The sequence below is a fragment of the Artemia sp. Qi Xiang Cuo genome, chromosome 6 (genome assembly GCF_049724085.1).
Source record: "Artemia sp. Qi Xiang Cuo chromosome 6, ASM4972408v1, whole genome shotgun sequence".
NCBI lineage: Eukaryota > Metazoa > Arthropoda > Branchiopoda > Anostraca > Artemiidae > Artemia > Artemia sp. Qi Xiang Cuo.
The window spans coordinates 64,685,059-64,757,147 of record NC_142799.1 but is presented as its reverse complement, the minus strand read 5'-3'; the positions used below and the strand labels follow the sequence as shown (position 1 = coordinate 64,757,147).

General features: G+C 33.8%; 2 protein-coding genes across 2 annotated transcripts; both read left to right on the top strand.

Moving 5' to 3' along the window:
* Positions 1-47,438: 47,438 nt before the first annotated feature.
* LOC148951514 (uncharacterized) lies at positions 47,439-48,244 on the top strand. Its single transcript, XM_089091139.1, has one exon. It carries the CDS (start codon positions 47,439-47,441, stop codon positions 48,237-48,239), a length of 801 nt encoding a protein of 266 aa, XP_088947265.1. The 3' UTR covers positions 48,240-48,244.
* A 395-nt stretch (positions 48,245-48,639) lies between these two features.
* On the top strand, positions 48,640-49,835 carry LOC148951513 (translocation protein SEC62-like). The gene has a single exon (XM_089091138.1). It carries the CDS (start codon positions 48,645-48,647, stop codon positions 49,833-49,835), a length of 1,191 nt encoding a protein of 396 aa, XP_088947264.1. The 5' UTR covers positions 48,640-48,644.
* Positions 49,836-72,089: the final 22,254 nt, after the last annotated feature.

Sequence of the window (72,089 nt, the reverse complement as noted above, 5' to 3'; positions counted from 1 at the left end):
ATAGCTCATTTTAAAGGAAATTAATTGGGTTAAAAATATATAGTAACTAAAATAAATTATTTCTAAAAGAGAATAAATTTTTTCAATAAAAACTGTATTTTTGATGCAGTGACGTCATAATTACTATATAAGAAACGTCAAAACTGTAAATGGTCTCATTCATGAATACATAATCCGGGTTGCAGCTGTAGCTAGCAACCTAGTAAGAGACGATCATCCGGGTTGCAGCGGTAGCTAGCAACCTAGTAAGAGACGATCACGTCCAATGTTAAGAAATATAAAAACCCATAGTTCTTAAAAAAAGAGTCAGATCAAAACAAAAAGTACACCATTAGAACCGCCTTGTCCGAAACTTCTGCATAGTAAAATTTCTGTCCCTTGGCTTGAACAGCAAGGGAAATATATTGGCTTGAAAATCAAGAAAAGTGGCAGCTACTACAACATTCTGCCTAAGCGGGATATTTTTTTTTTTTTTTTTTTTTTTTTTTTTCTTTTCCACAGATAGCTTGGCACTGGAACATCGTAAAGGGTTGTTCAATAGCGCATTTTCAAGGAAATTAATTGGGTTAAAAATCTATAGTAACTAAAATAAATTATTTCTAAAAGAGAATAAATTTTTCCACCAAAAACTGCATTTTTGATGTCTTTTCACACTGCAGTCTTTCAAACATAATCGTATACCAGCGGTAAGAATTGAACCCACGCCTCTGAAGAGACTGGTGGCTAACACCAGTGCCTTGGACCACTCGGCCAGGCTGCCTCTCATAAATAAATATATATGTGAATTTGGGTTGCAGCAGTAGCTAGCAACCTAGTAATAGACGATCAGTCCAATGCTAAGAAATATAAAAACCCAAAACTCCTAAAAATAGAGTCAGATCAAAACAAAAGTACATCATTAGAAATACCTTGTCTGAAACCCTACTAGATAAATAATGAACGTCATCATAGTTTTATATTAGAGCTATGACGTGAATAGAGTGACGTCATAATTAGTATATAAGGAAAGTCAAAACTGAAAATTCTCTCATTCTTGATTAGAATAATGGTTAGATCGAAGCAAGCTATACGCAATTTGAAGAAAGAGTACTACACAAACAACAGAGCTAGTATCTTGAAAAGAGAAAAGCAAAGGTATTCAACCGACCAGGCGTATCGAGAAGTAAAAATTTAGAGAGCAAAACAAAGGTATTCAACCGACCAGGCGTATCGAGAAGTAATAATTGAGAGAGCAAAAGAAAACAGCAAGATGTGTTATCACAATGATGAAGATTATAGACATGTATAATAAAGAACGACCTCTTGCCTATACTAAATTATATAGTTATAATAAAGAGTATGTTAGTAAATCACTGAAATAACAAACCATTCCATACATTGGACTTAGTTAGCTACTTGATTGTTTGAGTTTCGTCTCTTACTATTTAAAAGAAGAAAAAGCCGTAGGCTTTTTCCTGTTTGTATTTATAGTTAAAAAACGAACTCAAGTCAAAAGAAACTGAACCCTGTGGTTCTTTTATATTATCTTCATTATTTTAGCTAGAAGGTAAATAAGCAAGTTTCTTTTTTAATCCGGGTTGCAGTGGTAGCTAGCAACCTAGTAAGAGACGATCACCTCCAATGTTAAGAAATATAAAAACCCGTAGCTCCTAAAAAAAAGAGTCAGATCAAAACAAAAAGTACACCATTAGAACCGCCTTGTCCAAATCCTCCATAAAGGAAACTTACCGCCCTTTGGCTTGAATAACAAAGAAAATATATTGGCTTGAAAATCAAGAAAATAGACTTTTACCACGTTATTCTCCCCAAACGGGATATTTTTTACATTAAGGGACGATCATTGCAATAACAAAGCATTGCAGACTTTGGACTTAGTTAGCTACTTGATTGTTTGAGGTTTGTCTCTTACTATTTCAAAGAAGAAAAAGCCATAGGCTTTTTCCTGTTTGTATCTGGGTTGCAGCGGTAGCTAGCAACCTAGTAAGAGACGATCACGTCCAATGTTAATTTACAGTAAAGAACGATCGCTCATGCATAGTAACTGATATATGGTGGTTCCAGAGGTAGTTATAATAAATAACAAACTCTTGCCTATACTAACTTGTATAGGCAACTTAACTATAGTACAGGCTTGTACAGTTATATTTAGAGTCGATTTATTAAAAATTACCAGCGACTGGGAATCCAACCCCGTTCACCCACAAGACAAGCAGGTATGCTTCCCATTGTACCATCAGAGACTTATGAAAAATAAGGTACATATAAGACATGATAAGAAACTCGTTAATACACTAAAAAATTATATAAGAAATCGTTCTGGTTAACTATAAATGGGGATTATGAAAGTTTCATCGGTATAATCAGGGTTGCAGCGGTAGCTAGCAACCTAGTAAGAGACGATCACGTCCAATGTTAAGAAATATAAAAACCCATAGTTCCTAACAAAGGAGTCAGATCAAAACAAAAAGTACACCATTAGAACCGCCTTGTCCGAAACCCCTGTATAGGAAACTTTCTGTCCCTTGTCTTGAACAGCAAGGGAAATATATTGGCTTGAAAATCAAGAAAATTGACTTTAACTACGTTATTCTCCCCAAACGGGATATTTTTTTTCTTTTTTTCTTTTTTTCTTTGTATCCAGAGATAGCTTGGCACTGTAACATCGTAGATGGTTGTTCAATAGCTCATTTTAATGGAAATTAATTGTGTTAAAAATCTATAGTAGCTAAAATAAATAATTTCTAAAAGAGAATAAATTTTTCCACCAAAAACTGCATTTTCGATGTCTTTTCACACTGCAGTCTTTCAAACATAATCGCAGACCAGCGGTAAGATTTGAACCCATGCCTCCGAAGAGACTGGTGGCTAACACCAGTGCCTTGGACCACTCGGCCAGGCTGCCTCTCATAAATAACTATATATGTGAATCTGGGTTGTAGCAGTAGCTATCCGGGTTGCAGCGGTAGCTAGCAACCTAGTAAGAGACGATCACGTCCAATGTTAAGAAATATAAAAACCCATAGTTCTTAAAAAAAGAGTCAGATCAAAACAAAAAGTACACCATTAGAACCGCCTTGTCCGAAACCCCTGCATAGTAAAATTTCTGTCCCTTGGCTTGAACAGCAAGGGAAATATATTGGCTTGAAAATCAAGAAAAGTGGCAGCTACTACAACATTCTGCCTAAACGGGATATTTTTTTCTTTTTTTTTTTTTTTTCTTTTTTTGTATCCAGAGATAGCTTGGCACTGGAACATCGTAGAGGGTTGTTCAATTGCTAATTTTAAAGGAAATTAATTGGGTTAAAAATCTATAGTAACTAAAATAAATTATTTCTAAAAGAGAATAAATTTTTCCACCAAAAACTGCATTTTGATGTCTTTTCACACTGCAGTCTTTCAAACATAATCGTATACCAGCGGTAAGAATTGAACCCACGCCTCTGAAGAGACTGGTGGCTAACACCAGTGCCTTGGACCACTCGGCCAGGCTGCCTCTCATAAATAAATATATATGTGAATTTGGGTTGCAGCAGTAGCTAGCAACCTAGTAATAGACGATCAGTCCAATGCTAAGAAATATAAAAACCCAAAACTCCTAAAAATAGAGTCAGATCAAAACAAAAGTACATCATTAGAAATACCTTGTCTGAAACCCTACTAGATAAATAATGAACGTCATCATAGTTTTATAATAAAGAACGACCTCTTGCCTATACTATCCACAGAGAGCTTGGCACTGGAACATCGTAGAGACTTGTTCAATGGCTCATTTTAAAGGAAATTAATGGGGTTAAAAACTTTTTGTAATTAAAACAAATTATTTTTAAAAAAGAATCAGTTTTTTACGAAAAACTGTATATTTCATATTAAAGATAGATCAATGACGGCATAATCGTATGCCAGGGGTAGTATTAGAACCCGCGCCTCCGAAGAGACTGGTGACTAACACCAGCGCCTTCGACCACTCGGACAAGCTGCCTCTCGTAACTATATATGTGATTCCGGGTTGCAGAAGTAGCTAGGAAACTAGTAAGAGACGATCACGCCCAATGCTAAGAAATATAAAAACCCAGAACTCCGAAAAATAGAGTCAGATCAAAACAAAAGTACATCATTAGAACCACATTTTCTGAAAACCTACTAGATAAATAATGAATGTCGTCATAGTTTTGTTAGAACTATGAGGTGAATAGCAAAACACAACATTATGTTGTTATTCCTGAAGATGTCATGAAATAATATCATCACGCCATGAAGTCATGAAATAACATCATTAAACCATGACGTCATGAGTACTATATAAAAGTCCCCAAGAGAACAATGGTTTCATTCCAACTAATGGTTACATACTGGTTTCGTCCAAGCAATCCGGGTTGCAGCGGTAGCTAGCAACCTAGTAAGAGAAGATCACGTCCAATGTTAAGAAATATAAAAACCCATAGTTCCTAAAAAAAAAGAGTCAGATCAAAACAAAAAGTACACCAATAGAACTACCTTGTCCGAAACTCCTATATAAGAAACTTTCTGTCTCTTGGCTTGAACAGCAAGGCAAATATATTGGCTTGAAAATCAAGAAAAGTGGCAGCTACTACAGCATTCTGCCTAAACGGGATATTTTTTTCTTTTTTTTTCTTTTTTTGTATCCAGAGATAGCTTGGCACTGGAACATCGTAGAGGGTTGTTCAATAGCTCATTTTAAAGGAACTTAATTGGGTTAAAAATCTATAGTAACTAAAATAAATTATTTCTAAAAGAGTATAATAAAGATCGAACTCTTCCCTATACTAACTTGCATAGACAACTTCCCTATAGTTAAGATTACATAATTTATATTATACATCATTATAAATTATAAAAGGTTCGAATGTTCGAAGATTATAGAGTTAAAAATTTTCCCACACCGGGAATTGAACCCGGTCCTCCTAAGTGAAAGTTAACTATCCTAGCCACTAGACCAAATGGGACCAAAAAGAAGTATGATTTAAGAACCATATGCATATTATTATTTCACCATACCAATTATAATAAGGCCATATCCGGGTTGCAGCGGTAGCTAGCAACCTAGTAAGAGACGATCACGTCCAATGTTAAGAAATATAAAAACCCATAGTTCCTAAAAAAGGAGTCAGATCAAAACAAAAAGTACACCATTAGAACCGCCTTGTCCGAAACCCCTGTATAGGAAACTTTCTGTCCCTTGGCTTGAACAGCAAGGGAAATATATTGGCTTGAAAATCAAGAAAAGTGGCAGCTACTACAACATTCTTCCTAAACGGGATATTTTTTTCTTTTTTCTTTTTTTCTTTGTTTCCAGAGATAGCTTGGCACTGGAACATCGTAGAGGGTTGTTCAATAGCTCATTTTAAAGGAAATTAATTGGGTTAAAAACCTTTTGTAACTAAAATAAATTATTTCTAAAAGAGAATAAATTTTTCCACCAAAAACTGCATTTTCGATGTCTTTTCACACTGCAGTCTTTCAAACATAATCGTATACCTGCGGTAAGATTTGAACCCACGCCTCCGAAGAGACTGGTGGCTAACACCAGTGCCTTGGACCACTCGGCCAGGTTGCCTCTCATAAATAATATATATGTGAATCCGGGTTGCAGCAGTAGCTAGCAATCCAGTAAGAGACGATCAGTCCAATGCTAAGAAATATAACAAAACTCCTAAAAATAGAGTCAGATCAAAACAAAATTACATCATTAGAATTACCTTGTCTGAAACCCTACTAGATAAATATTGAATGTTGTCAGAGTTTTATATTAGAGCTATGACGTGAATAGAAAAACACGAAATTATATTGGTGTTTCTGAAGACGTCATGAAATAATATCATTGCGCTATGACGTCAATAAAATCATTACGCTGTGACATCATAATTACTATATAAGAAGCGTCAGAACTGTAAATGTTCACATTCATAACTACATAATGGTTTCAATCAAGCAAGCTGCACGCAAATTGAAAAAACAGTACAACACAAACAACAGAGATAGTATCTTGAAAAGAAAAAAGCAAAGGTATTCAACCGACCAGGCTTATCGAGAAGTAATCAAACAAAACAGCAAGATGTGTTATCACAATGATGAAGATTATAGACATGCAAAAATTTTATAATAAAGAGCGAACTCTTGCCTATAATAGATTAGATACTCAACTTAATTATAGTTAATAATATTTATCATAAAGATAAATATAGTTCTTGGTCATAATAAAGAGCTGTCTAATGGCTCATTTTAATGGAAATTGCTGTATATAGAAACCTTTTGTAATTAACAAAAATAATTATTATCATAAAATAAATTGTTACAATATAGTAAACAACTAACTCTAGGCCATAGTAAGCAATTTAACTTTGACAATAAAGAATTACGGCAGAAACCTAAATGGTAGTATAATCCGGGTTGCAGCGGAAGCTAGCAACCTAGTAAGAGACGATCACGTCCAATGTTAAGAAATATAAAAACCCATAGTTCCTAACAGAGGAGTCAGATCAAATTCAAAAGTACACCATTAGAACCGCCTTGTCCGAAACCCCTGTATAGGAAACTTTCTGTCCCTTGGCTTGAAACAGCAAGGGAAATTATAATAAAGAACGACCTCTTGCCTATACTAAATTTTATGCGCCACTTCATTATAGTATAGGTTTGTAATTCCACAGATAGCTTGGCACTGGAACATCGTAGAGAGTTGTTTAATAGCTCAGTTTAAATCCGGGTTGCAGCGGTAGCTAGCAACCTAGTAAGAGACGATCACGTCCAATGTTAAGAAATATAAAAACCCATAGTTCCTAAAAAATGAGTCAGATCAAAACAAAAAGTACACCATTAGAACCGCCTTGTCCGAAACCCCTGTATAGGTAACTTTCTGTCCCTTGGCTTGAACAGAAAGGGAAATATATGGGCTTTAAAATCAAGACCAGTGGCAGCTACTACCACCGTCGTCCTAAACGTGAGATTTTTTTTATTTTTCTCTTTTTTTCTTTGTTTCAAGAGATAGCTTGGCACTGGAAAATCGAAGAGGGTTGTTCAATAGCTCATTTTAAAGGACATTAATTGTGTTAAAAACATTTTGTAACTAAAATAAATTATTTCTAAAAGAGAATAAATTTTTCCACCAAAAACTGCATTTTCGATGTCTTTTCACAATGCAGTCTTTCAAACATAATCGTATACCAGTGGTAAGATTTGAACCCACGCCTCCGAAGAGACTGGTGGCTAACACCAGTGCCTTGGACCACTCGGCCAGGCTGCCTCTCATAAATAACTATATATGTGAATCTGGGTTGCAGCAGTATTATAATAAAGATCAAACTCTTCCCTATACTAACTTGCATACGCAGCTTCACTACAGTTAAGATTACAGTATTTATATTTTGACATTAAAAGACGATCACTGAAATAACAAACCATTCCATACATTGGACTTAGTTAGCTACTTGATTGTTTGAGTTTCGTCTCTTACTATTTAAAAGAAGAAAAAGTCGTAGGCTTTTTCCTGTTTGTATTTATAGTTAAAAAACGAACTCAAGATCAAAGAAACTGAACACTGTTGTTCATTCATATTATCTTCATTATTTTAGCTAGAACGTAAATAAACAAGTTTCTTTTTTAAATTTTAAATTGAAAAGATAGTGCTTTTATATAATAAAGAACGACCTCTTGCCTATACTAAATTTTATACGCCACTTAATTTTAGCATAGGTTAGTAAATCGAAAGATAGCTTGGCACTGGGACATCGTAGAGAGTTGTTTAATGGCTCATTTTAAAGAAAATTAAAAAAAATACATTAAAAGACGATCATTGGAATAATATACCACTGAATACATTGGACTTAGTTAGCTACTTGTTTGCTTGTGGTTTGTCTCTTACTATTTCAAAGAAGAAAAAGCCGTAGGCTTTTTCCTGTTTGTAATATAATAAAGATCAAACTCTTCCCTATACTAACTTCCATACGCAACTTCACTATAGTTAAGATTACAGTATTTATATTTTTACATTAAAAGACGATCACTGAAATAACAAACCATTCCATACATTGGACTTAGTTAGCTACTTGATTGTTTGAGTTTCGTCTCTTACTATTTAAAAGATGAAAAAGCCGTAGGCTTTTTCCTGTTTGTATTTATAGTTAAAAAACGAACTCAAGTCCAAAGAAACTGACCACAGTGGTTCATTCATATTATCTTCATTATTTTAGCTAGAATGTAAATAAACAAGTTTCTTTTTAAAATTTTAAATTGAAAAGATAGTGCTTTTAATTCAACATATTGAAAGCTCTCCCCGACGGGGAATCGAACCCCCTTCTCCCAGGTAACAAGTGGGCATACTTACCATTAGACTATCGAAGACTTATAAAATAAAAGTTACATATAAGATATGATAATAATTTTTTAATCCGAGTTACATAAAGGCTCGAGCATCGAATTTTTGTTTTCATTAAAGAACGAACTTTAGTCCATAGTTTATATCCCATCCGGGTTGCAGCGGTAGCTAGCAACCTAGTAAGAGACGATCACGTCCAGTGTTAAGAAATATAAAAACCCATAGTTCCTAACAGAGGAGTCAGATCAAAACAAAAAGTACACCATTGTCCTCGTTTCCTTTCTTCGCGATTTTTTGTTTACCATTAGAACCGCCTTGTCCGAAACCCCTGTATAGGAAACTTTCTGTCCATTGGCTTGAACAGAAAGGGAAATATATGGGCTTGAAAATCAAGAAAAGTGGCAGCTACTACAACCGTCGTCCTAAACGTGATATTTTTTTTTCTTTTTCTCTTTTTTTCTTTGTTTCCAGAGATAGCTTGGCAATGGAACATCGTAGAGGGTTGTTCAATAGCTCATTTTAAAGGAAATTAATTGTGTTAAAAACATTTTGTAACTAAAATAAATTATTTCTAAAAGAGAATAAATTTTTCCACCAAAAACTGCATTTTCGATGTCTTTTCACAATGCAGTCTTTCAAACATAATCGTATACCAGTGGTAAGATTTGAACCCACGCCTCCGAAGAGACTGGTGGCTAACACCAGTGCCTTGGACCACTCGGCCAGGCTGCCTCTCATAAATAACTATATATGTGAATCTGGGTTGCAGCAGTATTATAATAAAGATCAAACTCTTCCCTATACTAACTTGCATACGCAGCTTCACTACAGTTAAGATTACAGTATTTATATTTTGACATTAAAAGACGATCACTGAAATAACAAACCATTCCATACATTGGACTTAGTTAGCTACTTGATTGTTTGAGTTTCGTCTCTTACTATTTAAAAGAAGAAAAAGCCGTAGGCTTTTTCCTGTTTGTATTTATAGTTAAAAAACGAACTCAAGATCAAAGAAACTGAACACTGTTGTTCATTCATATTATTTTCATTATTTTAGCTAGAACGTAAATAAACAAGTTTCTTTTTTAAATTTTAAATTGAAAAGATAGTGCTTTTATATAATAAAGAACGACCTCTTGCCTATACTAAATTTTATACGCCACTTAATTTTAGCATAGGTTAGTAAATCGAAAGATAGCTTGGCACTGGGACATCGTAGAGAGTTGTTTAATGGCTCATTTTAACGAAAATTAAAAAAAATACATTAAAAGACGATCATTGGAATAATATACCACTGAATACATTGGACTTAGTTAGCTACTTGTTTGCTTGTGGTTTGTCTCTTACTATTTCAAAGAAGAAAAAGCCGTAGGCTTTTTCCTGTTTGTAATATAATAAAGATCAAACTCTTCCCTATACTAACTTCCATACGCAACTTCACTATAGTTAAGATTACAGTATTTATATTTTTACATTAAAAGACGATCACTGAAATAACAAACCATTCCATACATTGGACTTAGTTAGCTACTTGATTGTTTGAGTTTCGTCTCTTACTATTTAAAAGATGAAAAAGCCGTAGGCTTTTTCCTGTTTGTATTTATAGTTAAAAAACGAACTCAAGTCCAAAGAAACTGAACACTGTGGTTCATTCATATTATCTTCATTATTTTAGCTAGAATGTAAATAAACAAGTTTCTTTTTAAAATTTTAAATTGAAAAGATAGTGCTTTTAATTCAACATATTGAAAGCTCTCCCCGACGGGGAATCGAACCCCCTTCTCCCAGGTAACAAGTGGGCATACTCACCATTAGACTATCGATGACTTATAAAATAAAAGTTACATATAAGATATGATAATAATTTTTTAATCCGAGTTACATAAAGGCTCGAGCATCGAATTTTTTTTTTCATTAAAGAACGAACTTTAGTCCATAGTTTATATCCCATCCGGGTTGCAGCGGTAGCTAGCAACCTAGTAAGAGACGATCACGTCCAATGTTAAGAAATATAAAAACCCATAGTTCCTAACAGAGGAGTCAGATCAAAACAAAAAGTACACCATTGTCCTCGTTTCCTTTCTTTGCGATTTTTGTTTACCATTAAAACCGCCTTGTCCGAAACCCCTGTATAGGAAACTTTCTGTCCCTTGGCTTGAACAGCAAGGGAAATATATTGGCTTGAAAATCAAGAAAAGTGGCAGCTACTACAACATTCTGCCTAAACGAGATATTTTTTATTTTTTTCTTTTTTTCTTTTCCACAGATAGCTTGGCACTGGAACATCGTAGAGGGTTGTTCAATAGCTCATTTTAAAGGAAATTAATTGGGTTAAAAACCTTTTGTAACTAAAATAAATTATTTCTAAAAGAGAATAAATTTTTCCACCAAAAACTGCATTTTCGATGTCTTTTCACACTCCAGTCTTTCAAACATAATCGTATACCAGCGGTAAGATTTGAACCCACGCCTCCGAAGAGACTGGTGGCTAACACCAGTGCCTTGGACCACTCGGCCAGGCTGCCTCTCATAAATAAATATATATGTGAATTTGGGTTGCAGCAGTAGCTAGCATCCTAGTAAGAGACGATCAGTCCAATGCTAAGAAATATAACAAAACTCCTAAAAATAGAGTCAGATCAAAACAAAAGTACATCATTAGAATTACCTTGTCTGAAATTTATAATGAAGAACGACCTCTTACCTATACTAAATTTTCTAAGCCACTTAATTATAGTATAGGTTAGTAATTCAACAGATAGCTTCGCACTGGAACATCGTAGAGAGTTGTTCAATTTATAATATCCCGGTCGGGTTGCAGCGGTAGCTAGCAACCTAGTAAGAGACGATCACGTCCAATGTTAAGAAATATAAAAACCCATAGTTCCTAACAAAGGAGTCAGATCAAAACAAAAAGTACACCATTAGAACCGCCTTGTCCGAAACCTTTACAATAATTTACATTAAATTTATAATAAAGATCAAACTCTTCCCTATACTAACTTGCATAGGCAACTTCACTATAGTTAAGATTACAGTATTTATATTATACATCATTATAAATTATAAAAGGTTCAAATATTCGAAGATTATAGAGTTAAAAAATTTTACAGTAAAGAACGATCTCTCACCAATAGTAACTGATATATGGTGGTTCCAGGGGTATCTGCAAGCTATCCAGATTGCAGCGGTATCCAGGTTGCATCGGCTGCTGTAACCTGGAGTATCTTTGCTTAAACAACAAAGAAAACATGTTGGCTTGTTATTAAACAAAAAACTTAATCAGGGCTGCAGCGGTAGCTAGCAACCTAGTAAGAGACGATCACGTCCAATGTTAATTTACATTAAAAGACGATCACTGAAATAATTACAGTAAAGAACGAACTTCAGCCCATAGTATCCGGGTTGCAGCGGTAGCTAGCAACCTAGTAAGAGACGATCACGTCCAATATTAAGAAATATAAAAACCCATAGCTCCTAACAGAGGATTCAGATCAAAACAAAAAGTACACCATTAGAACTGCCTTGTCCGAAACCCCTGTATAGGAAACTTTCTGTCCCTTGGCTTGAACAGCAAGGGAAATATATTGGCTTGAAAATCAAGAAAAGTGGCAGCTACTACAACATTCTGCCTAAACGAGATATTTTTTTCTTTTTTTCTTTTTTTCTTTTCCACAGATAGCTTGGCACTGGAACATCGTAGAGGGTTGTTCAGTAGCTCATTTTAAAGGAAATTAATTGGGTTAAAAACCTTTTGTAACTAAAATAAATTATTTCTACAAGAGAATAAATTTTTCCACCAAAAACTGCATTTTAGATGTCTTTTCACACTCCAGTCTTTCAAACATAATCGTATACCAGCGGTAAGATTTGAACCCACGCCTCCGAAGAGACTGGTGGCTAACACCAGTGCCTTGGACCACTCGGCCAGGCTGCCTCTCATAAATAAATATATATGTGAATTTGGGTTGCAGCAGTAGCTAGCATCCTAGTAAGAGACGATCAGTCCAATGCTAAGAAATATAACAAAACTCCTAAACATAGAGTCAGATCAAAACAAAAGTACATCATTAGAATTACCTTGTCTGAAATTTATAATGAAGAACGACCTCTTACCTATACTAAATTTTTTAAGCCACTTAATTATAGTATAGGTTAGTAATTCAACAGATAGCTTCACACTGGAACATCGTAGAGAGTTGTTCAATTTATAATAAAGATCAAACTCTTCCCTATACTAACTTGCATAGGCAACTTCACTATAGTTAAGATTACAGTATTTATATTATACATCATTATAAATTATAAAAGATTCAAATATTCGAAGATTATAGAGTTAAAAATTTACAGTAAAGAACGATCTCTCACCAATAGTAACTGATATATGGTGGTTCCAGGGGTATCTGCAAGCTATCCAGATTGCAGCGGTATCCAGGTTGCAGCGGCTGCTGTAACCTGGAGTATCTTTGCTTAAACAACAAAGAAAACATGTCGGCTTGTTATTAAACAAAAAACTTAATCCGGGCTGCAGCGGTAGCTAGCAACCTAGTAAGAGACGATCACGTCCAATGTTAATTTACATTAAAAGACAATCATTGGAATAATCCGGGTTGCAGCGGTAGCTAGTAACCTAGTAAGAGACGATCACGTCCAATGTTAAGAAATATAAAAACCCCTAGTTCCTAACAGAGGAGTCAGATCAAAACAAAAAGTACACCATTAGAACCGCCTTGTCCGAAACCCCTGTATAGGAAACTTTCTGTCCCTTGGCTTGAACAGCAAGGGAAATATATTGGCTTGAAAATCAAGAAAAGTGGCAGCTACTTCAACATTCTGCCTAAACGAGATATTTTTTTCTTTTTTTCTTTTCCACAGATAGCTTGGCACTGGAACATCATAGAGGGTTGTTCAATAGCTCATTTTAAAGGAAATTAATTGGGTTAAAAACCTTTTGTAACTTAAATAAATTATTTCTAAAAGAGAATAAATTTTTCCACCAAAAACTGCATTTTCGATGTCTTTTCACACTCCAGTCTTTCAAACATAATCGTATACCAGCGGTAAGATTTGATCCCACGCCTCCGAAGAGACTGGTGGCTAACACCAGTGCCTTGGACCACTCGGCCAGGCTGCCTCTCATAAATAAATATATATGTGAATTTGGGTTGCAGCAGTAGCTAGCATCCTAGCAAGAAACGATCAGTCCAATGCTAAGAAATATAACAAAACTCCTATAAATAGAGTCAGATCAAAACAAAAGTACATCATTAGAATTACCTTGTCTGAAATTTATAATGAAGAACGACCTCTTACCTATACTAAATTTTTTAAGCCACTTAATTATAGTATAGGTTAGTAATTCAACAGATAGCTTCGCACTGGAACATCGTAGAGAGTTGTTCAATTTATAATAAAGATCAAACTCTTCCCTATACTAATTTGCATAGGCAACTTCACTATAGTTAAGATTACAGTATTTATATTATACATCATTATAAATTATAAAAGGTTCAAATATTCGAAGATTATAGAGTTAAAAATTTACAGTAAAGAACGATCTCTCACCAATAGTAACTGATATATGGTGGTTCCAGGGGTATCTGCAAGCTATCCAGATTGCAGCGGTATCCAGGTTGCAGCGGCTGCTGTAGCCTGGAGTATCTTTGCTTAAACAACAAAGAAAACATGTCGGCTTGTTATTAAACAAAAAACTTAATCCGGGCTGCAGCGGTAGCTAGCAACCTAGTAAGAGACGATCACGTCCAATGTTAATTTACATTAAAAGACGATCACTGAAATAATCCGGGTTGCAGCGGTAGCTAGTAACCTAGTAAGAGACGATCACGTCCAATGTTAAGAAATATAAAAACCCCTAGTTCCTAACAGAGGAGTCAGATCAAAACAAAAAGTACACCATTAGAACCGCCTTGTCCGAAACCCCTGTATAGGAAACTTTCTGTCCCTTGGCTTGAACAGCAAGGGAAATATATTGGCTTGAAAATCAAGAAAAGTGGCAGCTACTACAACATTCTGCCTAAACGAGATTTTTTTCTTTTTTCTTTTTTTCTTTTCCACAGATAGCTTGGCACTGGAACATCGTAGAGGGTTGTTCAATAGCTCATTTTAAAGTAAATTAATTGGGTTAAAAACCTTTTGTAACTAAAATAAATTATTTCTAAAAGAGAATAAATTATTCCACCAAAAACTGCATTTTCGATGTCTTTTCACACTCCAGTCTTTCAAACATAATCGTATACCAGCGGTAAGATTTGAACCCACGCCCCCGAAGAGACTGGTGGCTAACACCAGTGCCTTGGACCACTCGGCCAGGCTGCCTCTCATAAATAAATATATATGTGAATTTGGGTTGCAGCAGTAGCTAGCAACCTAGTAAGAGACGATCATATCCGGGTTGCAGCGGTAGCTAGCAACCTAGTAAGAGACGATCACGTCCAATGTTAAGAAATATAAAAACCCCTAACTCCTAAAAACAGAGTCAGATCAAAACAAAAAGTACACCATTAGAACCGCCTTGTCCGAAACCCCTATAAAGGAAACTTACCGCCCTGCGGCTTGAATAACAAAGAAAATATATTGGCTTGATAATCAAGAAAATTGACTTTAACCACGTTATTCTCCACAAACGGGATATTTTTTTCTTTCTTTCTTTTCCACAGATAGCTTGGCACTGGAACATCGTAGAGAGTTGTTCAATGGCTCATTTTAATGGAAATCTCTAGATCTAGCGCAATTTGTACTTAATTTTTTTTTTAATTAATTTTTTTTACGAAAAACTTAATTTTTTATATACAATATTAATCAATGACGTCATAGTCTTTGGATGTAGTTAGTACATAAAGTCTGGATCATCGAATTAAAGCTGAAACTAAGTAAAGAACAATTATGCCTCCATATATTCACAGTGATCTATAAAATTTCCCATTACATCTATAAACTGTTCCACAGTTGCCGGTTCATACCTTGGAAGCTTTTCACTAAACATGCAACATTTCTTTTGGATATTACTATGAAGTTTTGCGAAAGCATCTCTAGCTGACTTTTAAACAAAATCCATTCTTTCAGAGATAATTTTAATCTTTAATTTTGAATATTTTTCGTAATCTCGGTAAAAAATTCGTAAAATTTTTCTAAATTTACTAAGATCAGCCAGTATTGTTGCCATGTTTTTGGACTTCTGAATATAATTTTTAATTTTGCCCTTATGCGTTCTTTCAGCTTGTGTAAACTGCAAAATATCCATGGTATTCGAGCAATAGTTTGAATATTTCAATTCAAGCTAGAAAAATACCTGAAAATGTTAAAATTAGTTTTATTTTTAGTTAGGTTCTAACTACCCGATGTGGAATTTACTATGTATTTTCAGACCAAAAAATTCAATTTTTTAATATATTTCATTTTTCAGTTTAGAATCGCTAAAGTTATTATGTAAACTGCAAAAATATTTATGATATATGAGCAATAATTTTAATCTTTTAATTCAAACTAACAAAATACCTGAAAATTTAAAAATTAGTTTTATTTTTTGTTAGGTTATTGGTACATGATACGAGTCTTAAAAAGTTTCAATTAGATAAGAATATTATTTCTTGTTTTGTAATAAGATGCGTTCTAATAGAGTTATACGTAATTTAAAAAAACATTACTATACAAAAAACAGAGACAACATCTTGAAAAGAGAAAAGCAAAGGTATTCAACCGACAAGGCGTATCGAGATGCGAAAATTGAGAGAGCCAAACAAAACAGCAAGGAGTGTTATGTTAATGATGAGGATTATAGACATGCAAAAATTGAGACAGCCAAACAAAAGAGCAAGGCACGGTATGATAACGATAAAGATTACCGAAACAAACATAAGAAAAAAGCTGCTACCAGAATAATGGGTAGATACTGGGGTGACAAAAGCTATAATGAAAAAATTAAATTCTCTGCGAGGTTGTACCGAAGAACGCTTAAGGACAAAGGGAAAAATTACATTCAGAAATACAAGAAGATGGCAAAAATGAAGGCTGATCTTTGTAAATTGAGAAACATTTTACGCATGTTTTATCGGGATCATGAAAAGTATTCAAAATTACAGATTAAAATTCTCTTTGAAAGAGCGGATGCTGTTGAAAAGTCGGCTAGAAATTATTTGGCAAAGCTTCATAGTAATATCCAAAAGAAATGTTGTCAGTTTAACGAAAAGCTTCCAAGGTATGGATTGGCAACTGCGGAACAGTTTATAGATGCAATGGAATTTACAGTAAAGAACGAACCTTAGCCCATAGTAGCAGAAATAAGAATATCTAGGTTGCAGCGGTAGTTAGCAACCTATTAATTACATAATCCGGGTTGCAGTGGTAGCTAGCAACCTAGTAAGTAATATAATAAAGAACAACCTCTTCCCTATACTAAATTTTATACGCCCCTTATTTATAGTATAGGTTAGTAATTCAACAGATAGATTGGTACTGGAACATCGTAGAGAATTATTCAATGGCTCATTTTAAAGGAAATTCATGGGGTTAAAACTTCTTCTAATTAAAATAAATCGTTTTTAGTACCTTGAGAAATTTTAATTATGTTTCTTTAGAAATCATCATAAGTTAAAATTTCCCATACAATTTATAATAAAGATCAAACTCTTCCCTATACTAACTTGCATAGGCAACTTTACTATAGTGAAGATTACAGTATTTATATTATACATCATTATAAATTATTAAAAGGTTCGAATGTTCGAAGATTATAGAGTTAAAAACTTTCCCTCACCGGGAATCGAACCCGGTCCTCTTAAGTGAAAGTTAACTATCCTAGCCACTAGACCAAATGAGACCATAAAAATGTATGATTTAAGAACCATATGCATATTATTATTTCACCATACCAATTATTCGGGTTGCAGCGGTAGCTAGCAACCTAGTAAGAGACGATCACGTCCAATGTTAAGAAATGTAAAAACCCATAGTTCCTAAAAAGGGAGTCAAATCAAAACAAAAAGTACACCATTAGAACCGCCTTGTCCGAAACCCCTGTATAGGAAACGTTCTGTCATTTGGCTTGAACAGCAAGGGAAATATAATAAAGAACGACTTCTTGCCTATACTAAATTTTATACGCCACTTAATTATAGTTTAGGCTAGTAATTCAACAGATAGCTTGGCACTGGAACATCGTAGAGAGTTGTTCAATGGCTCATTTTAAAGAAAATTAATGGGGTTAAGAACTTCTTGTAATTAAAACAAATTATTTTTATTACATTAAGAAATTTTAATTATGTTCCTTAAGATTTACAGTAAAGAACGATCTCTCATCCATAGTAACTGATAAATTGTGGTTCCAGGGGTAGTTACTTGAGGTTCGTCTCTTACTATTTCAAAGAAGAAAAAGCCGTAGGATTTTTCCTGTTTCTAATGATATAGCATAAAAGAAAACCCAAGTGGTAACTGATTCACAGTATCCGGGTTGCAGCAGTAGCTAGCATTGCAGTAAAGAACGATTTCTCGCCTATATTTTACAATAAATATTACAATAGAGAAAGACCTCTAATTACATTTTGTAATCATGAAATATAAAATATAGTAATATAAAATATTACTAAATAACCATATATGACGTAATGAGCGACTTGACGTAAAAATTTAAAAAATAAATTTTGATTTTATTTTCGTTTTCAGTTCAGAATCGGTAAAGTTTTTACATAAAGGATCGATCTGAAAATTAGTAAATAACAAACAACAGCATGTAATTGAATAGCTTAGTTGCCTGATTTTCTGTGGTTTTTTAATTTAAAACACGAGACAGAGCATAGTTGAAAACAAAGGTGGTAAAAAATTCCTTCGACCTGGATTTGAACCAGCGACATACGTTCATTTGCCGTCCGACGACTCTACCAACTGAGCTACCGAAGGCTTGCACTATTATTTGCCTAAATATTATATCATGTATATCCGGGTTGCAGCGGTAGCTAGCAACCTAGTAAGAGACGATCACGTCCAATGTTAAGATATATAAAAACCCATAACTCCTAAGAAAAAGGTCAGATCAAATTAAAAAGTACTCCATTAGAACTGCCATGTCTGAAACCCCTGTATAGGAAATTTTCTGTCACTTGGATTGAACAGCAATGGAAATATATTGGCTCGAAAATCAAGAAAATTGACTTTAACCACGTTATTTTCCACAAACGACATATTTTTTTCTTTCTCTTTTTTTCTTTTCCACCGATAGCTTGGCACTGGATCATCGTAAAGAGTTGTTCAATGGCTCATTTTAAAGGAAATTAATTGGGTTAAATTATAAGAGACGATCATGTCCAATGTTAAGAAATATAAAACCCCCTAACTCCTGAAAAAAGAGTCGAATCAAAACAAAAAGTACACCATTAAAACCGCCTTGTTTGAAACCCCAATGAAGGAAACTTGCCGCCCTTTGGCTTGAATAACAAAGAAAATATATTGGCTTGAAACTCAAGAAAATTGACTTTAACCACGTTATTCTCCACAAACGGGATATTTTTTTTTCTTTCCGCTTTTTCTTTCTTCTCAGCTAGCTGGGCACTGGAAAATCATAGAGAGCTGTATAATAGCTCATTTTAAAGGAAATTGCTACATCTAGTGCCTTTTTTAGTTAAAAATAAAATGGTTTTTATAGTATTATAATAAAGACCGATCTGTAGTCCATAGTAACTGAAGTCTTATAAGATACAGTAAAGTCAAATCTGGGTTGCAGCGGTATCCGGGTTGCAGCGGTAGCTAGCAACCTAGTAAGAGACGATCACGTCCAATGTTAAGAAATATAAAAACCCATAGCTCCTAAAAAAGGAGTCAGATCAAAACAAAAAGTACACCATTAGAACCGCCTTGTCCGAAACCCCTGTATAGGAAACTTTCTGTCCCTTTGCTTGAACAGCAATGGAAATATTTTGGCTTGAAAATCAAGAAAATTGACTTTAACCACGTTATTCTCGTCAAAAAGGATATTTTTTTCTTTTTTTTTTGTATCCAGAGATAGCTTGGCACTGGAACATCGTAGAGGGTTGTTCAATAGCTCATTTTAAAGGAAATTAATTGGGTTAAAAATCTATAGTAACTAAAATAAATTATTTCTAAAAGAGAATAAATTTTTCCAATAAAAACTGTATTTTTGATGCAGTGACGTCATAATTATAATAAAGATCGAACTCTTCCCTATACTAAATTGCATAGGCTACTTCACTATAGTTAAGATTACAGTATTTATATTATACATCATTATAAATTATAAAAGGTTCAAATGTTCGAAGATTATAGAGTTAAAAAATTTCCCACACCGTGAATCGAACCTCGGGCCTGTTAAGTGAAAGTTAACTATCCTAGCCACTAGACCATATGAGACCATAAAGAAGTATGATTTAAGAGCCATATTCATATTATTATTTCACCATACCAATTATAATAAGGCCAAAACAAAATTGTCGACTTGCAACCTTACTTTTGACACATTAGTTAAATCTTCATCAGACTTAAAAAATGTTTTGCTAGTTTTACATGAAAGAACGAACCTTAGCCCATAGTAGCAGAAATAAGAATATCTAGGTTGCAGCGGTAGTTACATTAAAAGACAATCACTGAAATAACAAACCATTCCATATATTGGACTAAATTAGCTAGTTTATCTTTTGAGTTTCGTCTCTTACTATTTAAACGAAGAAAAAGCCGTAGGCTTTTTCCTGTTTTTCCGGGTTGCAGCGGTAGCTAGCAACCTAGTAAGAGACGATCACGTCCAATGTTAAGAAATATAAAAACCCATAGTTCCTAAAAAAGGAGTCAGATCAAAACAAAAAGTACACCATTAGAACCGCCTTGTCCGAAACCCCTGTATAGGAAACTTTCTGTCCCTTGGCTTGAACAGAAAGGGAAATATATTGGCTTGAAAATCAAGAAAAGTGGCAGCTACAACAACATTCTTCCTAAACGGGATATTTTTTTCTTTTTTTCTTTTTTTCTTTGTTTCCAGAGATAGCTTGGCACTGGAACATCGTAGAGTTCAATAGATCATTTTAAAGGAAATTAATTGGGTTAAAAACCTTTTGTAACTAAAATAAATTATTTCTAAAAGAGAATAAATTTTTCCACCAAAAACTGCATTTTCGATGTCTTTTCACACTGCAGTCTTTCAAACATAATCGTATACCAGCGGTAAGATTTGAACCCACGCCTCCGAAGAGACTGGTGGCTAACACCAGTGCCTTGGACCACTCGGCCAGGTTGCCTCTCATAAATAATATATATGTGAATCCGGGTTGCAGCAGTAGCTAGCAATCTAGTAATTATAATAAAGAACGACCTCTTGCCTTTATTAATTTATATTAAAGCTATTATATTTAGCTAAGAGGTAGGAAAACTGAGTTTCTTTTTTAAATTGTAAATTTAAGAGAAACTACTTTAAATTCAATATATTTTACATTAAAAGACGATCACTGAAATAACAAACCATTCCATACATTGGACTTAGTTAGCTACTTGATTGTTTGAGTTTAGTCTCTTACTATTTAAAAGAAGAAAAAGCCGTAGGCTTTTTCCTGTTTGTATAGCCGAGTTAAAAACTCGGCCAATCCGCCTCTCATAACTATATATGTGAATTTGGGTTGCAGCAGTAGCTGCAACCCAAAGGTTAAAACCTTTGGGTTTTTAACCTTTGGTTAAACCTAAGGTTAAAAGTTAACCTAAGGTTAAAAGTTAACCTAAGGTTAAAAACCTTTGGTTTTTAACCTTACAAAAGGTTAAAAACCTTTTGTAATTAAAATAAATTAAAAATGGCTCATTTTAAAGGAAATTAATTGGGTTAAAAATCTATAGTAACTAAAATAAATTATTTCTAAAAGAGAATAAATTTTTCCACCAAAAACTGCATTTTTGATGTCTTTTCACACTGCAGTCTTTCAAACATAATCGTATACCAGCGGTAAGATTTGAACCCACACCTCCGAAGAGACTGGTGGCTAACACCAGTGCCTTGGACCACTCGGCCAGGCTGCCTCTTATAAATAATATATATGTGAATCTGGGTTGCAGCAGTGGCTAGCAACCTAGCAAGAGACGATCAGTCCAATGCTAAGAAATATAAAAACCCAAAACTCCTGAAAATAGAGTCAGATCAAAACAAAAGTACATCATTAGAACTACCTTGTCTGAAACCCTACTAGATAAATAATGAATGTCATCATAGTTTTATATTAGAGCTATGATTACAGTAAAGAACGAACCTTAGCCCATAGTAAAATCTGGGTTTTATAATAAAGATCGAACTCTTCCCTATACTAACTTCCATACGCAACTTCACTATAGTTAAGATTACAGTATTTATATTATGCATCATTATAAATTATAAAAGGTTCAAATGTTCGAAGATTATAGAGTTAAAAATTTTCCCACCCCGGGAATCGAACCCAAGCCTGTTAAGTGAAAGTTAACTATCCTAGCCACTAGACCATATTGAACCATAAAGAAGTATGATTTAAGAGCCATATGCGTATTATTATTTCACCATACCAATTATAATAAAGCCAAAACAAAATCGTCGACTTGCAACCTTACTTTTGACACATTAGTTAAATCTTCATCAGGCTTAAAAAATGTTTTGCTAGTTTTACATGAAAGAACGAACCTTAGTCCATATCCGGGTTGCAGCGGTAGCTAGCAACCTAGTAAGAGACGATCACGTCCAATGTTAAGAAATATAAAAACCCATAACTCCTAAAAAAAGAGTCAGATCAAAACAAAAAGTACACCATTAGTATCGCCTTGTCCAAAATTCCTATAAGGGAAACTTACCGCCATTTGGCTTGAATAACAAAGAATATATATTGGCTTGAAAATCAAGAAAATTTACTTTTACCACGTTATTCTCCACAAAGGGGATATTTTTTTCTTTCTTCTTCTTTTCCACAGATAGCTTGGCACTGGAACATCGTAGAGAGTTGTTCAATGGCTCATTTTAAAGGAAATTAATTGGGTTAAAAACCTTTTGTACTTAAAACAATGTATTTTTAAAATAGAATCAGTTTTTTACGAAAAATCACATATTTCATATTAAAGATTGATCAATGACGTCATAATCGTATACCATTTATAGTAAAGAACGACCTCTAACCCATGATAATAGATCCGGGTTGCTGTTACATTAAAGGACGATCTTTGAAATAACATTATTTATCTGGGTTGCAGCGGTAGCTAGCAACCTAGTAAGAGACGATCACCTCCAATGTTAAGAAATATAAAACCCCCCCACTCCTAAAAAAAAGAGTCAGATCAAAACAAAAAGTACACCATTAGAACCGCCTTGTCCGAATTCTCCATAAAGGAAACTTACCGCCCTTTGGCTTGAATAACAAAGAAAATATATTGGCTTGAAAATCAAGAAAATAGACTTTTACCACGTTATTCTCCACAAACGGGATATTTTTTTCTCTTTTCTTTTTTCTTTTCCACAGATAGCTTGGCACTGGAACATTGTAGAGGGTTGTTCAATAGCTCATTTTAAAGGAAATTAATTTGGTTAAAAATCTTTAGTAACTAAAATAAATTATTTCTAAAAGAGAATAAATTTTTCCACCAAAAACTGCATTTTTGATGTCTTTTCACACTGCAGTCTTTCAAACATAATCGTATACCAGCGGTAAGATTTGAACCCACACCTCCGAAGAGACTGGTGGCTAACACAAGTGTCTTGGACCACTCGGCCAGGCTGCCTCTTATAATTTGGGTTGCAGCAGTAGCTAGCAACCTAGTAAGAGACGATCAGTCCCATGCTAAGAAATATAAAAACCCAAAACTCCTAAAAATAGAGTAAGATCAAAACAAAAGTACATCATTAGAACTACCTTGTCTGAAACCCTAATAGATAAATAATGAATGTCGTCATAGCTTTATATTATTATCCGGGTTGCAGCGGTAGCTAGCAACCTAGTAAGAGACGATCACGTCCAATGTTAAGAAATATATAAACCCATAGTTCCTAAAAAAAAGAGTCAGATCAAAACAAAAAGTACACCATTAGAACTGCCTTGTCCGAAACTCCTGTATAAGAAACTTTCTGTCTCTTGGCTTGAACAGCAAGGGAAATATATTGGCTTGAAAATCAAGAAAAGTGGCAGCTACTACAACATTCTGCCTAAACGGGATATTTTTTTCTTTTTTTTTTCTTTTTTTGTATCCAGATTACAGTAAAGAACGAACTTCAGCTAATAGTAACTAAAGTAAGATTATAAATTTAAGACTAAAACAAGTACTTTGATTGCTTTGGTATGAAATACTGGCAGCGTTGGGATTTGAACCCACACTTCGAAAGATACGGGTGGCTAAAACCAACCCCTTAGACCTCTCGGCCAAGCTGCCTAGGATAACTATGTGTATATCACGTATAGTGACAAAAATGGTTACCCAGTATCAAAACATACAGTTCGTAGCAATACGGGTTTATATTAAAAGGCAATCATTAGGAGAAAAAACAATTGGATACATTAGACTTAGTTCGCTGTCTGATTTTTTGAAAATTGTCTCTTACTACTCTAAACAAGAAAAAGCCGTAGGCTTTTTCCTGTTTGTAATCAGGCCTTACATAATCTGGGTTGTCAAACAGTTCGTGTTATAGTAAAGACCGATAACTAGCCTATGGTTATGTAAAGGAATATAAACGGGGACAGCAGTGTTATGTATGAAAAGATATTTGTATTTCCGGGTTGCAGCGGTAGCTAGCAACCTAGTAAGAGACGATCACTTCCAATGTTAAGAAATATAAAACCCACCAACTCCTAAAAAAAAGAGTCAGATCAAAACAAAAAGTACACCATCAGAACCGCCTTGTCCGAATTCTCTATAAAGGAAACTTACCGCCCTTTGGCTTGAATAACAAAGAAAATATATTGGCTTGAAAATCAAGAAATTATACTTTTACCACGTTATTCTCCACAAACGGGATATTTTTTTCTTTTTTCTTTTTTCTTTTCCACAGATAGCTTGGCACTGGAATATTGTAGAGGGTTGTTTAATAGCTCATTTTAAAGGAAATTAATTGGGTTAAAAATCTATAGTAACTAAAATAAATTATTTCTAAAAGAGAATAAATTTTTCCACCAAAAACTGCATTTTTGATGTCTTTTCACACTGCAGTCTTTCAAACATAATCGTATACCAGCGGTAAGATTTGAACCCACACCTCCGAAGAGACTGGTGGCTAACACCAGTGTCTTGGACCACTCGGCCAGGCTGCCTCTTATAATTTGGGTTGCGGCAGTAGCTAGCAAGCTAGTAAGAGACGATCAGTCCCATGCTAAGAAATATAAAAACCCAAAACTCCTAAAAATAGAGTAAGATCAAAACAAAAGTACATCATTAGAACTACCTTGTCTGAAACCCTACTAGATAAATAATGAATGTCGTCATAGCTTTATATTATTATCCGGGTTGCAGCGGTAGCTAGCAACCTAGTAAGAGACGATCACGTCCAACGTTAAGAAATATAAAAACCCATAGTTCCTAAAAAAAAGAGTCAGATCAAAACAAAAAGTACACCCTTAGAACTGCCTTGTCCGAAACCCCTGTATAGTAAACTTTCTGTCCCTTGGCTTCAACAGCAAGGGAAATATATTGGCTTGAAAATCAAGAAAAGTGGCAGCTACTACAACTATTCTGCCTAAACGGGATATTTTTTTCTTTTTTTTTTCTTTTTTTGTATCCAGATTACAGTAAAGAACGAACTTCAGCCAATAGTAACTAAAGTAAGATTATAAATTTAAGACTAAAACAAGTACTTTGATTGCTTTGGTATGAAATACTGGCAGCGTTGGGATTTGAACCTACACTTCGAAAGATACGGGTGGCTAAAACCAACCCCTTAGACCTCTCGGCCAAGCTGCCTAGGATAACTATGTGTATATCACGTATAGTGACAAAAATGATTACCCAGTATCAAAACATACAGTTCATAGCAATACGGGTTTATATTAAAAGGCAATCATTAGGAGAACAAACAATTGGATACATTGGACTTAGTTCGCTGTCTGATTTTTTGAAAATTGTCTCTTACTACTCTAAACAAGAAAAAGCCGTAGGCTTTTTCCTGTTTGTAATCAGGCCTTACATAATCTGGGTTGTCAAACAGTTCGTGTTATAGTAAAGACCGATAACTAGCCTATGGTTATGTAAAGGAATATAAACGGGGACAGCAGTGTTATGTATGAAAAGATATTTGTATTTCCGGGTTGCAGCGGTAGCTAGCAACCTAGTAAGAGACGATCACTTCCAATGTTAAGAAATATAAAACCCCCCAACTCCTAAAAAAAAGTCAGATCAAAACAAAAAGTACACCATTAGAACCGCCTTGTCCGAAACCTCTATAAAGGAAACTTACGGCCCTTTGGCTTGAATAACAAAGAAAATATATTGGCTTGAAAATCAAGAAAATTGACTTTTACCACGTTATTCTCCACAAACGGGGTATTTTTTTCTTTCCGCTTGATTTTTCTCCTCAACTAGCTGGGCACTGGAAAATCATGAAGAGCTGTATAATAGCTCATTTTAAAAGAAATTGCAACATGTAGTGCCTTTTGTAATTAAAAATAAAATACTTTTTAAAGTAGAATCAATTTTGTCAAAAAAATTGCATTTTTGATGTATTTTCATACTGCAGTCTTTTCAAAGATATTTGAATTTTGAAGCAATAAACAGTTCATGGTAATGAACTCTATAGTAATAATTGCTGCTTGTCTCAATAGTAACCGAAACTCCTGGAACCAAAATTTTATTTTTTGGCTTAATCGCTAAAATTATTATGTAAACTGCAAAAATATTTATGATGCCTAATCAGTAATAGTAATTTCTTAATTTTATAATAAAGATCGAACTCTTCCCTATACTAACTTGCATACGCAACTTCACTATAGTTAAGATTACAGTATTTATATTATGCATCATTATAAATTATAAAAGGTTCAAATGTTCGAAGATTATAGAGTTAAATATTTTCCCACACCGGGAATCGAAAACGGGCCTGTTAAGTGAAAGTTAACTATCCTAGCCACTAGACCATATGGGACCATAAAGAAGTATGATTTAAGATCCGGGTTACAGCGGTAGCTAGCAACCTAGTAAGAGACGATCACGTCCAATGTTAAGAAATATAAAAAACCATAGTTCCTAAAAAATATAATAAAGATCGAACTCTTCCCTATACTAACTTGCATAGGCAACTTCACTATAGTGAAGATTATATTAAAGGACGATCAATAAAGAACGACACCTATCCCATGTCAAATGAAACATATATAGGGATTATGTGATTTATATCAGTATCATGGCTGTAGAGATGGCTGAAACCTAGTAAAGAACAAACCATTACAGTAAAGTACATACTTCCAGCCCATAGTAACTAAAATAAGATTATAATTTCATGTTAAAGATTGATCATTGATTTTATAATAAAGAACAACCTCTTGCCTATACTATGTTTTATACGCAACTTAATTATAGTAGAGGTTAGTCATTCCACAGATAGCTTGGCACTGGAACATCGTATGCAGTTGTTCAATGGCTCATTTTAAACATATTTCATATGAAAGATTGATCAATGACGTCATAATCGTATACCAGCGGTGGGATTTGAACCCACGCCTCCGAAGAGACTGGTGACTAACACCAGCGCCTTTGACCATTCGGTCACGCTCCCTCTCATAACTATATATGTAAATCCGGGTTGCAGCAGTAGCTAGCTACCTAGTAAGAGACGATCACGGCCATTGCTAAGAAATATAAAAACCCAGAACTAAAAAAATAGAGTCTGATCAAAACAAAAGTAAATCATTAGAACCACCTTGTCTGAAACCCTACTAGATAAATAATGAATGTCGTCATAATTTTATTAGAAGTATGACGTGAATACAAAAACACGACATTATGTTGTTATTTCTGAAGACGTCATGAAATATATTATTCCATGACGTCATGAAATAACATCATTACGCCATGACGTCATGATTACTTTATAAAAGGCCAAAATAGAACAATGGTTTCATTCCAACTATTGGTTACATAATGGTTTCGTCCAAGCAAGCTACTCGTAAGTTAAAAACTTACACAAAGAGCGATCTTCAGTTCATAGTAACTGATGTGTTAGAAGAAACCATTATATAGATGATGCTTACAGTAATCACATTTCAAAGGTTACTTTGTAAAAATGATACCCAGGTTTGTTTGCTAGGTTGCAGCGGTAGCTTGCAACTTAGTAAAAGATTATCCGGGTTGCAGCGGTAGCTAGCAACCTAGTAAGAGACGATCACTTCCAATGTTATAAAATATAAAAACCCATAGTTCCTAACAGAGGAGTCAGATCAAAACAAAAAATACACCATTAGAACCACCTTGTCCAAAACCCCTGCATAGGAAACTTTCTGTCCCTTGGCTTGAACAGCAAGGAAAATATATTGGCTTGAAAATCAAGAAAAGTGGCAGCTACTACAACATTCTGCCTAAACGAGATATTTTTTTCTTTTTTTATTTTTCTTTTCCACTGATAGCTTGGCACTGGAACATCGTAGAGAGTTGTTCAATAGCTCATTTTAAAGGAAATTAATTGGGTTAAAAATCAACAGTAACTAAAATAAATTATTTCTAAAAGAGAATAAATTTTTCCACCAAAAACTGCATTTTTAATGTCTTTTCACACTGCAGTCTTTCAAACATAATCGTATACCAGTGGTAAGATATGAACCCACGCCTCCGAAGAGACTGGTGGCTAACACCAGTGTCTTGGACCACTCGGCCAGGCTGCCTCTTATAATTTGGGTTGCAGCAGTAGCTAGCAATCTAGTAAGAGACGATCAGTCCCATGCTAAGAAATATAAAAACCCAAAACTCCTAAAAATAGAGTAAGATCAACACAAAAGTACATTATTAGAACTACCTTGTCTGAAATCCTACTAGATAAATAATGAATGTCGTAATAGCTTTATATTAGAGCTATGACGTGAATAGAAAAACACGAAATTATGTTGTGGTTTCTGAAGACGTCATGAAATTATATCGTTGCGCAATGACGTCATCATGAAATAAAATCATTACGCCGTGACGCCATAATTACTACTTAAGAACTACAAAGATGAAAATGGTCTCATTCGTGAATTACATAATGGTTAGATCAAAGCAAGCTGCACGCAAGTAAAAAAAACAGTACTACACAGACAGCAGAGATAGTATCTTTAAAAGAGAAAAGCAAAGGTATTCAACCGACCAGGCGGATCGAGAAGTAAAAATTGAGAGAGCCAAACAAAAGATCAAGGAGCTTTGTCACAATGATGAAGATTACCGAATCAAATATAAGAAAAAAGAAAAGCAAAGGTATTCAACCGTCCAGGTGTATCGATAAGTAAAAATTGAGACAGCCAAACAAAAGATCAAGGAGCGTTATCACAATGATAAACTTTATAGAGAAGCAACAATTGAGACAGCCAAACAAAAGAGCAAGGAACGGTATGATAACAATATAGAATACCGAAACAAACATAAGAAAAAAGTTGCTACCAGAATAATGGGTAGATACTGGGGTGACAAAAGCTATAATGAAAAAATTAAATTCTCTGCGAGGTTGTACCGACGAATTTACATTAAAAGACGATCACTGAAATAACAAACCATTCCATACATTTGACTTTGTTAGCTACTACTTGATTGTTTGAGTTTCGTCTCTTACTATTTAAAAGAAGAAAAAGCCGTAGGCTTTTTCCTGTTTGTATTTATAGTTAAAAAACGAACTCAAGTCCAAAGAAACTGAACCCTGTGGTACATTCATATTATCTTCATTATTTTAGCTAGAATATAAATAAACAAGTTTCTTTTTTAAATTTTAAATTGAAAAGATAGTGCTTTTAATTCAACATATTAAAAGTTCTCCCCGACGGGGAATCGAACTCCCTTCTCCCAGGTAACAAGTGGGCATTCTTACCATTAGACTATCGAAGATTTATAAAATTAATGTTTAATATAAGATATAATAACAATTTTTTAATCCGGGTTGCAGCGGTAGCTAGCAACCTAGTAAGAGACGATCACGTCCAATGTTAAGAAATATAAAAACCCATAGCTCCTAAAAAAGGGGTGAGATCAAAACAAAAAGTACACCATTAGAACCGCCTTGTCCGAAACCCCTGTATAGGAAACTTTCTGTCATTTGGCTTGAACAGCAAGGGAAATATATTGGCTTGAAAGTCAAGAAAATTGACTTTAACCACGTTATTCTCCACAAACGCCATATTTTTTTTTGTTTCTTTTCCACAGATAGATTGGCACTGGAAAATCGTTGAGAATTGTTCAATAGACCGGGTTGCAGCGGTAGCTAGCAACCTACTAAGAGACGATCACGTCCAAAGCTAAGAAATATAAAAACCCCTAACTCCTAAAAAAAGAGTCAGATCAAAACAAAAAGTTACATTAAAGGACGATCATTGGAATAAAAGGTTATTGCATGCATTGGACTTAGTTAGCTACTTGATCGTTTGAGGTTCGTCTCTTACTATCCGGGTTGCAGCGGTAGCTAGCAACCTAGTAAGAGACGATCACGTCCAATGTTAAGAAATATAAAAACCCATAGTTCCTAGAAAAATAGTCAGATTAAAACAAAAAGTACACCATTAGAACCGCCGTGTCTGAAACCCCTATAAAGGAAACTTACCGCCCTTTGGCTTGAATAACAAAGAAAATATATTGGCTTGAAAATCAAGAAAATTGACTTTAACCACGTTATTCTCCACAAACGGGATATTTTTTTCTTTCTTTCTTTTGTTTCCAGAGATAGATTGGCACTGGAACATCGTAGAGAGTTGTTCAATGGCTCATTTTAAAGGAAATCTCTAGATCTAGCGCCTTTTGCACTTAATTGTTTTTAAATTAATTATTTTATACGAAAAACATAATTTTTTATATACAATATTGATCAATGACGTCATAGTCGTTGGATGTAGTACATAAAGGCTCGATCATCGAATTTAAGCTGAAACTAAGTAAGGGACAATTATGCCTCCATATATTCACAGTGATTATATTAAAAGATGATCATTAGAAGAACAAACCATTGCATACATTGGACTTAGTTAGCTGCTTGATCCGGGTTGCAGCGGTAGCTAGCAACCTAGTAAGAGACAATCAAGTCCAATGTTAAGAAATGTAAAAACCCATAGCTCCTAAAAAAAGGAGTCAGATCAAAACAAAAAGTACACCATTAGAACCGCCTTGTCCGAAACCCCTGTATAGAAAACTTTCTGTCATTTGGCTTGAACAGCAAGGGAAATATGTATTTTTTTCTCTTTTCTTCTTTTCCAGAGATAGCTTTGCACTGGAACATCGTAGAAAGTTGTTCAATGGCTCATTTTAAAGGAAATTAATTGGGTTAAAAACCTTTTGTTACTAAAACAAATTATTTTAAAATATAATAAAGAACGACCTCTTGCCTATACTCAATTTTATACGCCACTTAATTCTAGTTTAGGTTAGTAATTCAACAGATGGCATGGCATTGGAGCATCATAGAGAGTTGTTCAATGGTTTATAATAATCCGGGTTGCAGCGGTAGCTAGCAACCTAGTAAGAGAAGATCACCTCCAATGTTAAGAAATATAAAACCCCCCAACTCCTAAAAAAAGAGTCAGATAAAAACAAAAAGTACACCATTAGAAACGCCTTGTCCGAATCCTCTATAAAGGAAACTTACCGCCCTTTGGCTTGAATAACAAAGAAAATATATTGGCTTGAAAATCAAGAAAATAGACTTTTACCACGTTATTCTCCACAAACGGGATATTTTATTCTTTTTTCTTTTCCACAGATAGCTTGGCACTGGAACATCGTAGAGGGTTGTTCAATAGCTCATTTTAAAGGAAATTAATTGGGTTAAAAATCTATAGTAACTAAAATAAATTATTTCTAAAAGAGAATAAATTTTTCCACCCAAAACTGCATTTTCGATGTCTTTTCACACTGCAGTCTTTCAAACATAATCGTATACCAGCGGTAAGATTTGAACCCACACCTCCGAAGAGACTGGTGGCTAACACCAGTGTCTTGGACCACTCGGCCAGGCTGCCTCTTATAATTTGGGTTGCAGCAGTAGCTAGCATACATTTAAGAACGAACTTTAGTCCATAGTAACTGAAGTATTATAAGGAATCATCATGTAGATGAGAAATTTTCCTTAAGAAATCATCATAAGTTAAAATTTCCCATACCGGGAATCGAAATCAGGAAAACTAGGTGAGAACCAGCTACCCTTACCACTAGACCATATAAAATATATCAAATATCTGATTAATGAAGTTTATGTTAAAGATTTATATTAAAAGACGATCATTAGAAGAACAAACCATTACATATATTGGATTGAGTTAGCTGCCTGATTCTTTGAGGTTCGTCTCTTCCTATTTTTAATTAGGATTTATATACAGAAACAGTATATAGTTCCTTATAAATGGTGTTTAGGTAGGTTTAACATTTTGAAACTTATATTACATAAAGGACCGATATAGTTCATCATAAATGGTATTTGTCAATGAGGTTTTTCTTACATAACTATCCGTTATTATGTAAAATGCAGTAATTTTTTGGGGGTTTTAACAAAATTTACATTAAAGGGCGAACAATAGCCCATAGTGTTATAATAAAGAACGAATATTTTACCGATTATCTACTAATAACCATATATGACGTAATAAGTGACATGACGTAATATCTAAAACCTATTGTGTACTAATAACCATATATTACTTAATGAGCGACGTGACGTAAAAATTGAAAAAATTAGTTTTTATTTTATTTTCGTTACATTAAAAGACGTTCATTGGAATAAAAAGTTATTGTATGCATTGGACTTAGTTAGCTACTTGATCGTTTGAGGTTCGTCTCTTACTATTTCAAAGAAGAAAAAGCCGTAGGCTTTTTCCTGTTTGTAACATTTTCCTGTTTGTTATCAGGGTTACAGTGGTTACAATAAAGAACGAACTCTAATTAGATTTTGTAATCATGAAATATAAAATATAGTAATATAAAATATTACTAAATCAAGTATAGATCAAATAGATTTATGTTTGCATTCTTGTGCTGATTTTTTGTGGGCCAGGTCTCTTAGCCATAAAGGAATGTTGTCTCAACCAAGGACAGGTGGATTCTGGTTTCAATAAGGATCCGGGTTGCAGCGGTAGCTAGCAACCCAGTAAGAGACGATCACCTCCAATGTTAAGAAATATAAAAACCCCCAACTCCTAAAAAAAGAGTCAGATCAAAACAAAAAGTACACCATTAGAACCGCATTGTCCGAATCCTCTATAAAGGAAACTTACCGCCCTTTGGCTTGAATAACAAAGAATATATATTGGCTTGAAAATCAAGAAAATTGACTTTTACCACGTTATTCTCCACAAACGGGATATTTTTTTCTTTCCGCTTTTTTTTCCTGCTCAGCTAGCTGGGCACTGGAAAATCATAGAGAGCTGTATAATAGCTCATTTTAAAGGAAATTGCAATAAAACAAAAGGAAAGGAAATGAAGCAATAAAACAGTCCATGGTAATGAACTCTATAGTAATAATAGCTACTTGTCCCAATAGTAACCGAAACTCCTGGAACCAAAATTTTCTTTTTTGGCTTAATCGCTAAAATTATTATGTAAACTGCAAAAATATTTATGATGCCTAATCAGTAATAGTAATTTTTTAATTTTAACAACAAAAATACATGAAAATTCTAAAATTAGTTTTGCTTTTTGTCTCCTGGAATAAAAATTTTTTTCATCTCAGTTCAAATTTATTATTGTATCCTGGAACCAAACTTTTTTTGGTTTGTAACCCGTAAAGTACATATCTCCATATTATTGTCTCATAATTGCAATTATTTTAGTTTTCAGTCCAGAATTGCTAAACTTATTATGTAAACTGCAAAAATATTTATGGTGTCTAACCAATAATACTAATTTTGTAATTCAAACAAGATAAATACCTGAAAGTTTTAACATTAGTTTTGTTTTATGCTAGGTTTTAGATACTCGACACGGGATTTTGTGTGATTAATAATTTTAAACCTTGAAAAAATATGGTCTAACGCGAGTGGAAAAAAAGAAATAATAACCAAAAACAATATCAAAAAAGAGCAATCCAAATTTCTACTAATAAAAAACTTTACTACAAAAAAAATAAAGCTAGCATCCTGAAATATCAGAAAAGTTTATTTAAAAGAGATAAAAATGCCACCAAACACAATAAAGCTCGAGCACGCGTAAGGATTGCTACTAAGATGTCTTGTGATCCAGGATTTAAGAAAATGAATTATGACAGAGCAAAACAGAGGTATCTTTCGGATCAGGGGTATCGAGAAGGGAAAATTGAGACAGCCAAACAAAATAGCAAGGAACGGTATGATAACGATATAGATTACCGAAACAAACATAAGAAAAAAGTTGCTACCAGAATAATGGGTAGATACTGGGGTGACAAAAGCTATAATGAAAAAATTAAATTCTCTGCGAGGTTGTACCGAAGAACGCATAAGGACAAAGGGAAAAATTACATTCAGAAATACAAGAAGATGGCAAAAATGCAGGCTGATCTTTGTAAATTGAGAAACATTTTACGCATGTTTTATCGGGATCACGAAAAGTATTCAAAATTACAGATTAAAATTCTCTTTGAAAGAGCGGATGCTGTTGAAAAGTCGGCTAGAAATGCTTTGACAAAGCTTCATAGAAATATCCAAAAGAAATGTTGTCAGTTTAATGAAAAGCTTCTAAAGTATGGATTGGCAACTGTGGAACAATTTATTGATGAATGGAAAATGTTTGACAACACAGTGAATATACGGAGGCATAATTCTTAGAAAACTCGTATGTTAATTTTCGAAGGAGCAATTGCAGTTTATGCAGCAGTAATAAAAATATATATACAAGCATACCTATCAACAGCGAAGGAAAAGCAATGTTTTTCAATTATGGCGAAAACGAGTCTGTTAGGGTTATTAGTATATGTGTTTGTAAGACTAATGATTTAGAACAAATTCCTGGAACACCGACTCAAGAAAAAAGAGCATTTCTAACTGTGTTTTGAACAGTTCTTTTAGTTCTACTGAATATTTGGCAAAAAATTCTCTGTGTAGTAGAACAAACTGTCCTGAAAAGTACGAGACAACTATTGAAAAATGCTCTAAAACTAGATCTGACAAGGAAATTATGATGGCTGAAGTCACCTATAACAATCTGAGTAAACATTCAAAACCAAAAATTGGGCAGCAGGTTATTTGGCGATGTCACCCTGATATCCGCAAGCTCTATCCGACGGATATTGAATTATGTCAAATTCTTTTTGATATCCTTGAAAATAATATAGCATTAAAATTTTCAACTGACAAAGTGGTTAATTTCTACCTTGGCGGCTTGGATTATTGTGAAATCATCCGGGTTGCAGCGGTAGCTAGCAACCTAGTAAGAGACGATCACGTCCAATGTTAAGAAATATAAAAACCCCTAACTCCTAAAAAAATAGTCAGATCAAAACAAAAAGTACACCATTAGAACCGCCTTGTCCGAAACCCCTATAAAAGAAACTTACTACCCTTTGGCTTGAATAACAAAGAAAATATATTGGCTTGAAAATCAGGAAAATTGACTTTAACCACTTTATTCTGCACAAACGGGATATTTTTTTCTTTCTTTTGTTTCCAGAGATAGCTTGGCACTGGAACATCGTAGAGAGTTGTTCAATGGCTCATTTTAAAGGAAATCTCTAGATCTAGCGCCTTTTGCACTTAGTTTTTTTTTCCGGGTTGCAGCGGTAGCTAGCAACCTAGTAAGAGACGATCACGTCCAATGTTAAGAAATATAAAAACCCATAGTTCTTAAAAAAAGAGTCAGATCAAAACAAGGTAAGATTTGAACCCACTCCTCCGAAGAGATTGGTGGCTAACACCAGTGTCTTGGACCACTCGGCCAGGCTGCCTCTCATAAATAAATATATATGTGAATTTGGGTTGCAGCAGTAGCTAGCAACCTAGTAAGAGACGATCAGTCCCATGCTAAGAAATATAACAAAACTCCTAAAAATAGAGTAAGATCAAAACAAAAGTACATCATTAGAACTACCTTGTCTGAAACCCTACTAGATAAATAATGAATGTCGTAGCTTTATATTAGAGCTATGAAGTGAATAGAAAAACACGAAATTATATTGTTGTTTCTGATGACGTCATGAAATAATATCATTGCGCCTTGACGTCAATAAAATCATTACGCCTTGACGTCATAATTACTACTTAAGAACGGCACAGATGTAAATTCTCTCATTCTTGATTAGAATAATGGTTAGATCGAAGCAAGCTATACGCAATTTGAAAAAACAGTACTACACAAACAACAGAGATAGTATCTTGAAAAGAGAAAAGTAAAGATATTCAACCGACCAGGCGCATCGAGAAGTAAAAATTGAGAGAGCAAAACAAAGGTATTCAACCGACCAGGTGTATCGAGAAGTAATAATTGAGATTATAATAAAGAACCACATCTTGACTATACTAAACTTTATACGCCACTTAATTATAGTATAGGTTAGTATTTATCTGGGTTGCAGCGGTAGCTAGCAACCTAGTAAGAGACGATCACGTCCAATGTTAAGAAATATAAAAACCCATAGTTCCTAACAGAGGAGTCAGATCAAAACAAAAAGTACACCATTAGAACCGCCTTGTCCGAAACCCCTGTATAGGAAACTTTCTGTCTCTTGGCTTGATTAGTAAGGGAAATATATTGGCTTGAAAATCAAGAAAAGTGGCAGCTACTACAACATTCTGCCTAAACGGGATATTTTTTTTTCTTTTGTATCCAGAGATAGCTTGGCACTGGAACATCGTAGAGAGTTGTTCAATGGCTCATTTTAAAGGAAATTAATTGGGTTAAAAATCTATAGTAACTAAAATTATTTTACATTAAAATACGATCACTGAAATAACAAACCATTCCATACATTGGACTTAGTTAGCTACTTGATTGTTTGAGTTTCGTCTCTTACTATTTAAAAGAAGAAAAAGCCGTAGGCTTTTTCCTGTTTGTATTTATAGTTGAAAAACGAACTCAAGTCCAAAGAAACTGAACACTGTGATTCATTCATATTATCTTCATTATTTTAGCTAGAATGTAAATAAACAAGTTTCTTTTTTAAATTTTAAATTGAAAAGATAGTGCTTTTAATTCAACATATTAAAAGTTCTCCCTGGCGAGGAATCGAACCCCCTTCTCCCAGGTAACAAGTGGGCATACTTACCATTAGACTATCGAAGACTTATAAAATTAAAGTTACATATAAGATATGATAATAATTTTTTAATCCGGGTTACATAAAGGCTCGATCATCGAATTTTTACATTAAAGAACGAACTTTAGTCGATATCCGGGTCGCAGCGGTAGCTAGCAACCAAGTAAGAGACGATCACGTCCAATGTTAAGAAATATAAAAATTTATATTAAAGGACGATCATTATAAATTACATAAAGGACCGATGTAACTTATCAAAAATGGTGTTTGTCAATTATTATTAGAGTAAAGAACATCCGGGGTGCAGCGGTAGCTAGCAACCTAGTAAGAGACGATCACGTCCAATGTTAAGAAATATAAAAATTCATAAGTCCTAAAAAAATATAATAAAGAAACTAAAGAAAATTAAACAAGATCTGTCCTTATATCGCAAAAAAATATTAAAAAGTCGTCATGATAATGACGTATCAAATGTCTTTTAACAAACCAAAAATAAACCTAATTCTAACATTTTAAGGTATTTTTTTAGTATACAATAATTACATAAAGGACCGATATAGTTTATCATAAATGGGGTTTGTCAATACGTTTTCTTATGTAATTATCCATTATAAAAAGCATATAGACTTAGTTATGTAAAATGCAGTAATTTTTGAAGGGTTTTAACATAAATTATCCGGGTTGCAGCGGTAGCTAGCAACCTAGTAAGAGACGATCACGTCCAATGTTAAGAAATATAATCCGGGTTGCAGCGGTAGCTAGCAACCTAGTAAGAGACAATCACGTCCAATGCTAAGAAATATAAAAACCCCTAACTCCTAAAAAAAGAGTCAGATCAAAACAAAAAGTACACCATTAGAACCGCCTTGTCTTAAACCCCTTTGTAGTAAAATTTCTGTCTCTTGGCTTGAACAGCAAGGGAAATATATTGGCTTGAAAATCAAGAAAATTGGCAGCTACTACAACATTCTGCCTAAACGGGATATTTTTTTTCTTTTCCACAGATAGCTTTGCACTGGAACATCGTAGAGACTTGTTCAATGGCTCATTTTAAAGAAAATTAATTGGGTTAAAAACCTTTTGTAACTAAAATAAATTATTTCTAAAAGAGTTATAATAAAGAACGACCTCTTGCCTATACTAAATTTTATACGCCACTTAATTATAGCATAGGTTAGTAATTACACAGATAGCTTGGCACTGGAATATCGTAGAGAGTTGTTCAATGGCTCATTTTAAAGGAAATTAATGAGGTTGAAAATTTTTTGTACCTAAAATTATATAAAGAACGAACTCTTGCCCTTAGTTTATAATAAAGAACGACCTCTTGCCTATAATAAATTTTATACGCCACTTAATTATAGTATAGGTTAGTAATTCAACAGATAGCTTTGCACTGGAACATCGTAGAGAGTTGTTCAATGGCTCATTTTAAAGGAAATTAATGGGGTTAAAAACCTTCTGTAATTAAAACAAATTATTTTTATTATTACAATAAAGAACGACACCTAGCCCATATTAACTGAAACATAAACGGGGATTATGTTATTTCCATCAGTATCAAGGCTTTAGAGATGGCCGAAACCTAGTCCGGGTTGCAACGGTAGCTAGCAACCTAGTAAGATGCATTGAACTTAGTTAGCTTCTTGATGTTTTAAGATTCGTATCTTACTATTTCAAAGAAGAAAAAGCCATAGGCTTTTTCCTGTTTGTAATATGGTTATAATAAAGAATGAACACTAGCCCATAGCAAGTGAAATATTAATTGATAGTAGTTTTCAGTAAAGAACGATCTCTCGCCCATAGTAACTGATATACGGTGGTTCCAGGGGTATCTACAAGCTATCCAGATTGTTGCGGTATCCGGGTTGCAGCGGCAGATGCAACCCGAAATCTCTTTGCTTAACAAAAAAGAAAATATGTCTGCTTGTTATTAAACAAATTACATAAAGGCTCGATCATCGAATTTAAGTTATAATAAAGAACGACCTCTTGCCTATACTAAATTTTATAGGCCACTTAACTATAGTATAGGCTAGTATACAATAAAGAACAAAACCTAGCCCATGTTCAGTGAATGCTTTTTCTTTCTCCTCAGCTAGCTGGGCACTGGAAATCATAGAGAGCTGTATAATAGCTCATTTTAAAGGAATACAATAAGGAACGAACTGTAACCAATAGTAACTTAAGTGTTAAATCAAACAGTTTATGGTCTCTGGGTTGCAGCGGTAGCTGGCAACCTAGTAAGAGACGTTACAATAAGGAACGAACTGTAATCTGGGTTGCAGCGGTAGCTAGTTATGATTTAAGAGCCATATGCATATTATTATTTCACCATACCAATTATAATAAGGCAAAACATAATCGTCGACTTGCAACCTTACTATTGACAAATTAGTTATCCGGGTTGCAGCGGTAGCTAGCAACCTAGTAAGAGACGATCACGTCCAATGTTAAGAAATATAAAAACCCTTAACTCCTAAAAAAAGAGTCAGATCAAAACAGAAAGTACAAAATTAGAACCGCCTTGTCCGAAACCCCTACAATGGAAACTTACCGCCCTTTTGCTTGAATAACAAAGAAAATATATTGGCTTGAAAATCAAGAAAATTGACGTTAACCACGTTATTCTCCACAAACGGGATATTTTTTTCTTTCTTTCTTTTCCACAGATAGCTTGGCACTGGAACATCGTAGAGAGTTGTTCAATGGCTCATTTTAAAGGAAATCTCTAGATCTAGCACTATTTGTACTTATTTTTTTAATTAATTATTTTTTACGAAAAACTGAATTTTCTATTTACAATATTGATCAATGACGTCATAGTCTTTGGATGTAAGTTAGTGCATATTTATTTATAATAAAGAACGACCTCTTACCTATGCTAAATATTATACGCCACTTAATTATAGTATAGGTTATCCGGGTTGCTACAGTAAAGAACGATCTCTCATCCATAGTAACTGATAAATGGTGGTTCCAGGGGTAGTACACTTGAGGTTCATCTCTTACTATTTAAAAGAAGAAAAAGCCGTAGGCTTTTTCCGGTTTGTAATGATATAGCATAAAAGAAAACCCAAGTGGTAACTGATTAACAAACAATAACAAACAATTGCATACAATGGAATTAGCTAGCTACTTGATTTTTTGAGACTCTTCTTTCCGGGTTGCAGCAGTAGCTAGCAACCTAGTAAGAGACGATCACGTCCAATGTTAAGAAATATAAAAACCCAAAGTTCCTAACAGAGGAGTCAGATCAAAACAAAAGTACACCATTAGAACCGCCTTGTCCGAAACCCCTGTATAGGAAACTTTCTGTCCCTTGGCTTGAACAGCAAGGGAAATATATTGGCTTGAAAATCAAGAAAAGTGGCAGCTACTACAACATTCTGCCTAAACGGGATATTTTTTTTCTTTTTTTCTCTTTTTTTTCTTTTCCACAGATAGCTTGGCACTGGAACATCGTAGAGGGTTGTTCAATAGCTCATTTTAAAGGAAATTAATTGGGTTAAAAATCCATAGTAACTAAAATAAATTATTTCTAAAAGTTTTTTATAATAAAGAACGAACATTTTACCGATTATCTACTAATAACCATATATGACGTAATAAGTGACATGACGTAATATCTAAAACCTATTGTGTACTAATAACCATATATGAATTAATTACCGACGTGACGTAAAAATTGAAAAAATTTATTTTATTTTATTTTCGTTTTTAGTTCAGAATCGCTAAAGTTATAAACTACAAAAATATTTATGGTGTCTGAACAATATTTTTAATCTTTTAATTTAGACTAGAAAAATACCTGAAAATTTAAAAATTAGTTTAATTTTTTGTTAGGTTCTTGATACTTGATACGTGACATAAACAATCAACTAATGGTTACATAATGGTTATCCGGGTTGCAGCGGTAGCTAGCAACCTAGTAAGAGACGATCACGTCCAATGTTAAGAAATATAAAAACCCATAGTTCTTAAAAAAAGAGTCAGATCAAAACAAAAAGTACACCATTAGAACCGCCTTGTCCGAAACCCCTGCATAGTAAAATTTCTGTCCCTTGGCTTGAACAGCAAGGTAAATATATTGGCTTAAAAATCAAGAAAAGTGGCAGCTACTACAACATTCTGCCTAAACGGGATATTTTTTTTTTTTTTTTTTCTTTTTTTTTCTTTTTTCTTTTCCACAGATAGATTGGCACTGGAACATCGTAAAGGGTTGTTCAATAGCGCATTTTCAAGGAAATTAATTGGGTTACAAATCTATAGTAACTAAAATAAATTATTTCTAAAAGAGAATAAATTTTTTCACCAAAAACTGCATTTTTGATGTCTTTTCACGCTGCAGTCTTTCAAACATAATCGTATACCAGCGGTAAGAATTGAACCCACGCCTCTGAAGAGACTGGTGGCTAACACCAGTGCCTTGGACCACTCGGCCAGGCTGCCTCTCATAAATAAATATATATGTGAATTTGGGTTGCAGCAGTAGCTAGCAACCTAGTAATAGACGATCAGTCCAATGCTAAGAAATATAAAAACCCAAAACTCCTAAAAATAGAGTCAGATCAAAACAAAAGTACATCATTAGAAATACCTTGTCTGAAACCCTACTAGATAAATAATGAACGTCATCATAGTTTTATATTAGAGCTATGACGTGAATAGAGTGACGTCATAATTAGTATATAAGGAAAGTCAAAACTGAAAATTCTCTCATTCTTGATTAGAATAATGGTTACATCGAAGCAAGCTATACGCAATTTGAAGAAAGAGTACTACACAAACAACAGAGCTAGTATCTTGAAAAGAGAAAAGCAAAGGTATTCAACCGACCAGGCGTATCGAGAAGTAAAAATTGAGAGAGCAAAACAAAGGTATTCAACCGACCAGGCGTATCGAGAAGTAATAATTGAGAGAGCAAAATTACATAAAGGATCGATATAGATCATTATATATCTTGATTATGTAAGTTTTATCTTTATCAGGGTTATATAGGTAGTTAAAATTTTAATACAGAGGATCGGCACAGTTCATTATATCTATCAAACGGCTCGTGGTAATAAACTGTATAGTAAGAGCAACCCGTCTCGCTAGTAACCGAAACCCTAAGGAACGGAATTTTGATACCGATACATACATTAAAAGAAATGGATTTTTACATTTTAAGCAGATGTTTTAGAGACAAAGCTTATGCATCTACATCAATTTTCTTGCGACACATGGGTTTGAACCTGCCAACCTTCGATCAAAAGGTGCAGCTTAAGCCACAACATTATCGCATGGTATTATTGACAATAATTCTTAAATGAGTTTATTGATTTACTTTAATTAGTAATAATTTATCAAACAGTTCATGGTAACGAACTGTATACCATGGGTTTACATAAAGGATTACATAAAGGACTGATATAGCATAAATGGTGTTTGTCGAAACGATTTTTTTATATTTACATAAAATATTTTAATCTGAATTGTAGCAGTAGCTAGCAACCTAGTAAGAGACGATGATGTACAATGTTAAGAAATATAATAACCCATAACTCCTAAAATACAAAACCCCTGTATAGGAAACTTTCTGTCATTTGGCTTTAACAGTAAGGGAAATATATTGGATTGAAAATCAAGAAAAGTGGCAGCTACTGCAGCATTCTGCCCAAACGGCATCTTTTTTTTCTCTTTTTTCAAATAGTTCATGGTAACGAACTGTATAGTAAGAGCAACCCGTCTCAATAGTAACCGAAACTGTAAAAAACGGAGTTTTGATACCAATAGATGCATCAAAAGAATTGGGTTTTATGTTGATTTTAAATATGTAAGTTTCATCCAGTTTAGTTATACCCATCAAAAGTTACGAGCCAGAGAAAATTTGTCCCATTTTTGAAAAAAGGGAAAAAACCCTAAAAGTCATAGAATCTTAATGAAAATCACACCGTCAGGTTCAGCGTATCAGAGATCCTTACTGCAGAGGTTTCAAGCTTCTTTCTGCAAAAACGTGGAATTTTATATTTTTTGTCAGAAGAAAGATCACGGATAGGTATTTATTGTCCCTTTCTTTTAATAAAGAACAAATATTCTATCGATTGTCTACTAATAACCATTTATGACGTATTAAGTGACATGACGTAACATCTAACACCAATTATGTACTATTAACCATATATGACGTAACGAGTGACCTAACGTAAAAACTGAAATTTTTTTTTTTTTTAGAATTCAGTTCAGAATTGCTAAAGTTATAAACTGCAAAAATATTTATGGTATCTGAGCAATATTTTTAATCTTTTAATTTAAAACTAGAAAAATTCCTGAAAATTCTAAACTAATTTGATTTTTTGTTGTTATAATAAAGAACGACCTCTTGCCTATACTAAATTATATAGGCCACTTAACTATAGTATAGGTTAGTAAATTTACATTAATATAATAAAGAACGAATATTTTACCGATTATCTACTAATAACCATATATGACGTAATAAGTGACATGACGTATTTTCTAAAACCTATTGTGTACTAATAACCATATATTAATATCAGGAATTTGTCACATCTACAGCCTTTTCTAACTAACAAAAAATATTTAAAATAAAATCAATATTTTTCAAAGAACTTTTACCATTATAAGAAACATGTAAACATAGGTATGTAAAATTCAGTAATTTTTGGGAGGTTTAAACAAAAATCTGATTTTTCAACTGTAACTAGAATCATTTCCAAAATTTTTAAATAAAATAATTTTATTTAACTGCAAACTTCAAAAATAATTATGGTGTCCGAGCATTAATTTAAATTTTTTAATTCAAACCAGAAAAATGCCTGAAAATTTAAAAATTAGTTTGGTTTTCCTTTTGCTTCAATTCGTTATGTTTTGTTTCGACTCGTTGCGTCATTTTATTTGAAATACAAGTAGACAGATGTGTATCAAACGACTATCTGTAGTTTACACTGTTCTTACCATAGTAGGAATTATAACCCTTTCCGGGTTGCAGCGGTAGCTAGCAACCTAGTAAGAGACGATCACGTCCAATGTTAAGAAATATAAAAACCCATAGTTCCTAACAAAGGAGTCAGATCAAAACAAAAAGTACACCATTGGAACCGCCTTGTCCGAAACCCCTGTATAAGAAACTTTCTGTCCATTGGCTTGAACAGCAAGGGAAATATATTGGCTTGAAAATCAAGAAAATTGACTTTTACCACGTTATTCTCCCTAAACGGGATATTTTTTTCTTTTTTCTTTTTTTTTTCTTTTCCACAGATAGCTTGGCACTGGAACATCGTAGAGGGTTGTTCAATAGCTCATTTTAAAGGAAATTAATTGGGTTAAAAATCTATAGTAACTAAAATAAATTATTTCTAAAAGAGAATAAATTTTTCCACCAAAAACTGCATTTTTTATGTCTTTTCACACTGCAGTCATTCAAACATAATCGTATACCAGCGGTAAGATTTGAACCCACGCCTCCGAAGAGACTGGTGGCTAACACCAGTGTCTTGGACCACTCGGCCTGGCTGCCTCTCATAAATAAATATATATGTGAATTTGGGTTGCAGCAGTAGCTAGCAACCTAGTAAGAGACAATCAGTCCCATGCTAAGAAATATAACAAAACTCCTAAAAATAGAGTAAGATCAAAACGAAAGTACATCATTGAAACTACCTTGTCTGAAACCCTACTAGATAAATAATGAATGTCGTCATAGCTTTATATTAGATTAGAGCTATGACGTGAATAGAAAAACACGAAATTATATTGTTGTTTCTGAAGACGTCATGAAATAATATCATTGCGCTATGACGTCAATAAAATCATTACGCTGTGACGTCATAATTACTACTTAAGAACAACAAAGATGTAAATTTTCTCAGTCTTGATTAGAATAATGGTTAGATCGAAGCAAGCTATACGCAATTTGAAAAAACAGTACTACACAAACAACAGAGATAGTATCTTGAAAAGAGAAAAGCAAAAATATTCTACCGACCAGGCGCATCGAGAAGTATACATTAAAGAACGAACTTTAGTCCATAGTTTATATTAAAGGACGATCATTAGAAAAGCACACCCTTACATATATTGGACTGAGTTAGTTTTTCAGTTTAGAATCGCTAAAGTTATTATGTAAACTGCAAAAATATTTATGATATCTGAGCAATAATTTTAATCTTTTCATTCAAACTAACAAAATACCTTAAAATTTAAAAATTAGTTTTACTTTTTGTTAGGTTATGGATACTCGATACGAGTCATAAGAAGTGTTAATTAGATGATCCGGGTTGCAGCGGTAGCTAGCAACCTAGTAAGAGACGATCACGTCCAATGTTAAGAAATATAAAAACCCATAACTCCTAAAAAAAGAGTCAGATCAAAACAAAAAGTACACCATTAGAATTGCCTTGTCCGAAATTCCTATAAGGGAAACTTACCGTCCTTTGGCTTGAATAACAAAGAAAATATATTGGCTTGAAAATCAAGAAAATTGACTTTTACCACGTTATTGTCCACAAAGGGGATATTTTTTTCTTTTTTCTTTTTTTCTTTCTTTTCCACAGATAGCTTGGCACTGGAACATCGTAGAGAGTTGTTCAATGGCTCATTTTAAAGGAAATTAATGGCGTTAAAAACTTTTTGTACTTAAAACAATTTATTTTTAAAATAGAATCAGTTTTTTACGAAAAATTACATATTTCATATTAAAGATTGATCAATGACGTCATAATCGTATACCAGTGGTAGGATTTGAACCCACACCTCTGAAGAGACTGGTGACTAACACCAGTGCCTTGGACCACTCGGCCAACAAAAATATCCCACAAACAGGATATTTTTTTCTTTCTTCTTCTTCTTCTTTTCCACAGATAGCTTGGCACTGGGACATTGTAGAGAGTTGTTCAATGGCTCATTTTAAAGGAAATCTCTAGATCTAGTGCCATTTATACTTAATTTTTTTTAATTAATTATTTTTTACGGAAAACTTAATTTCTTATCCGGGTTGCAGCGGTAGCTAGCAACCTAGTAAGAGACGATCACGTCCAATGTTAAGAAATATAAAAAACCATAGTTTCTAACAAAGGAGTCAGATCAAAACGAAAAGTACACTATTAGAACCGCCTTGTCCGAAACCCCTGTATGGGAAACTTTCAGTCCCTTGTTCTTGCCCTTAGTTACCTGTCTTGTCAAATTAGCTAATTAATTTCACTGGATTTTGTTTTAAAAATAATTCCCACACCGGGATTCGAACCCAAGCTAATTGGTTGAAAGCCAACTATCCTAAGCCACTGGACCATATGAGATACGTGTAGAAAGCTAATTAATTGTTTTATGATATCTTATAGCATAAATTTCATCGGATATAGCTGAAACCTAGTAAAGAACAAACCAAGGCACATAGTAACTAAAACTTTTATTAGAATAAAGAATGAACTCTTGCCTATACTAGATTAGATACTCAACTTAATTATAGTTAATTTTAAAGTAATGTACATAATTTCCAATGTTATTAGAATTGTTGTAATAATAAAGAGCGACCTCTTGCCAATACTAAATTTTATACGTCACTTAATTATAGTATAGGTTAGTAATATCACGGATAGCTTGGCACTGGAACATCGTACAGAGTTGTTCTATCGCTCATTTTAAAGAGAATTAATAGGGTTAAAAATAATTATAAAGAACGACCTCTTGCTTATACTAAATTTTATACGTCACTTAATTATAGTATAGGTTAGTAATTCCACAGATAGCATGGCACTGGAACATCGTAGAGTGTTGTTCAATGGTTACATTAAAAGTTATAATAAAGAACGACCTCTTGCCTATGCTAAATTTTATACGCCACTTAAGTATAGTATAGGTTAGTAATTCCAAAGATAGCTTGGCACTGGAACATCGTAGAAAGTTGTTCAATGGCTCATTTAAAAGGAAACTAATGGGGTTAAAAATTATACTAAAGAACGACCTCCTGCCTACACTAAATTTTATACGCCACTTAATTATAGTATAGGTTGGCAATTCCACAGATAGCCTGTTACTGGAACATCGTAGAGAGTTGTTCAATGGTTACATTAAAATTATAGTATAGATTAGTAATGTATATGCATAAAGGATTGATAGAGTTCATCATAAATGGTGTTTTTCAATACGGTTTCATTTTATATAATTATCCATTATATAATAAAGAACGACCTCTTGCCTATACTAAATTTTATACGCCACTTAATTATAGTAGCCTATAGGTTAGTACTTCAACAGATAGTTTGACACTGGGACATCTTAGAGAGTCGTTCAATGGCTCATTTTAAAGCAAAATTATTGGGGTTAAAAACTTCTTGTAATTAAAGTAAATTATTTTTATTACATTAAGATTTACAATAAAAGACGATCATTGGTTATTACATTAAATACATAAAGGACCGATACAGTTCAGTATAAATAGGGAATATGTAAGTTTCATCGGATATAGCTGAAATCCGGGTTGCAGCGGTAGCTAGCAACCTAGTAAGAGACGATCACGTCTAATGTTAAGAAATATAAAATCAGGGTTGCAGCGGTAGCTAGCAACCTAGTAAGAGACGATCACGTCCAATGTTAAGAAATATAAAAACCCATAACTCCTAAAAAAGGAGTCACATCAAATTTACATTAAAGAACGATCTTCAGTACATAGTATTACATAAAGGCTCGATCATCGAATTTAAGCTGAAACTAAGTAAAGGACAATTATTCCTCCATATATTCACAGTGATGTATAAGATTTCCCATTACATCTGTAAACTGTTCCACAGTTGCACTATGTTGGAGGAGAAAAAAGAGGAAAATAAGGGATTGAAAAGGAGATCCAAAAGTGAGGCGGAGGAAGAAGAAAAGAAGGGCGAAGATGCAGAAAGCAGTCAAGGAGAAGGGAAACCAAAAGAAGGGTATAAGAAGGAAGGGGGAGGAAAAACCGAAACAAAGAAGAGGAAGATCCGATTAGACATGCATCTTGAGCAAATTTTCCTAGATTCTTCTGATGCCTATGTATGGATCTACGATCCCATCCCGCTGTGGTATTGGGCCGCCGGAACCTTGGTAGTTTTAGCCACTATTGGATTTTGCCTATTCCCCCTGTGGCCACCTACATTGAGGAAGGGAGTTTACTATCTTAGCTTAGCTGGTGCTGGATTTTTATTGTTTATTCTTGGACTAGCCGTGTTGAGATTTATTTTGTTCTGCTTGATATGGATCTTAAGCTTAGGAAAATATCATTTCTGGTTACTGCCGAATCTAACTGAAGACGTTGGATTTCTTGCCTCTTTTTGGCCACTTTACCAGTATGAATACAAAGGAAAGAGTAAGAGCAAGTCAAAAAAGAAAAAGAAGAAAGCAAAGGACTCTGATGCAGAAGAAGAGAACGATGATGCAGTGCTGGGAGAGGAGGACAAGAACGTAAAGGAATCCAAGCAAAATGTTGAAATCAAGGAATCAGTGGAAGATATAAAAGAGAGTAATAAAAATGACGGAGACCGATCAGAAACTGATTCTGAGGGAAGTAGTCAAAAATCACAAATTGGCAAAGACTTTGAAATTGTTGACAAAGAAGAGGGAGCCGCCTGACCTTCAATCAGATTCCGGTCCATACCTTGGAAGCTTTTCACTAAACATGCAACATTTCTTTTGGATATTACTATGAAGTTTTGCGAAAGCATCTCTAGCTGACTTTTCAACAAAATCTATTCTTTCAGAGATAATTTTAATCTTTAATTTTGAATATTTTTCGTAATCCCGGTAAAACATTCATAAAATTTTTCTCAATTTACAAAGATCAGCCTGTGCGTTCTTTGCAGCTTGTTTAAACTGCAAAAATATCCATGGTATCCGAGCAATAGTTCGAACATTTCAATTCAAGCTAGAAAAATACCTTAAAATGTTAAAATTAGTTTTATTTTTGGTTAGGTTCTAACTACCCGATGTGGGATTGACTATGTAGTTTCAGACCAAAAGAAAATATTTAATTTTAAAATGGCGGACAAGAAGAAATTAAAAAAGAAAAAAGATGTTGATGAGGGACCATTTTATCCTAAGGATAAACCACCAAAAGTAATGACACAGATTGCAAAGTGGATGAAGAAGAATGTACCCACAAAGCGAACGAAGTTTCTTTACCATCAAGTAGATTACTTTATTGGGTCGAAAGCAGTTGATGCTCTCATGGAATCAAAATGGGCCCACGAAATAAAAAAGGGAGAACTTCCAACCTTTCCTGATAGAACCGCTGTTACTGATTACCTAGACCTCATGCTACGTTACAAGTTTTTTCATAGAGCAAAAAAAATTGCCGTCTCCAACGTTCATACAAAAAAGAAAGGGAAATACGAGAAAAAGGAAGATATAAAAGAAGAGAAAAAAGTTGAAAAGGAGGAGAAAAAAGAGGAAAATAAGGGATTGAAAAGGAGATCCAAAAGTGAGGCGGAGGACGAAGAAAAGAAGGGCGAAGATGCAGAAAGCAGTCAAGGAGAAGGGAAACCAAAAGAAGGGTATAAGAAGGACGGGGGAGGAAAAACCGAAACAGAGAAGAGGAAGATCCGATTAGACATGCATCTTGAGCAAATTTTCCTAGATTCTTCTGATGCCTATGTATGGATCTACGATCCCATCCCGCTGTGGTATTGGGCCGCCGGAACCTTGGTAGTTTTAGCCACTATTGGATTTTGCCTATTCCCCCTGTGGCCACCTACATTGAGGAAGGGAGTTTACTATCTTAGCTTAGCTGGTGCTGGATTTTTATTGTTTATTCTTGGACTAGCCGTGTTGAGATTTATTTTGTTCTGCTTGATATGGATCTTAAGCTTAGGAAAATATCATTTCTGGTTACTGCCGAATCTAACTGAAGACGTTGGATTTTTTGCCTCTTTTTGGCCACTTTACCAGTATGAATACAAAGGAAAGAGTAAGAGCAAGTCAAAAAAGAAAAAGAAGAAAGCAAAGGACTCTGATGCAGAAGAAGAGAACGATGATGCAGTGCTGGGAGAGGAGGACAAGAACGTAAAGGAATCCAAGCAAAATGTGGAAATCAAGGAATCAGTGGAAGATATAAAAGAGAGTAATAAAAATGACGGAGACCGATCAGAAACTGATTCTGAGGGAAGTAGTCAAAACTCACAAATTGGCAAAGACTTTGAAATTGTTGACAAAGAAGAGGGCGCCGCCTGACCTTCAATCATATTCCTTATTCCAATCGAATTTTTTTTATTTAATAATATATATTTTTTGTTCAAAAAAAAAAAAAAAAAAAAAAAAAATTAAGGGAGAGCGCCATCTATAGTAAGTTAAATGCGATTGTGTCTGAGTTTTTATCTTTGCGGGTAACTTGGAAAAAGTTTCTGAATTATTTTGAGGTCTTTTCCTGTTGTTGTTCACCCTCCAAAGATAGATTTTTTTTGTCAGATAGTGTATGTTTGACCTTCTCCAATTGTTAGAATAAGCCCTTTTCACTGGGTATTTTCACCAGCGCCATCTTTTTTCGCGGGTAGATTGGCACGCCATCTATAGTTTCAATTCTTTATAGTGCCATTTTTTGATTCCTTATTGTTAAGAAGCGTACTGGGAACTAGCAGAAGAGGGGGAGGAATCTTCCGCAAGCGACGTAGTACCCGACGGTATTAAGTTACCCGTAAATTGCGGGGAATAGTTGAGGGGGTCCTTACACTTCCCTTGTTCCTAGGTTCCTTCATTCTGCTTGTATTTATTCAGCGCTCGCGGATTGCGTAATATCATTCCGTAGCAAAATGGCGAGCGTGAAGCTTGTGTTAAATGCTGTACTGAACTTTGTTGAGCGGGCGATGAAGGCTGTAAACCCCATAGACAGTATTGTCAAAAGTGCGGTATCACATTTCTCCGATGCGGATATATTGGAAGCGAAAAAGGTGATTTGGGATGAAGCCGAATATGCGACGAGAGTGACTGCAAGAGACAAAAGTTCGGATAATGTCATTGACATAATGAAAGTTTTTAAGATGTGTGACGAAAAAAACATTTCGCTCCCGCGGTTCGTATTATACCAACCTGATGACGTACCGATTATTCCAGGCGAAGTAAGTGCAACTTTGACGAGAAAAATGGGAGAGTTATGCCGAAAGTTCGACAGTTTCGTCGAGTCTGAGTATCAGCTGCGCAATTCCTATCAGTCACGCGAGAATAACGGAAATTACATTCAAAGACGATCACTGAAATAACAAACCATTCCATACATTGGACTTAGTTAGCTACTTGATTGTTTGAGTTTCGTCTCTTACTATTTAAAAGAAGCAAAAGCCGTAGGCTTTTTCCTGTTTGTATTTATAGTTCAAAAACGAACTCAAGTCCAAAGAAACTGAACCCTGTGGTTCATTCATATTATCTTCATTATTTTAGCTAGAATGTAAACAAACAAGTTTCTCTTTTAAATTTTAAATTGAAAAGATAGTGCTTTTAATTCAACATATTAAAAGTTCTCCCCGACGGAGAATCGAACTCCCTTCTCCCAGGTAACAAGTGGGCATACTTACCATTAGACCATCGAAGACTTATAAAATAAAACTTGCATATAAGATATGATAATAATTTTTTAATCCGGGTTACAAAAAGGCTCGATCATCGAATTTTTTCCTGGTTGCAGCCGTAGCTAGCTCCTGGTTGCAGCGGTAGCTATTAACCTAGTAAGAGACGATCACCTCCAATGTTAAGAAATATAAAACCCCCCAACTCCTAAAAAAAGAGTCAGATAAAAACAAAAAGTACACCATTAGAACCGCCTTGTCTGAATCCTCTATAAAGGAAACTTACCGCCCTTTGGCTTGAATAACAAAGAAAATATATTGGCTTGAAAATCAAGAAAATAGACTTTTACCACGTTATTCTCTACAAAGGGGATATTTTTTTCTTTCCGCTTGATTTTCCTCCTCAGCTAGCTGGGCACTGGAAAATCATAGAGAGCTGTATAATAGCTCATTTTAAAGGAAATTGCAACATCTAGTCACTTTTGTATTTAAAAATTAAATTATTTTTTAAAGTTGAATCAATTTTGTCAAAAAAATTGCATTTTTGATGTATTTTCATACTGCAGTCTTTTCAAAGATATTTGAATTTTGAAGCAATAAAACAGTTCATGGTAATGAACTCTATAGTAATAATAGCTACTTGTCTCAATAGTAACCGAAACTCCTGGAACCAAAATTTTCTTTTTTGGCTTAATCGCTAAAATTATTATGTAAACTGCAAAAATATTTATGATGCCTAATCAGTAATAGTAATTTTTTAATTTAAACAACAAAAATACATGAAAATTCTAAAATTAGTTTTGGTTTTTGTCTCCTGGAAGAAAAATTTTTTTCATCTCAGTTCAAATTTATTATTGTATCCTGGAATCAAACTTTTTTTGGTTTGTAACCCGTAAAGTACATATCTCCATATTATTGTCTCATAATTGCAATTATTTTAGTTTTCAGTCCAGAATCGCTAAACTTATTATGTAAAATGCAAAAATATTTAAGGTGTCTAACCAATAATACTAATTTTGTAATTCAAACAAGAGAAATACCTGAAAATTTTAAAATTAGTTTTGTTTTATGCTAGGTTTTAGATACTCGACACGGGATTTTGTGTACTTAATAATTTTAAACATTGAAAAAATATGGTCTCACGCGAGTGGAAAAAAGAAAGAATAACCAAAAAAACTATCAAAATAGAGCAATCCAAATTTCTAGTAATAGAAAACTTTACTACATAAAAAATAAAGCTAACATCCTGAAATATCAGAAAAGTTTATTTAAAAGAGATAAAAATGCCACCGAACGCAATAAAGCTCGAGAACGCGTAAGGATTGCTACTAAGATGTCTTGTGATCCAGGATTTAAGAAAATGAAATATGACAGAGCAAAACAGAGGTACGTTACGGATCAGGAGTATCGAGAAGGGAAAATTGAGACAGCCAAACAAAAGAGCAAGGAATGGTATGATAACGATATAGATTATCGAAACGAACATAAGAAAAAAGTTGCTACCAGAATAATGGGTAGATACTGGGGTGACAAAAGCTATAATGAAAAAATTAAATTCTCTGCGAGGTTGTACCGCAGAACGTATAAGGACAAAGGGAAAAATTACATTCAGAATTACAAGAAGATGGCAAATGCAGGCTGATCTTTGTAAATTGAGAAACATTTTACGCATGTTTTATCGGGATCACGAAAAGTATTCAAAATTACAGATTAAAATTCTCTTTGAAAGAGCGGATGCTTTTGAAAAGTCGGCTAGAAATGCTTTTGCAAAGCTTCATAGCAATATTCAAAAGAAATGTTGTCAGTTTAACGAAAAGCTTCCAAGGTGTGGATTGGCAATTGCGGAACAGTTTATAGATGCAATGGAAAATGTTCGACAATACAATGAATATACGGAGGCGTACTTCTTAGAAAATTCGTATATTAATTTTGGAAGGAGCAATTGCAGTTTATGTAGCAGCAATAAAAATATATATACAAGCATACCTATCAACAGCGAAGGAAAAGCAATGTTTTTCAATTATGGCGAAAACGAGCCTGTTAGGGTTATTAGTAAATGTGTTTGTAAGACTAATGATTTAGAACAAATTCCTGGAACACCGACTCAAGAAAAAAGCATTTCTAACTGTGTTTTAAACAGTTCTTTTAATTCTACTGAATATTTGGCAAAAAATTCTCTGTGTAGTAGAACAAACTGTCCTGAAAAGTACGAGACAACTAATGAAAAATGCTTTAAATCCGGGTTGCAGTGGTAGCTAGCAACCTAGTGAAAGACGATCACGTCCAATGTTAAGAAATATAAAACCCATAGTTCCTAAAAAAGGAGTCAGATCAAAACAAAAAGTACACCATTAGAACCGCCTTGTCCGAAACCCCTGTATAGGAAACTTTCTGTCCCTTGGCTTGAACAGAAAGGGAACTATATTGGCTTGAAAATCAAGAAAAGTGGCAGCTACTACAACATTCTTCCTAAACGGGATATTTTTTTCTTTTTTTCTTTGTTTCCAGAGATAGCTTGGTACTGAAACATCGTAGAGGGTTGTTCAATAGCTCATTTTAAAGGAAATTAATTGGGTTAAAAACCTTTTGTAACTAAAATAAATTATTTCTAAAAGAGAATAAATTTTTCCCCAAAAAACTGCATTTTCGATGTCTTTTCACACTGCAGTCTTTCAAACATAATCGTATACCAGCGGTAAGATTTGAACCCACGCCTCCGAAGAGACTGGTGGCTAACACCAGTGCCTTGGACCGCTCGGCCAGGTTGCCTCTCATAAATAATATATATGTAAATCCGGGTTGCAGCAGTAGCTAGCAATCTATTAAGAGACGATCAGTCCAATGCTAATTACAGTAAGGACCGAAGTCTATCTCATAGTAACTAATGCAACAGGAAAAAGAAAAGAGGTCTGTAGTATATATGACGTCATAAAAGGTTACATTTGATTCTACATTAAAATACGATCATGGGAATAACATTTCACTATCCGGGTTGCAGCGGTAGCTAGCAACGTAGTAAGAGACGATCACGCCCCATAGTAAACCCGGGCTGCAGCGGTAGCTAGCAACCTAGTAAGAGACGATCACGTTCATTATCCGGGTTGCAGCGGTAGCTAGCAACCTAGTAAGAGACGATCATGTCCAATGTTAAGAAATATAAAACCCATAGTTCCTAAAAAAGGAGTCAGATCAAAACAAAAAGTACACCATTAGAACCGCCTTGTCCGAAACCACTGTATAGGAAACTTTCTGTCCCTTGGCTTGAAACAGCAAGGGAAATATATTGGCTTTAAAATCAAGAAAATTGACTTTAACCACGTTATTCTCCCCAAACGGGATATTTTTTTTTCTCTTTTCTTCTTTTCCAGAGATAGCTTGGCACTGGAACATCGTAGAGAGTTGTTCAATAGCTCATTTTAAAGGAAATTAATTGGGTTAAAATTCTATAGTAACTAAAATAAATTATTTCTAAAAGAGAATAAATTTTTCCACCAAAAACTGCATTTTTGATGCAGTGACGTCATAATTACTATATAAGAAACGTCAAAATCCGGGGTGCAGCGGTAGCTAGTATAATAAAGATCGATGTCTTCCCTATACTAACTTGCATACGCAACTTCACTATAGTTAATATAGTTAAGATTACAGTATTTATATTATACATCATTATAAATTATAAAAGGTTCAAATATTCGAAGATTATAGAGTTAAAAATATTCCCACACCGGGAATTGAACCCGAGCTTGTTAAGTGAAAGTAAACTATCCTAGCCACTAGACCATATGGAACCATAAATAAGTATGATTTAAGAGCCATATGCATATTATTATTTCACCATACCAATTATAATAAGGCCAAAACAAAATCGTCGACTTGCAACCTTACTTTTGACACATTAGTTAAATCTTCATCAGGCTTAAAATATGTTTTGCTAGTTTTACATGAAAGTTATAGTAAAGATCCGGGGAGATTATTGAAATGGCTAGAACACTTAAGCTTATTGAGAGTTTCATCTGAATTATAATAAAGAACGACCTCTTGCCTATACTAAATTTTATAGGCCACTGAACTATAGTCCGGGTTGCAGCGGTAGCTAGCAACCTAGTAAGAGACGATCACCTCCAATGTCAAGAAATATAAAACCCCCCAACTCCTAAAAACAGAGTCAGATCAAAACAAAAAGTACACCATTAGAACCGCCTTGTCCGAATCCTCTATAAAGGAAACTTACCTCCCTTTGGCTTGAATAACAAAGAAAATATATTGGCTTGAAAATCAAGAAAATTGACTTTTACCACGTTATTCTCCACAAACGGGATATTTTTTTCTTTCCGCTTTTTCTTTCTGCTCAGCTAGCTGGGCACTGGAAAATCATAGAGAGCTGTATAATAGCTCATTTTAAAGGAAATTGCAACATCTAGTCACTTTTGTATTTAAAAATAAAATACTTTTTAAAGTAGAATCAATTTTGTCAAAAAAATTGCATTTTTGATGTATTTTCATACTGCAGTCTTTTCAAAGATATTTGAATTTTGAAGCAATAAAACAGTCCATGTAATGAACTCTATAGTAATAATAGCTACTTGTCTCAATAGTAACCGAAACTCCTGGAACCAAAATTTTCTTTTTTGGCTTAATCGCTAAAATTATTATGTAAACTGCAAAAATATTTATGATGCCTAATCAGTAATAGTAATTTTTTAATTTAAACAACAAAAATACATGAAAATTCTAAAATTAGTTTTGCTTTTTGTCTCCTGGAAGAAATTTTTTTTTCATCTCAGTTCAAATTTATTATTGTATCCTGTAACCCGTAAAGTACATATCTCCATATTATTGTCTCATAATTGCAATTATTTTAGTTTTCAGTCCAGAATCACTAAACTTATTATTTAAACTGCAAAAATATTTATGGTGTCTAACCAATAATACTAATTTTGTAATTCAAACAAGATAAATACCTGAAAATTTTAAAATTAGTTTTGTTTTATGCTAGGTTTTAGATACTCGACACGGGATTTTGTGTGCTTAATCCGGGTTGCAGCGGTAGCTAGCAACCTAGTAAGAGACGATCACCTCCAATGTCAAGAAATATAAAACCCCCCAACTCCTAAAAAAAGAGTCAGATCAAAACAAAAAGTACACCATTAGAACCGCCTTGTCCGAATCCTCTATAAAGGAAACTTACCTCCCTTTGGCTTGAATAACAAAGAAAATATATTGGCTTGAAAATCAAGAAAATTGACTTTTACCACGTTATTCTCCACAAACGGGATATTTTTTTCTTTCCGCTTTTTCTTTCTGCTCAGCTAGCTGGGCACTGGAAAATCATAGAGAGCTGTATAATAGCTCATTTTAAAGGAAATTGCAACATCTAGTCACTTTTGTATTTAAAAATAAATTACTTTTTAAAGTAGAATCAATTTTGTCAAAAAAATTGCATTTTTGATGTATTTTCATACTGCAGTCTTTTCAAAGATATTTGAATTTTGAAGCAATTATAATAAAGAACGACATCTAGCCCATGTTAACTTAAATATAAATAGGGATTACGTAATTTTCATCTGTATCATGGCTGTAGAGATTTTATATTAGAGCTATGACGTGAATAGAAAAATACGAAATTATATTGTTGTTTCTGATGACGTCATGAAATAATATCATTGCGCCATGACGTCAATATCCGGGTTGCAGCGGTAGCTAGCAACCTAGTAAGAGACGATCACGTCCAATGTTAAGAAATATAAAAACCCATAGCTCCTAAAAAAGGAGTCAGATCAAAACAAAAAGTACACCATTAGAACCGCCTTGTCCGAAACCCCTTTATAGAAAACTTTCTGTCCCTTGGCTTGAACAGCAAGGGAAATATATTGGCTTGAAAATCAAGAAAATTGACTTTAACCACGTTATTCTCCCCAAACGGGATATTTTTTTTTCTCTCTTTCCTTTGTTTACAGAGATAGCTTGGCACTGGAAAATTGTAGAGGGTTGTTCAATAGCTCATCCTAAAGGAAATTGATTGGGTTAAAAATCTATAGTAACTAAAATAAATTATTTCTAAAAGAGAATAAATTTTTCCACCAAAAACTGCATTTTTGATGCAGTGACGTCATAATTACTATATAAGAAACGTCAAAACTGTAAATGGTCTCATTCATGAATACATAATATTTAGATCAAAGTTATATTATAAAGACGATCATTTTAATAAGAAATCATTGTTATCTACTTGATTGTTTGATCGGGTTTGCTGCGGTAGCTAGCAACCTAGTAAGAGACGATCACGCCGCATAGTAATCCGGGTTGTAGCGGTAGCTAGCAACCTAGTAAGAGACGATCACGTCCAATGTTAAGAAATATAAAAACCAATAGTTCCTAAAAAAGGAGTCAGATCAAAACATAAAGTACACCATTAGAACCGCCTTGTCCGAAACCCCTGTATAGGAAACTTTCTGTCCCTTGGCTTGAACAGAAAGGGAAATATATTGGCTTGAAATTCAAGAAAAGTGGCAGCTACTACAACATTCTTCCTAAACGGGATATTTTTTTCTTTTTTTTCTTTGTTTCCAGAGATAGCTCGGCACTGGAACATCGTAGAGGGTTTTTCAATATCTCATTTTAAAGGAAATTAATTGGTTTAAAAACCTTTTGTAACTAAAATAAATTATTTCTAAAAGAGAATAAATTTTTCCACCAAAAACTGCATTTTTGATGTCTTTTCACACTGCAGTCTTTCAAACATAATCGTATACCTGCGGTAAGATTTGAACCCACGCCTCCGAAGAGACTGGTGGCTAACACCAGTGCCTTGGACCACTCGGCCAGGTTGCCTCTCATAAATAATATATATGTGAATCCGGGTTGCAGCAGTAGCTAGCAATCTAGTAAGAGACGATCAGTCCAATGCTAAGAAATATAACAAAACTCCTAAAAATAGAGTCAGATCAAAACAAAAGTACATCATTACTATACAAGAAGCGTCAGAACTGTAAATGTTCTCATTCATAATTAGATAATGGTTAGATCAAAGCAAGCTATACGCAAGTTAAAAAAACAGTACTGCATAAAAAACAGAGATAGTAACTTGAAAAGAAAAAAGCAAAGGTATTCAACCGACCAGGCGTATCGAGAAGTAATCAAACAAAAGAGCAAGATGTGTTATCACATTGATGAAGATTATAGACATACGAAAATTGAGACAGCCAAACAAAAGATCAAGGAGCTTTATCAGAATGATGAAGATTACCGAATCAAATATAAGAAAAAAGAAAAGCAAAGGTATTCAACCGTCCAGGTGTATCGACAAGTAAAAATTGAGACAGCCAAACAAAAGATCAAGGAGCGTTATCAAATGATGAAGATTACAGAGAAGTTATCCGGGTTGCAGCGGTAGCTAGCAACCTAGGAAGAGACGATCACGTCCAATGTTAATAAATATAAAAACCCATAGTTCCTAACAGAGGAGTCAGATCAAAACAAAAAGTACACCATTAGAACCACCTTGTCCAAAACCCCTGTATAGGAAACTTTCTGTCCCTTGGCTTGAACAGCAAGGGAAATATATTGGCTTGAAAATCAAGAAAAGTGGCAGCTACTACAACATTCTGCCTAAACGAGATATTTTTTTCTTTTTTTCTTTTTTTCTTTTCCACAGATAGCTTGGGACTGGAACATCGTAGAGAGTTGTTCAATAGCTCATTTTAAAGGAAATTAATTGGGTTAAAAATCTATAGTAACTAAAATAAATTATTTCTAAAAGAGAATAAATTTTTCCACCAAAAACTGCATTTTTGATGTTACAGTAAAGAACGATCTCTCTCCCATAGTAACTGACATGTTACATTAAAACACGATCATTGGAATAAAAAGTTACTGCATGCATTGGACTTAGTTAGCTACTTGATCGTGTGAGGTTCGTCTCTTACTATTTCAAAGAAGAAAAAGCCGTAGGCTTTTTCCTGTTTGTAATATTTTCCTGTTTGTTATCAGGGTTACAGCGGTATCCGGATTTTTACATTAAAGAACGAACTGTAGTCCATAGTATTACAATAAGGAACGAACTGAACCCATAGTAACTTAATTATCGATGATAATTATCGATGATCGATAATTATCGAGGAAATTTACTCGATTTTTTAAAGAGGGGGGAAACATCCCCTACAAGTGGAAGAATTTTAATGAAAATCACAACGTCAGATTCAGCGTATCAGAAAACCCTATTACATAGGTTTCAAGCTCATATCTGCAAAAATCTGCAACTTTGAATTTTTGCCAGAAGAAAAATATACGAATATAGAAGTTAGTTACGTAAGTTAATTTGTAAAGACATTCATTTAGCAAAAGAAAAGTAAAATTTTTATGCAAATAAAAGCTGCATTAACTAAAAAACGATCAGAAATTAAATAAAAAAAACAAGTTTTTTAAACTGAAAGTAAGGAGCGACATTAAAACTTAAAACGAACAGAAATTATTCCGTACATGAAAGGGGCTGTCCCCTCCTCAACGCCTCGCTCTTTATTCCGTATATGAAAGGGGCTGTCCCCTCCTCAGCGCCTCGCTCTTTACGCTAAAGTTTTTTATTGTTTTAAAAAAAAAATTGTGAGACAGTCAAACTGTATTGTCATCAAACAGATGACAATATTGTATCAAACAGGATTGTAGACAGGGTTAGGTTGACATTAATAAAGACAAAATGTTCTGAGATTTACTTTTATTGGTGTTTGACTAATGAAACTAGTTATAATAAAGAACGACCTCTTGCCTATACTAAATTTTATACGCCACTTAATTATAGTATTGGTTAGTAATTCAACAGATAGCTTGGCACTGTAACATCGTAGAGAGTTGTTCAACGACTCATTTTAAAGGAAATTACTGGGGTTAAAAATTACAATAAAAGACGATCATAGGAATAACAAATAATTGCATACATTGGAATTAGCTAGCTACTTGATTGCTTGAGACTAGTCTCTTACTATTTCAAAGAAGAAAAAGCCATAGGCTTTTTCCTGTGTGTAATCAGTTTATTATCATAGACAGCGCTCTAGCACTGCCTGAGTAAAGAACGATGTGGGCACAATGTGTTTTTTTCTTACAGTAAAGATCGATCTCTCGCCCATGGTATTTGATATATGGTGGTTCAAGAGGTAGCGGCCAGCTATCCAGATTTCAGCAGTAATCGGGTTGCAGAGGTTATAATAAAGTTACAATAAAGAACGACCTCTAATTACATTTTGTAATCATAAAATATAAAATATAGTAATATAAAATATTACTAAATAACCATATATGACGTAATGAGCGACTTGACGTAAAAATTTAAAAAATAAATTTTATTTTATTTTCGTTTTCAGTTCAGAATCGGTATAGTTATAAACTTTATAAGAAAGAACCACCTCTTTCCTATACTAAATTACATAAAGGATCGATACTATATTACAGTAATTATGCTAAAGAACGAACTTTAGACCACGTTAAAATTATCGGTAGATGCAACCTAGAAAAAGATGAACACGGCCAATAAAAACCAAATCATGGTTTCAGCAGTTGCTTTATACTGAGAAGCTTGTAGATTTTTATATAAAACGTAGTAATTCCTTTAGAGTTTTAGCAAACATCTGATATAAGTAAAGAACGATCTCTCGCCAATAGTAACTGATATACGGTGGCGCCAGGGGTAGCTACAAGTACATAATAGGATCGATAGGGTTCATCGTAAATGCAGAATATGTAAGTTTCATCAAATATTTCCGGGTTTCAGTGGTAGCTAGCGACCTAGTAAGAGACGATCACGTCCAATGTTAAGATATATAAAAACCCATAGCTCCTAAAATACAATAAGGAACGAACTGTAACCCATAGTAACTTAATTATGAAATCAAACGGTTCGTGGTCATAATAAAGAGCTGTGTAATGGCTCATTTTAAAAGAAACTGCTTTATATAGAAACCTTTTGTAATTAACAAAATTAATCCTACATTAAAAAATTACAATAAAGAACGAACTCCTGCCTATACAAACTTGTATATTGGGAAATAAGGATCGATCATAATATCCGGGTTGCAGCGGTAAGCGGTGCCAAGCTATCTCTGGAAACAAAAGAAAGAAACAAATATCCCGTTTGTGCAGAATAACGTGGTTAAAGTCAATTTTCCTGATTTTCAAGCCAATATATTTTCTTTGTTATTCAAGCCAAAGGGTGGTAAGTTTCCTTTATAGGGGTTTCGGACAAGGCGATTCTAATGGTGTACTTTTTGTTTTGATCTGACTATTTTTTTAGGAGTGAGGGGTTTTTATATTTCCAGTGGTTCAAGAGGTAGCGGCCAGCTATCCAGATTTCAGCAGTAACCGGGTTGCAGAGGTTATAATAAAGTTACAATAAAGAACGACCTCTAATTACATTTTGTAATCATAAAATATAAAATATAGTAATATAAAATATTACTAAATAACCATATATGACGTAATGAGCGACTTGACGTAAAAATTTAAAAAATAAATTTTATTTTATTTTCGTTTTCAGTTCAGAATCGGTAAAGTTATAAACTTTATAAGAAAAAACCACCTCTTTCCTATACTAAATTACATAAAGGATCGATACTATATTACAGTAATTATGCTAAAGAACGAACTCTAGACCACGTTAAAATTATCGGTAGATGCAACCTAGAAAAAGATGAACACGGCCAATAAAAACCAAATCATGGTTTCAGCAGTTGCTTTATACTGAGAAGCTTGTAGATTTTTATATAAAACGTAGTAATTCCTTTAGAGTTTTAGCAAACATCTGAATGGTTAATCGAAAAGAGAGTAATTTTGAAAATTTTGAATGAATATTTTGTATCATGGATCGCTTAAATTATTACGTAAACTGCATAAATATTTATGGTGTATGAGCAACAATTTTAATTTTTAATTAAAACTAAAAAAAGGCCTGAAAATTCAAAGACTAGTTTTAATTTTTAATAGGTTATAATAAAGATCGAACTCTTCCCTATACTAACTTGCATACGCAACTTCACTATAGTTAAGATTACAGTATTTATTTTATACATCATTATACATTATAAAAGATTCAAATGTCCGCAAATTATAGAGTTAAAAATTTTCCCACACCGGGAATCGAACCCGAGCCTGTTAAGTGAAAGTTAACTATCCTAGCCACTAGACCATATGGAACCACAAAGAACTATGATTTAAGAGCCATATGCATATTATTATTTCACCATACCAATTATAATAAGGCCAAAACAAAATCGTCGACTTGCATCCGGGTTGCAGCGGTAGCTAGCAACCTAGTAAGAGACGATCACGTCCAATGTTAAGAAATATAAAAACCCCTAACTCCTAGAAAAATAGTCAGACAAAACAAAAAGTACACCATTAGAACCACCTTGTCCGAAACCCCTATAAAGGAAACTTACCACCCTTTGTCTTGAATAACAAAGAAAATATATTGGCTTGAAAATCAAGAAAATTGACTTTAACCACGTTATTCTGCACAAACGGGATATTTTTTTCTTTCTTTTGTTTCCAGAGATAGCTTGGCACTGGAACATCGTAGAGAGTTATTCAATGGCTCATTTTAAAGGAAATCTCTAGATCTAGCGCCTTTTGCACTTAATTTTTTTTATTAATTATTTTTCACGAAAAACTTAATTTTGTATATACAATATTGATCAATGACGTCATAGTCGTTGGATGTAGTACATAAAGGCTCGATCATTGAATTTAAGCTGAAACTAAGTAAAGGACAATTATGCCTCCATATATTTACAGTGATGTATAAGATTTCCCATTACATCTGTAAACTGTTCCACAGCTGCAGGTCCATACCTTGGAAGCTTTTCACTAAACATGTAACATTTCTTTTGGATATTACTATGAAGTTTTGAGAAAGCATCTCTAGCTGACTTTTCAACAAAATCAATTCTTTCAGAGATAATTTTAATCTTTAATTTTGAATATTTTTCGTAATCCCGGTAAAACATTCGTAAAATTTTTCTCATTTTACAAAGATCAGCCTGTGCGTTCTTTGTAGCTTGTGTAAACTGCAAAAATATCCATGGTATCCGAGCAATAGTTTGAATATTTCAATACAAGCTGGAAAAATACCTTAAGATGTTAAAATTAGTTTTATTTTTGGTTAGGTTCTAACTACCCAATGTGGGATTGACTATGTATTTTCAGACCAAAAAATTACATTTTTTAATATATATTTTATTTTTCAGTTTAGAATCGCTAAAGTTATTATGTAAACTGCAAAAATATTTATGATATCTGAGAAATAATTTTAATCTTTTCATTCAAACTAACAAAATACCTGAAAATTTAAAAATTAGTTTTATTTTTTGTTAGGGTATGGATACCTGATACGAGTTATAAGAAGTGTTAATTAGATGAAAATATTATTTCTTGTTTTGTAATAAGATGCCTTCTAAGCGAGTTATTATACGTAATTTAAAAAAACAGTACTATACAAAAAAAACAGAGACAACATCATGGAAAGAAAAAAGCAAAGGTATTCAACTGACAAGTCGTATCGAGAAGTAATAATTGAGAGAGCAAAACAAAACAGCAAGATGTGTTATCACAATGATGAAGATTATAGATCCGGGCTGCAGCGGTAGCTAGCAACCTAGTAAGAGACGATCACCTCCAATGTTAAGAAATATAAAAACCCGTAGCTCCTAAAAAAAGAGTCAGATCAAAACAAAAAGTACACCATTAGAACCTCCTTGTCCAAATCCTCCATAAAGGAAACTTACCGCCCTTTGGCTTGAATAACAAAGAAAATATATTGGCTTGAAAATCAAGAAAATAGACTTTTACCACGTTATTCTCCCCAAACGGGATATTTTTTTCTTTCTTTTCCACAGATAACTTGGCACTGGAACATCGTAGAGAGTTGTTCAATAGCTCATTTTAAAGGAAATCTCTAGATCTAGCGCTAAGTGTACTTAATTTTTTTTTTTAAATTAATTTTTTTTTACGAAAAACTTAATTTTTTATATACAATATTAATCAATGACGTCATAGTCTTTGGATGTAGTTAGTACATGAAGTCTGGATCATCGAATTAAAGCTGAAACTAAGTAAAGAACAATTATGCCTACATATATTCACAGTGATGTATAAAATTTCCCATTACATCTGTAAACTGTTCCACAGTTGCCGGTTCATACCTTGGAAGCTTTTCACTAAACATGCAACATTTCTTTTGGATATTACTATGAAGTTTTGCGAAAGCATCTCTAGCTGACTTTTCAACAAAATCCATTCTTTCAGAGATAATTTTAATCTTTTTATAATAAGGAACGATTGCAATAAAGAACGACACCTAGCCCATGTTAACTGAAACATAAATAGAGATTATTTATTATAATAAAGAACGAATATTTTACCGATTATCTACTAATAACCATATATGACATAATAAGTGACATGACGTAATATCTAAAACCTATTGTGTACTAATAACCATATATTATACGACGTGACGTAAAAATTGAAAAAATTAATTTTTATTTTATTTTCTTTTTTAGTTCAGAATCGCTAGAGTTATAAACTGCAAAAATATTTCTGGTGTCTGAACAATAGTTTTAATCTTTTAATTTAGATTAGAAAAATACCTAAAAATTTAAAAATTAGTTTAATTTTTTGTTAGGTTCTTGATACTTGATACGTGACTTAAACATTCAACTAATGGTTACATAATGGTTTCAATCAAGCAAGCTACACGCAAGTTAAAAAAACAGTACTATACAAAAAACAGAGGCAACCTCTTGAAAAGAAAAAAGCAAAGGTATTCAACTGACAAGGCGTATCGAGAAGTAATAATTGAGAGAGCAAAATAAAACAGCAAGATATGTTATCACAATGATGAAGATTATAGACATGCGAAAATTGAGACAGCAAAACAAAAGAGTAAGGAACGGTATGATAATGATGAAGATTACAGAGAAGCAACAATTGAGACAGCCAAACAAAAGAACAAGGAACGGTATGATAACGATAAAGATTACCGAAACAAACATAAGAAAAAAGTTGCTACCAGAATAAGGGGTAGATACTGGGGTGACAAAAGCTATAATGAAAAAATTAAATTCTCTGCGAGGTTGTACCGAAGAACGCATAAGGACAAAGGGAAAAATTACATTCAGAAATACAAGAAGATGGCAAAAATGCAGGGTGATCTTTGTAAATTGAGAAACATTTTACGCATGTTTTACCAGGATCACGAAAAGTATTCAAAATTACAGATTAAAATTTCTCTTTGAAAGAGCGGATGCTGTTGAAAAGTCGGCTAGAAATGCTTTGGCAAAGCTTTATAGTAATATCCAAAAGAAATGTTGTCAGTTTAATGAAAAGCTTCCAAGGTATGGACTGGCAACTGCGGAACAGTTTATAGATGCAATGGAAAATGTTAGACAACACAGTGAATATACAGAGGCGTACTTCTTAGAAAATTTTTATAATAAAGAACGACCTCTTGCCTATACTAAATTTTATACGCCACTTAATTATGGTATAGGTTAGTAATTCAACAGATAGCATGGCACTGGAACATCGTAGAGAGTTGTTCAATGGCTCATCTTAAAGGAATCCGGGTTGCAGCGGTAGCTAGCAACCTAGTAAGAGACGATCACGTCCAATGTTAATCCGGGTTGCAGCGGTAGCTAGCAACCTAGTAAGAGACGATCACGTCCAATGTTAAGAAATATAAAAACCCATAGTTCTTAAAAAAAGAGTCAGATCAAAACAAAAAGTACACCATTAGAACCGCCTTGTCCGAAACCCCTGCATAGTAAAATTTCTGTCCCTTGGCTTGAACAGCAAGGGAAATATATTTGCTTGAAAATCAAGAAAAGTGTCAGCTACTACAACATTCTGCCTAAACGGGATATTTTTTTCTTTTTTCTTTTTTTTTTCTTTTGTATCCAGAGATAGCTTGGCACTGGAACATCGTAGAGGGTTGTTCAATAGCTCATTTTAAAGGAAATTAATTGGGTTAAAAATCTATAGTAACTAAAATAAATTATTTCTAAAAGAGAATAAATTTTTCCACCAAAAACTGCATTTTGATGTCTTTTCACACTGCAGTCTTTCAAACATAATCGTATACCAGCGGTAAGAATTGAACCCACGCCTCTGAAGAGACTGGTGGCTAACACCAGTGCCTTGGACCACTCGTCCAGGCTGCCTCTCATAAATAAATATATATGTGAATTTGGGTTGCAGCAGTAGCTAGCAACCTAGTAAGAGACGATCAGTCCAATGCTAAGAAATATAAAAACCCAAAACTCCTAAAAATAGAGTCATATCAAAACAAAAGTACATCATTAGAAATACCTTGTCTGAAACCCTACTAGATAAATAATGAACGTCATCATAGTTTTATATTTTATAATAAAGATCGAACTCTTGCTTATACTAACTTGCATACGCAACTTCACTATAGTTAATATAGTTAAGATTACAGTATTTATATTATACATCATTATAAATTATAAAAGGTTCAAATATTCGAAGATTATAGAGTTAAAAATTTTCCCACACCGGGAATCGAACCCGAGCCTGTTTTATAGTAAAGAACGAACTCTTGCCCTTAGTTACCTATGTCTTGTCAAATTAGCTAATTAATTTCACCTGATTTTGTTTTAAAAATAATTCCCACACCGGGATTCGAACCCAAGCCAATTGGTTGAAAGCCAGCTATCCTAAACCACTAGACCATATGAGATATGTGTAAAAAGCTAATTAATTGTTTTATGATATTATAATAAAGAACGACCTCTTGCCTATACTAAATTTTATACGCCACTTAATTATAGTATAGGTTAGTACTTCAACAGATAGCATGGCACTGGAACATCGTAGAGAGTTGTTCAATGGCTCATTTTAAAGGAAATTAATGGGGTTAAAAACCTTTTGTAATTAAAACAAATTATTTTTATTACATTAAGAAATTGTTATAATAAAGATCGAACTCTTCCCTATACTAACTTGCATACGCAACTTCACTATAGTTAAGATTACAGTATTTATATTTTTACATTAAAATACGATCACTGAAATAACAAACCATTCCATACATTGGACTTAGTTAGCTACTTGATTGTTTGAGTTTCGTCTCTTACTATTTAAAAGAAGAAAAAGCCGTAGGCTTTTTCCTGTTTGTATTTATAGTTAAAAAACGAACTCAAGTCCAAAGAAACTGAACACTGTGGTTCATTCATATTATCTTCATTATTTTAGCTAGAATGTAAATAAACAAGTTTCTTTTTTAAATTATAATAAAGAACGATCTCTTGCCTATACTAAATTTTATACGCCACTTAATTATAGTATAGGTTAGTAATTCCACATCCGGGTTGCAGCGGTTGCTAGCGACCTAGTTAGAGACGATCACGCCCAATTTTAAGAAATAAAAAAAACCATAACTCCTAAAAAAAAAATTCATATCAAAACAAAAAGTACACCATTAGAACCGCCTTGTCCGAAACCCCTGTATAGTAAATCATAAAAAAAAAACGACTTATTAGTTATACTAAATTTTATTTTATAATAAAGAACGACTTCTTGCCTATACTAAATTTTATACGCCACTTAATTATAGTACAGGTTAGTAATCCAACAGATAGCTTTGCACTGGAACATCGTAGAGAGTTGTTCAATGGTTCATTTAAAAGGAAATTAATGGGGTTAAAAACCTTTTGTAATTAAAACAAATTATTTTTGTTACAGTAAGAAATTCTAATTATATTCCTTAAGAAATCATCATAAGTAAAAATTTTCCATACGGAAATTGAACTCAAGCCTAATGGGTGAGAGCTATTCCAACCTCTAGACCACATAGGATATATTAAAATATCCGATTAGTGAAGTTTATGTTAAAGAACAATCCGGGTTGTAGCGGTAGCTAGCAACCTAGTAAGAGACGATCACGTCCAATGTTAAGAAATATAAAAACCCATAGTTCCTAACAGAGGAGTCAGATCAAAACAAAAAGTACACCATTAGAACCGCCTTGTCCAAAACCCCTGTATAGGAAACTTTCTGTCCCTTGGCTTGAACAGCAAGGGAAATATATTGGCTTGAAAATCAAGAAAAGTGGCAGCTACTACAACATTCTGCCTAAACGGGATATTTTTTTCTTTTTTTTTTCTTTTTTTCTTTTGTATCCAGAGATAGCTTGGCACTGGAACATCGTAGAGGGTTGTTCAATAGCTCATTTTAAAGGAAATTAATTGGGTTAAAAATCTATAGTAATTAAAATAAATTACTAATAAATGGTTATTGTGTACTAATAACCATATATGACTTAATGAGCGACGTGACGTAAAAATTGAAAAAAAATATTATAATAAAGAACGAACTCTTGCCCTTAGTTACCTATGTCTTGTCAAATTAGCTAATTAATTTCACCTGATTTTGTTTTAAAAATAATTCCCACACCGGGATTCGAACCCAAGCTAATTGGTTGGAAGCCAACTATCCTAAGCCACTAGACCATATGAGATACGTGTAAGAAAGCTAATTAATTGCTTTATGATATCTTATAGCATAAATTTCATCGGATATAGCTGAAACCTAGTAAAGAACAAACAAGGCCACATAGTAACTAAAACTTTTAGAATAAAGAATGAACTCTTGCCTATACTAGATTAGATACTCAACTTAAATATAGTTAATGATAAAGTAATGTACATAATTTCCAAGGTTATTAAATTTGTTGCCTATAGTAAATGATAAATTTACTAGATCTGGGTTGCAGCGGTAGCTAGCAGCCTAGTAAGAGACGATCACTCCCCATAGTAAAATCCGAGTTGCAGCGGTAGCTAGCAACCTTGTAAGAGACGATCACGTCCAATGTTAAGAAATATAAAAACCCCTAACTCCTAAAAAAAGAGTCAGATCAAAACAAAAAGTAAACCATTAGAATTATAATAAAGAACGAACCCTCGCTTATACCAACTCAAATCTTTAATATATTCCGGGTTGCTATGGTAGTCACATTAAAAGACAATCGTTGGAAAAACAAACTATTGCATACATTGGACTTAGTTAGCTGCCTGATTCTTTAAGAGTCTTCTCTTACTACTCCACAAAAGAAAAAGCCGTAGACTTTTCCGGGTTGCAGCGGTAGCTAGCAACCTATTAAGAGACGATCACGTCCAATGTTAAGAAATATAAAAACCCATAGCTCCTAAAAAAGGAGTCAGATCAAAACAAAAAGTACACCTTTAGAACCGCCTTGTCCGAAACCCCTGTATAGGAAACTTTCTGTCATTTGGCTTGGACAGCATTCTTATAAAGAACGATCAGTCGGCCATAGTATATTCGGGTTGTAGCGGTAGCTTGCAGCCTAGTAAGAGACGATCAAGTCCAAAATTAAGAAATATAAAAACCTATAACTCCTAAAAAAAAGATTCAGATCAAAACAAGAAGAACACTATTAGAACCGCCTTGTCCAAAACTTCTATATAACAAACTTACCGTCCTTTGGCTTGAATAACAAAGAAAATAGATTGGCTTGAAAATAAAGAAAATTGACTTTAACCATGTTATTCTCCACAAACGGCACCTTTTTTCCTTTCTTCTTTTCCACAGATAACTTGGCACTGGAACATCGTAAAGAGTTGTTCAATGGCTCATTTTAAAGGAAATTAGTTGGGTTAAAAACCTTTTGTAACTAAAACAAATTATTTTAAAAACAGGATAAATTTGTCCACTAAAAACTGTATTTTTGATGTCTTTTCATACTGCTTTGTTTTCAAAGATATTTGATTTTTGAAGCAATCAAACAGTTCGTAGTAAAGTTGTATTTAAACTTTATATTCCATAGATAGCTTGGCCCTGGAGCATCGTAGAGAGTTGTTCAATGGCTCATTTTAAAGGAAATAAATAACATTCAAGGACATATCCAGAGGGTGTAGTGGGTTTGAACTCCCCTCCCCAAAAATGTTTGTCCGACTCATAGCAACGAATATAAAAGAAATATAACAAAATTGGATATAAATAAAAAGTACAAAAATGAATATTAACAAGTTTTTTATGCGTTTTTGAAGTTTTTTTATAATAAATAACGAACTCTTGCCTATACTACATAAGCCTATACTAGTTAATGATGCAGTAATGATATAATTTTATTGATTGCTGAATTAAAAATTAAGGAAAATGATCCCGGCTGGCTTTGAACCACCAACCTTTTGGTTAAAGGCCGATTGTGCTTGCCACTCAGACTATGACGTCATTAATTAAAGCTGTAAAATTTACAATATGATACAGATGATACTTTTATCACTTATCTTTAAATATTGCAGTCTTCTCAAAAATATTTGATTTATTAAGCAATTCAGCCAAAAAAAAAAATCAAATTCCACATTCTTGAAGATAGGAGCTCGAAACCTCAACAGTATTTATAACGCCAATTAATTATAGTATAGGTTAGTAATTCCAAAGATAGCTTGGCACTGGAACATCGTAAAGAGTTTTTTTAATCCGGGTTGCAGCGGTAGCTAGCAACCTAGTAAGAGACGATCACGTCCAATGTTAAGAAATATTGGTATAATAAAGATCGAACTCCTCCCTATACTAACTTGCATAGGCAACTTCACTATAGTTAAGATTACAGTATTTATATTATGACAGTGAAAAGGTATGAGAAAAAAGTGCAAAACTCAAAAACTGTAAACTGCAAAAATATTTAAAATGTTTGAGTAACAATTTCACTTTATGAAAATATAATAAAGAATGACCTCTTGCCTATGCTAAATTTTATAGGCCAGTTAACTATAGTATAGGCTAGTACAGTTATATTTAAAGTCAATATATTAAAAATTATAATAAAGATCAAACAGTTCGTGGTAACGAACTGTAAGTAAGGAGCGACCCGGCTCAATGGTAACCAAAACTCTAGAAAACGGGTTTTTGATACCAATAGATATATCAAAAGAATCAGATTTCAATGCTGATTTCAAATATATGACTTTCATCAAGTTTAGTGCTACCCATCAAAAGTTACGCGCCTGAGAAAGTTTGGCTGATTTTCAAAAAAAGGAGGAAAGACACCCTAAAAGTTATAGAACCTTGATGAAAATCACACCATCATATTCATTGTATCAGAGAACCCTACTGTAGAGGTTTCAAGCTCCTATCTACAAAAATGTGGAATTTTGCATTTTTTGCCAGAAGAAAGATCATGGATGCATGTTTATTTGTTTTTTTGTTTTTTTCCAAGGGGTGATCGTATCGTCCGGGTTGCAGTGGTAGCTAGCAACCTAGTAAGAGACGATCACGTCCAATGTTAAGAAATATAAAAACCCATAACTCCTAAAAAATTACAATAAAGAACGAACTCTTGCCTATACTAACTTGCATAGGCAACCGGGTTGCAGCGGTAGCCAGCAACCTAGTAAGAGACGATCACGTCTAATGTTAAGAAATATAAAAATCCATAACCCCTAAATCTGGTTTGTCAATCCGGGTTGCATCCAGGCTGCTCGTCTCTTACTATTTCAAAGAAGAAAAAGCCGTAGGCTTTTTCCTGTTTGTTATCAGGGTTGCAGCTGTATTTTTCCGGCCCTATGCAATATTAAAATCCGGGTTGCAGCGGTAGCTAGCAACCTAGTAAGAGACGATCACGTCCAATATTAAGAAATATAAAAACCCATAGTTCCTAACAAAGGAGTCAGATCAAAACAAAAAGTACACCATTAGAACCGCCTTGTCCGAAACCTTTACAATAATTTACATTAAAAGACGATCATTGGAATAACATACCTATAATAAAGAACGACCCCTTGCCTATACTAAATTTTATACACCACTTAATTATAGTATTGGTTAGTAATTCAACAGATAGCTTGGCACTGTAACATCGTAGAGAGTAGTTCAATGACTCATTTTAAAGGAAATTAATGGGGTT

Excerpts from the sequence above, each read along its gene's own strand:
- LOC148951514 (XM_089091139.1), top strand. The coding sequence starts at position 47,439 with ATGTTGGAGGAGAAAAAAGAGGAAAATAAGGGATTGAAAAGGAGATCC.
- LOC148951513 (XM_089091138.1), top strand. The coding sequence starts at position 48,645 with ATGGCGGACAAGAAGAAATTAAAAAAGAAAAAAGATGTTGATGAGGGA.